This window comes from Scyliorhinus canicula, chromosome 29 (genome assembly GCF_902713615.1).
Source record: "Scyliorhinus canicula chromosome 29, sScyCan1.1, whole genome shotgun sequence".
In the NCBI taxonomy this organism is placed as follows: Eukaryota; Metazoa; Chordata; class Chondrichthyes; order Carcharhiniformes; family Scyliorhinidae; genus Scyliorhinus; species Scyliorhinus canicula.
In genome coordinates, this window is record NC_052174.1 from 1,387,256 (window position 1) to 1,459,344 (window position 72,089).

Consider the following 72,089-nt stretch of genomic DNA (forward strand, 5'->3'; position numbering starts at 1 on the left):
TACCTGTCCTGGGAGTGTTTGATGGGGACAGTGTAGAGGGAGCTTTACTCTGTATCTAACCCCGTGCTGTACCTGTCCTGGGAGTGTTTGATGGGGACAGTGTAGAGGGAGCTTTACTCTGTATCTAACCCCGTGCTGTACCTGTCCTGGTAGTGTTTGATGGGGACAGTGTAGAGGGAGCTTTACTCTGTATCTAACCCCGTGCTGTACCTGTCCTGGGAGTGTTTGATGGGGACAGTGTAGACGGAGCTTTACTCTGTATCTAACCCCGTGCTGTACCTGTCCTGGGAGTGTTTGATGGGGACAGTGTAGACGGAGCTTTACTCTGTATCTAACCCCGTGCTGTACCTGTCCTGGGAGTGTTTGATGGGGACAGTGTAGAGGGAGCTTTACTCTGTATCTAACCCCGTGCTGTACCTGTCCTGGGAGTGTTTGATGGGGACAGTGTAGAGGAAGGTTTACTCTGTATCTAACCCCGTGCTGTACCTGTCCTGGGAGTGTTTGATGGGACAGTGTAGAGGGAGCTTTACTCTGTATCTAACCCCGTGCTGTACCTGTCCTGGGAGTGCTTGATGGGGACAGTGTAGACGGAGCTTTACTCTGTATCTAACCCCGTGCTGTACCTGTCCTGGGAGTGTTTGATGGGGACAGTGTAGAGGGAGCTTTACTCTGTATCTAACCCCGTGCTGTACCTGTCCTGGGAGTGTTTGATGGTGACAGTGTAGAGGGAGCTTTACTCTGTATCTAACCCCGTGCTGTACCTGTCCTGGGAGTGTTTGATGGGGACAGTGTAGAGGGAGCTTTACTCTGTATCTAACCCCGTGCTGTACCTGTCCTGGGAGTGTTTGATGGGGACAGTGTAGAGGGAGCTTTACTCTGTATCTAACCCCGTGCTGTACCTGTCCTGGGAGTGTTTGATGGGGACAGTGTAGAGGAAGCTTTACTCTGTATCTAACCCCGCGCTGTACCTGTCCTGGGGGTGTTTGATGGGGACAGTGTAGAGGAAGCTTTACTCTGTATCTAACCCCGTGCTGTACCTGTCCTGGGAGTGTTTGATGGGGACAGTGTAGAGGGAGCTTTACTCTGTATCTAACCCCGTGCTGTACCTGTCCTGGGAGTGTTTGATGGGGACAGTGTAGAGGGAGCTTTACTCTGTATCTAACCCCGTGCTGTACCTGTCCTGGGAGTGTTTGATGGGGACAGTGTAGAGGGAGCTTTACTCTGTATCTAACCCCGTGCTGTACCTGTCCTGGGAGTGTTTGATGGGGACAGTGTAGAGGGAGCTTTACTCTGTATCTAACCCCGTGCTGTACCTGTCCTGGTAGTGTTTGATGGGGACAGTGTAGAGGGAGCTTTACTCTGTATCTAACCCCGTGCTGTACCTGTCCTGGGAGTGTTTGATGGGGACAGTGTAGACGGAGCTTTACTCTGTATCTAACCCCGTGCTGTACCTGTCCTGGGAGTGCTTGATGGGGACAGTGTAGACGGAGCTTTACTCTGTATCTAACCCCGTGCTGTACCTGTCCTGGGAGTGTTTGATGGGGACAGTGTAGAGGGAGCTTTACTCTGTATCTAACCCCGTGCTGTACCTGTCCTGGGAGTGTTTGATGGGGACAGTGTAGAGGAAGCTTTACTCTGTATCTAACCCCGTGCTGTACCTGTCCTGGGAGTGTTTGATGGGGACAGTGTAGAGGGAGCTTTACTCTGTATCTAACCCCGTGCTGTACCTGTCCTGGGAGTGTTTGATGGGGACAGTGTAGAGGGAGCTTTACTCTGTATCTAACCCCGTGCTGTACCTGTCCTGGGAGTGCTTGATGGGGACAGTGTAGACGGAGCTTTACTCTGTATCTAACCCCGTGCTGTACCTGTCCTGGGAGTGTTTGATGGGGACAGTGTAGAGGGAGCTTTACTCTGTATCTAACCCCGTGCTGTACCTGTCCTGGGAGTGTTTGATGGGGACAGTGTAGAGGGAGCTTTACTCTGTATCTAACCCCGTGCTGTACCTGTCCTGGGAGTGTTTGATGGGGACAGTGTAGAGGGAGCTTTACTCTGTATCTAACCCCGTGCTGTACCTGTCCTGGGAGTGTTTGATGGGGACAGTGTAGAGGGAGCTTTACTCTGTATCTAACCCCGTGCTGTACCTGTCCTGGGAGTGTTTGATGGGGACAGTGTAGAGGAAGCTTTACTCTGTATCTAACCCCGCGCTGTACCTGTCCTGGGGGTGTTTGATGGGGACAGTGTAGAGGAAGCTTTACTCTGTATCTAACCCCGTGCTGTACCTGTCCTGGGAGTGTTTGATGGGGACAGTGTAGAGGGAGCTTTACTCTGTATCTAACCCCGTGCTGTACCTGTCCTGGGAGTGTTTGATGGGGACAGTGTAGAGGGAGCTTTACTCTGTATCTAACCACGTGCTGTACCTGTCCTGGGAGTGTTTGATGGGGACAGTGTAGAGGGAGCTTTACTCTGTATCTAACCCCGTGCTGTACCTGTCCTGGGAGTGTTTGATGGGGACAGTGTAGAGGGAGCTTTACTCTGTATCTAACCCCGTGCTGTACCTGTCCTGGTAGTGTTTGATGGGGACAGTGTAGAGGGAGCTTTACTCTGTATCTAACCCCGTGCTGTACCTGTCCTGGGAGTGTTTGATGGGGACAGTGTAGACGGAGCTTTACTCTGTATCTAACCCCGTGCTGTACCTGTCCTGGGAGTGCTTGATGGGGACAGTGTAGACGGAGCTTTACTCTGTATCTAACCCCGTGCTGTACCTGTCCTGGGAGTGTTTGATGGGGACAGTGTAGAGGGAGCTTTACTCTGTATCTAACCCCGTGCTGTACCTGTCCTGGGAGTGTTTGATGGGGACAGTGTAGAGGAAGCTTTACTCTGTATCTAACCCCGTGCTGTACCTGTCCTGGGAGTGTTTGATGGGGACAGTGTAGAGGGAGCTTTACTCTGTATCTAACCCTGTGCTGTACCTGTCCTGGGAGTGTTTGATGGGGACAGTGTAGAGGGAGCTTTACTCTGTATCTAACCCCGTGCTGTACCTGTCCTGGGAGTGCTTGATGGGGACAGTGTAGACGGAGCTTTACTCTGTATCTAACCCCGTGCTGTACCTGTCCTGGGAGTGTTTGATGGGGACAGTGTAGAGGGAGCTTTACTCTGTATCTAACCCCGTGCTGTACCTGTCCTGGGAGTGTTTGATGGGGACAGTGTAGAGGGAGCTTTACTCTGTATCTAACCCCGTGCTGTACCTGTCCTGGGAGTGTTTGATGGGGACAGTGTAGAGGGAGCTTTACTCTGTATCTAACCCCGTGCTGTACCTGTCCTGGGAGTGTTTGATGGGGACAGTGTAGAGGGAGCTTTACTCTGTATCTAACCCCGTGCTGTACCTGTCCTGGGAGTGTTTGATGGGGACAGTGTAGAGGAAGCTTTACTCTGTATCTAACCCCGCGCTGTACCTGTCCTGGGAGTGTTTGATGGGGACAGTGTAGAGGAAGCTTTACTCTGTATCTAACCCCGTGCTGTACCTGTCCTGGGAGTGTTTGATGGGGACAGTGTAGAGGGAGCTTTACTCTGTATCTAACCCCGTGCTGTACCTGTCCTGGGAGTGTTTGATGGGGACAGTGTAGAGGGAGCTTTACTCTGTATCTAACCCCGTGCTGTACCTGTCCTGGGAGTGTTTGATGGGGACAGTGTAGAGGGAGCTTTACTCTGTATCTAACCCCGTGCTGTCCCTGTCCTGGGAGTGTTTGATGGGGACAGTGTAGAGGGAGCTTTACTCTGTATCTAACCCCGTGCTGTACCTGTCCTGGGAGTGTTTGATGGGGACAGTGTAGAGGGAGCTTTACTCTGTATCTAACCCCGTGCTGTACCTGTCCTGGGAGTGTTTGATGGGGACAGTGTAGAGGGAGCTTTACTCTGTCAAAACTTGAATAGTTCGATCAGATCACCTCTCAATTCTGGTGAAATCAGGCCTAATTTGTGTCATCTCCGTCGGAACTTAACCTGTTGTCCAGGCATCATTCTTGTAAACCTAGATTGTGCTCCCTCCAAGGCGAAAATATCCTTCCTAAAGCCTAGTGCCCAGATCTGCTCCGTCAGGTCAGCATGGTGGCGCAGTGGTTAGCACTGCTGTCTCACGGTGCCGAGTTCCCAGGTTCGATCCCGGCTCTGGGTCACTGTCCGTGTGGAGTTTGCACATTCTCCCCGTGTCTGCGTGGGTTTCGCCCCCACAACCCAAAGATGTGCAGGATGGTTGGATTGGCCACGTTAAATTGGAAAAAAACTAATTGGGTACTTTAAAATATAAGAAAATCTGCCCAGTCATCATAGAATCCAACAGTGCAGAAGACCATTCGGCCCATCGAGTCTACACCCCACCATCTGACAGAGCACCCTACCCTGGCCCACTCTTCCACCCTACACCCGTAACACCACCTAAACCCTTGGACACTGAGGGGCAATTTAACACGGCCAATCCACCTAACCTGCGCATCTTTGTGACTCCAAGTGGGGTCTGACCAGGGTGTTCGTAAAGCTGTAGCATAATGTTTAAAGATGCACCATAGAGAGCATCCTATCTGGCTGCATCACAGCCTGGTATGGCAACTGCTCGGCCCAGGACCGCAAGGAACTTCAGAGAGTCGTGAACACCGCCCAGTCCATCACACGAACCTGCCTCCCATCCATTGATTCCATCTACACCTCCCGCTGCCTGGGGAAAGCGGGCAGCATAATCAAAGACCCCTCCCACCCGGCTTACTCACTCTTCCAACTTCTTCCATCGGGCAGGAGATACAGAAGTCTGAGAACACGCACGGACAGACTCAAAAACAGCTTCTTCCCCCACTGTCACCAGACTCCTAAACAACCCCCTTATAGACTGAACTGATCTCTCTACACATCTTCTCTACTGAGTAGTACTACACTCCGTATGCTTCACCCGACGTCTGTGCATTTACATTGTGTATTTATCGTATGTCTTGGGGGGGTGATGCAGTGGTTAGCACTGCTGCCTTAAGACGACGAGAATCCGGGTTTGATCCCGGCTCCGGGTCACTGCCCGTGTGGAGTTTGCACATTCCCCCTGTGTCTGCGTGGCTCTCGACCCCACAACCCAAGATGTGCAGGCGAGGTGGAGTGGCCACGCTAAATTGGCCCTTTATTGGGAAAAATTGGGTACTCTTAAATTTATTTTTAAAAATCCATCATAACCATAGAATCCCTACAGTGCAGAAGGAGTCCATTCAGCCCATCGGCTTTGCACCGACCCTCTGAAAAGGCACCATACCTAGGCCCACTCCCCCGTCTTATTCCTGCCAGCCCCACCTAACCTACACACACTGGGCACGAAGGGGCAAATTTACCACGGCCAATCCAACTAACCTGCACATACCTGGACTGTGGGAGGAAACCGGAGCACCCGGAGCAGAACGTGCAAACTCCAGTCACACGAGGCTGGAATCGAACCCGGGTCCCTGGCGCTGTGAGGCAGCAGTGCCAACCACGTCTTATGTCTTTCGTGCATGGAACCATCTACCTACATTGTACGCGGAACGCTACTTTTCACCGTACCGCTCTGCCTCCTTATACCCCAGCCGTGTACCTCTGCCCCCTTATACTCCAGCTGTGTACCTCTGCCCCCTTATACCCCAGCCGTGTACCTCTGCCTCCTTATACCCCAGCCGTGTACCTCTGCCCCCTTATACCCCAGCCGTGTACCTCTGCCTCCTTATACCCCAGCCGTGTACCTCTGCCCCCTTATACTCCAGCTGTGTACCTCTGCCCCTATACCCCAGCCGTGTACCTCTGCCCCCTTATACCCCAGCCGTGTACCTCTGCCTCCTTATACCCCCGCCGTGTACCGCTGTCTCCTTATACCCCAGCCGTGTACCTCTGCCCCCTTATACCCCAGCCGTGTACCGCTGTCTCCTTATACCCCAGCCGTGTACCGCTGTCTCCTTATACCCCAGCCGTGTACCTCTGCCCCCTTATACTCCAGCCGTGTACCTCTGCCCCCTTATACCCCAGCCGTGTACCTCTGCCCCCTTATACCCCAGCCGTGTACCTCTGCCTCCTTATACCCCAGCCGTGTACCGCTGTCTCCTTATACCCCAGCCGTGTACCTCTGCCCTCTTATACCCCAGCCGTGTACCGCTGTCTCCTTATACCCCAGCCGTGTACCGCTGTCTTCTTATACCCCAGCCGTGTACCTCTGCCTCCTTATACCCCAGCCGTGTACCGCTGTCTCCTTATACCCCAGCCGTGTACCTCTGCCCCCTTATACCCCAGCCGTGTACCGCTGTCTCCTTATACCCCAGCCGTGTACCTCTGCCTCCTTATACCCCAGCCGTGTACCTCTGCCTCCTTATACCCCAGCCGTGTACCGCTGTCTCCTTATACCCCAGCCGTGTACCTCTGCCCTCTTATACCCCAGCCGTGTACCGCTGTCTCCTTATACCCCAGCCGTGTACCGCTGTCTCCTTATACCCCAACCGTGTACCGCTGTCTCCTTATACCCCAGCCGTGTACCTCTGCCTCCTTATACCCCAGCCGTGTACCTCTGCCTCCTTATACCCCAACTGTGTGAGTATAAAGGTGGGCATTGGGTAGGAGACCACTTGCTGGGGCATCAACCTTGGCAGTGGCTCAGTGTGGGTGCAATGGAGATAGGGGAGCGGGCAAGGATGGCACGCTGTGCCAACTCACCTGTCTTCTTCGGACGACCTCTTGCTTTTGGCAAGGTTGGTGCTGCTGCTATTCTTCAAAATGCCTTTAACAGGTTTGCCGGGGTCCATAGTCTGAGGGTGGGGTTGGGGTTGGGGAGGGGGGGGGGAATTCTGTCCACTCTGTACAGTTTCAGGGATGGAGGCTCAGGTCCTTCCCCAAGGTCTGGAAGGCTTCCCATGGGCTTGTCATCTCAACACATTCCCTTGGCTGCTGCCAGGGCTGCAGGCCCCGCCCTCCACAGGGAGGGGGCGGGGCCAACACAGGCCGCACCCCCTTTACACGTCATACAATGGGAGGAGTTACATCTCTTGTGACGTCCTTCCATCATCAGCTGGAGCCACAATGGCAACTTTAAAGGGACAGGGCCCCCCCCCCCCAAAAAAAAACAGGGAGGTTACAGAATGGCTAAACCAACCCCCAGTAAGGGGAGGGGGGGTCATGTATCAAATACTCATCGAGATGATAGTTCCCAGGGCAACCTCCCTCCCCCCCCCTCCCCCCGCTGGAGTCCAATACAAGACCTGCCCTGAAGTTCTCAAAAAGTTTGGATTTGTTGCCTGAAGTTGGCAGCAGTTTCTGACCCAACACAACTGCACCATTTCACTGAAAACTCTGCTGCTAGTCCAGTCTCGGTGTTACTCAGACCAAGCTCCCTGCAGAGGGTTCTGCTGCTTCCCCCTCAAGTGCCACCACTTGCCCCCATCAGGGGCGGGGAAAGGTGTGGGACTGCTGCAGCCACCAGCTCCACGGTGGACACTGCAGAATAGAATTAGAATTTAGTGCAGGAGGCCATTCGGCCCATCGAGTCTGCACCGGCTCTTGGAAAGAGCACCCTACCCAAGGTCAACACCTCCACCCTATCCCCATAACCCAGCCCAAAGGGCAATTTATCATGGCCAATCCACCTAACCAGACACATCTTTGTGACTGTGGGAGGAAACCGGAGGAAACCCACGCACACACGGGGAGGATGTGCAGACTCCGCACAGACAGTGACCCAAGCCGGAATCGAACCTGGGACCCTGGAGCTGTGAAGCAATTGTGCTATCCACAATGCTACCGTGAATCTAGAACAAGGCTTTCGAAGGGAAGCTCTGAGCGTATTTCTTTTTTCTCCCCCCCCTCATTTATAGAATCCCTCCAGTGCAGGAGGCCATGTGGCCCATCGAGTCTGCACCAGCCCTCTGAAAGATCACCCCACCAAGGCCCAATTTAGTGACCAATCCACTTAACCTGCACATCGTGGGAGGAAACCAGAGCATCCCGGCAGAAAGGCAGACACGGGGAACGGTTTTCAATAAGCAATAATCGCGCCTCGGTTCAACCTCATCGGCGACGATACTGCCACTGCGCAACGCCAGTGAACCCGGTCCTCGGCGCCGTGATAACTACCACGTCACCCTAATTATAATTCAAACTTACTTTTAATCATGAAGGGGGGGGGGGGGGGGGGGGGGGGGAGCTCCTTGATCACTGAATGCTGGATAAATTATACTCCCTATCCCAAGTTGTCAGCACACATCCTGCCTCCCAGAACCAGGTCCCAGGTTCGATTCCAACCCCAGCACTTCATGGCCAGGATGTGTTCAAAACACAGCCAATCCATGGGGGCAAAGGCATAGGACATAGTGCTGGGCTGTCAGAGGGTCAGTGCAGACTCAATGGGCAGAATGGCCTCTTCCTGCACAGCAGGGCTCTACGGGGTTTACTCTGCACAGCGCTTGGGGAGATAGTTCCATCAGGTTACAGCCCGTTTATCAGGCGGACTCTTTGAAAAAAATAAGGATCGATTACATTTATTAAATTCTTTAAACATTTTTGGGGAGCACATATTGACAGACTTGCACACTTCCTCAACATCCTAAAGCGCTGGAAAATCTCAGCCGGTCCGGCAGCATGGGAGTAGGCAACGAGTCCAGGTTCGATTCGAGAGGGTAGAACTTCACCTTCTGCCCGGTGGTTGAAGCAGCTCCGAGTTAGTCCCGCGTTTGGAAACTGTGGCCAACACATCACAGGGAGCTTCACAGCACATCGTTTAATAAAAAATACCAGAGGGTCAGTGTCACTACTGGAGGTGAGGGGGAAGAGGAATTTCAGGGTTGATGAATTTACAACACTGATAACCGTATCAGATTGGTTAGAAACAGAAAAAGGCCATTTGGCCCTTCGAAGCTGCGCCGCCATTCATTATGATGGCCGATCATCCACCTCAGTAACCTGTTCTTGCCTCTTTACCACCCCCCACAATCCTTTTTGCCCCAAGTACGATGTCAAACTGCTTCTTGACAACATACATTGGCCCCAGCCACAACTCCACAAGCTGACTGCTTTCGCTGGATGGAGAAATCTCTTCACCGCAGTTCAATTTGGTCCACACCATATCCTTCGATTGATCCCTGGTTCTGGACCCATCCCTCCCACTGACCCTGTTCAGAGATCTACGGCAAACGCCCTTCAGCCCATCAAACCTGCCCCAGTCAAAAAGAACCAACTAATCCAGTTTCCCAGCACTTGTCCCATAGCCATGCCTGCCCTGGGATCACAAGTGAACATCTAAATCCTTCTGAAATGTTCTGTGGGTCTCTGCCTCCCCCCCCCTTTCAGGCAGCGAGTTACAGACTCTCCCACCCCCCCCCCCCCCCCCCCCCCCCCCCCCGTGAAGTTCTTCCTCACATCCCTTCGAAATCTCTGGCCCCTGACCCCTCCACTAAGGGGAAAAGTTTCTTCCTGTCTACTCTCTCTGTGCCCCTCCATCTCAATCTCGCCCCCCCCCTCTGCTCCAAGGAAACCAGCCCCAGTCTATCCAATCTCTCTTCACAGCGAACACTCTCCGGCCCAGGCAACATCCTGGTAAATCTCCTCTGCTCCCTTCCCAGTGGCTATCACATCCCTCCTATAACGTGGATTCCAGAACTGCCCACAATACTCTCGCTGTGGCCTAACCAGCGTTTTATACAGTTCCAGCATCACCTCCCTGCTCTTAAATTCTGCCTCGGCTAATAAAGGCAAGTAGACCACAGGCCTTCTTGCCCAGTGTCCGCCTGCTCTGCTAGCTTAAGGGACAGGTGTACATGCACAGCAAGATCCCTCTGATCCTCGGTGCTTCCCAGGATCCTGCCGTTTATCCTGTATTCCCTCGCCTTGTCTGTCCTGCCCAAGTGCATCACCTGACTTATCCAGATTGAACTGCAGTGGCCATTGATCAGCCAATTTGCCTAATTTCCGTGGCTATTAGTCTTCCATGTGGAACCTGGTGAAAAGCCTCGCTGACGTCAAAGTGACGACATCAAATGCATTTGGCTTATCTACACACCTGGTTCCCTCTGAAAAATTCAGTCAAAATTATTCCTTCCTCCCTCCTCCAATAAATGCAGAGAATGCGGCCATCAATCCCACTGCCTCTCACGGGCAAAGGGAGCTCTTCACCACCACAGGCAAATCCCCCAACTTGGAAATACTGTTGGAATGTTACAGGTTTCTGCAGAGGTTTTCCCGGTCATACTGGGAGATCTTGTGTTGATTTGACAGGTCTGTCGGCGCCGCTGTTCAAGAACAGGGGTCACCTCGTGCCCTCATCAGTGTCTCACTCAGCCATTGGGGACCGGTCAAGTGTCAACCACATTGCGGTGGGTCACATGTTGCCACATTTCCTTCCCGCAAGGGCACGACGCAGCCAGACTTGATTTCACAAGCGCCGACGAGAGTTGCCAGTCACAGATACGAGCTGGAGCTGCTATAACGACGTGTAGGGGGGGAACCGAGAGAAATAACTGAATAGAGAGAAACAATGTGCTCGGGAGGAACTTTGCAATCAAGACACAGATCTGTTGAATTCCATTTTAATTACAAGACAAGGGAATGCACAGACTCCACTACTGATCCAGGGAGCTGGACATCGGCGGCAGGCGTTCCCAGAATTCCAGAAACAACTCCACAAACGAACAGAAAAGGGTTTCTGCGGGACAAGAATAAGGTTTGCATTAAAACAGCACCGATCACAATTCCAGGCCATCCGGGTTCACGGTGGGTGCAGCGGTGAGCACTGCTGCCTCACGTTGCCGAGGACCCGGGTTCGATCCCGGCCCCAGATAAACAAAGAGCAATACAGCAGAGGAACAGGCCCTTCGGCCTGACAAGCCAGTACTGGCCATGACAGGACGTCTCAATGCAGCAGGGTGCCACAGTTGCTTCACGGCGCTGAGGTCCCAGGTTCAATCCCAGCTCTGGGTCACTGTCCATGTGGACTTTGTACAGGACACGGCCTGCTGTAGTCTATTTTACGTTATATAAAAATGTAATGCACTGGACATCGAAAAATAATATTTGTCTGCTCACTATCTACATCAAACACTCCCAGGACAGGTACAGCACGGGGTTAGATACAGAGTAAAGCTCCCTCTACACTGTCCCCATCTAACACTCCCAGGACAGGTACAGCACGGGGTTAGATACAGAGTAAAGCTCCCTCTACACTGTCCCCATCAAACACTCCCAGGACAGGTACAGCACGGGGTTAGATACAGAGTAAAGCCCCCTCTACACTGTCCCCATCAAACACTCCCAGGACAGGTACAGCACGGGGTTAGATACAGAGTAAAGCTCCCTCTACACTGTCCCCATCAAACTCTCCCAGGACAGGTACAGCACGGGGTTAGATACAGAGTAAAGCTCCCTCTACACTGTCCCCATCTAACACTCCCAGGACAGGTACAGCACGGGGTTAGATACAGAGTAAAGCTCCCTCTACACTGTCCCCATCAAACACTCCCAGGACAGGTACAGCACGGGGTTAGATACAGAGTCAAGCTCCCTCTATACTGTCCCCATCAAACACTCCCAGGACAGGTACAGTACGGGGTTAGATACAGAGTAAAGCTCCCTCTACACTGTCCCAATCAAACACTCCCAGGACAGGTACAGCACGGGGTGAGATACAGAGTAAAGCTCCCTCTACACTGTCCCCACCAAGCACTCCCAGGACAGGTACAGCACGGGGTTAGATACAGAGTAAAGCTCCCTCTACACTGTCCCCAGAAAACTCTCCCAGGACAGGTACAGCGCGGGGTTAGATACAGAGTCAAGCTCCCTCTACACTGTCCCCATTAAACACTCCCAGGACAGGTACAGCGCGGGGTTAGATACAGAGTAAAGCTCCCTCTACACTGTCCCCATCAAACACTCCCAGGACAGGTACAGCGCGGGGTTAGATACAGAGTAAAGCTCACTCTACACTGTCCCCATCAAACACTCCCACGACAGGCAAGGCACACAGGATAGGACACCATAGAGCTCCCTCTACTGTCCACAATTCTTCATTGCCAAATTGCTACGAGACTGTCCTTCGACAGTGCGGGACTTTCTGTTATCAAAGTCAGGCTCTCAATAGGGGAATCTTATTCCGAGACTCCCACTGCATTTCACACCAGGAGATTGAAACCAACACGCGGTTTCAACAGATCCATCCACTGTTCAAACATTATCAGGGTCATTCTCCCGCCATTTTACCCTCACTGTTAACAGTGACGTACTGGGGGCAGTTAGAACCCTCCCTCCTCACTATAAGTTTAATCTGCAATCACAGGGCCAACTACAGAACTTGTCCCAGTTACTTTTGGCGCAGCAGGGTCACGGGTCAGACACCAGCTGTTTCCTTGACTGAGCCTGTGCGTTACTCTGAGCCGCCGTTTGGGCAGCACCGGCTCATGGGACAAGAGCAGGTGCCGTGGCGATGGCTCCAGGGGAGACCAATCACATGGTCAGCGTCGTACCTGTGACACAGCAATGCTGTCAGGATTTCTGCTACTTTTCACACCTGTTCCCGAATCCAACCTGCAATAAAATCAGAAAAAAGGATTAATTATAAACTAAAAGAGTAAATCAGCCCTTTCACAATCGCAAACATGCACCTCATCCTCCCACACAGCCTGCTGTAGTCTATATTACGTGATATAAAAATGTAATGCACTGGCCGTCGAAAAATAATATTTGTCTGCTCACTATCTACATCAAACACTCCCAGGACAGGTACAGCGTGGGTTAGATACAGAGTAAAGCTCCCTCTACACTGTCCCCATCAAACACTCCCAGGACAGGTACAGCACGGGGTTAGATACAGAGTAAAGCTTCCTCTACACTGTCCCCATCAAACACTCCCAGGACAGGTACAGCACGGGGTTAGATACAGAGTAAAGCTCCCTCTACACTGTCCCCATCAAACACTCCCAGGACAGGTACAGCACGGGGTTAGATACAGAGTAAAGCTCCCTCTACACTGTCCCCATCAAACACTCCCAGGACAGGTACAGCACGGGGTTAGATACAGAGTAAAGCTCCCTCTACACTGTCCCCATCAAACACTCCCAGGACAGGTACAGCACGGGGTTAGATACAGGGTAAAGCTCCTTCTACACTGTCCCCATCAAACACTCCCAGGACAGGTACAGCACGGGGTTAGATACAGAGTAAAGCTCCCTCTACAATGTCCCCATCAAACACTCCCACGACAGGTACAGCACAAGGTTAGATACAGAGTAAAGCTCCCTCTACACTGTCCCCATCAAACACTCCCAGGACAGGTACAGCACGGGGTTAGATACAGAGTAAAGCTCCCTCTACACTGTCCCCATCAAACACTCCCAAGACAGGTACTGCGCGGTGTTAGATACAGAGTAAAGCTCCCTCTACACTGTCCCCATCAAACACTCCCAGGACAGGTACAGCACGGGGTTAGTTCCAGAGTATAGCTCGCTCTACACTGTCCCCATCAAACACTCCCAAGACAGGTACTGCGCGGTGTTAGATACAGAGTAAAGCTCCCTCTACACTGTCCCCATCAAACACTCCCAGGACAGGTACAGCACAGGGTTAGATACAGAGTAAAGCTCCCGCAACACTGTCCCCATCAAACACTCCCAGGACAGGTACAGCACGGGGTTAGATACAGAGTAAAGCTCCCTCTACACTGTCCCCATTAAACACTCCCAAGACAGGTACAGCGCGGTGTTAGATACAGAGTAAAGCTCCCGCAACACTGTCCCCATCAAACACTCCCACGACAGGCAAGGCACAGGATAGGACACAATAGAGCTCCCTCCACTCCTGTCCACAATTCTTCATTGCCAAATTGCTAGGTGACTGTCCGTCGACAGTGCGGGACTGACTTTCTGTTATCAAAGTCAGGCTCTCAATAGGGGAATCTTATTCCGAGACTCGCACTGCATTTCACACCAGGAGATTGAACCCAACACGAGGTCTGAACAGATCCATCCACTGGTCAAACATTATCAGGGTTATTCTCCCGCCATTTTACCCTCACTGTTAACAGTGACGTACTGGGGGCAGTTAGAACCCTCCCTCCTCACTATAAATTTAATCTGCAATCACAGGGCCAACTACAGAACTTGTCCCAGTTACTTTTGGCGCAGCAGGGTCACGGGTCAGACACCAGCTGTTTCCTTGACTGAGCCTGTGCGTTACTCTGAGCCGCCGTTTGGGCAGCACCGGCTCATGGGACAAGAGCAGGTGCCGTGGCGATGGCTCCAGTGCAGACCAATCACATGGTCAGCGTCGTACCTGTGACACAGCAATGCAGTCAGGATTTCTGCTACTTTTCACACCTGTTCCCGAATCCAACCTGCAATAAAATCAGAAAAAGGGATTAATTATAAACTAAAAGAGTAAATCAGCCCTTTCACAATCCCAAACATGCACCTCATCCTCCCACACCGCCTGCTGTAGTCTATATTACGTGATATAAAAATGTAATCCACTGGACGTCGAAAAATAATATTGGTCTGCTCACTATCTACATCAAACACTCCCAGGACAGGTACAGCACGGGGTTAGATACAGAGTAAAGCTCCCTCTACACTGTCCCCATCAAACACTCCCAGGACAGGTACAGCGCGGGGTTAGATACAGAGTAAAGCTCCCTCTACACTGTCCCCATCAAACACTCCCAGGACAGGTACAGCACGGGGTTAGATACAGAGTAAAGCTCCCTCTACACTGTCCCCATCAAACACTCCCAGGGCAGGTACAGAACGGGGTTAGATACAGAGTAAAGCTCCCTCTACACTGTCCCCATCAAACACTCCCAGGACAGGTACAGCACGGGGTTAGATACAGAGTAAAGCTCCCTCTACACTGTCCCCATCAAACACTCCCAGGACAGGTACAGCACTGGGTTAGATACAGAGTATAGCTCCCTCTACACTGTCCCCATCAAACACTGCCAGGACAGGTACAGCACGGGGTTAGATACAGAGTATTGCTCCCTCTACACTGTCCCCATCAAACACTCCCACGACAGGTACAGCACGGGGTTAGATACAGAGTAAAGCTCCCTCTACACTGTCCCCATCAAACACTCCCAGGACAGGTACAGCACGGGGTTAGATACAGAGTAAAGCTCCCGCAACACTGTCCCCATCAAATACTCCCAATAAAAGGTACAGCGCGGAGTTAGATACAGAGTATAGCTCCCTCTACACTGTCCCCATCAAACACTCCCAGGACAGGTACAGCACGGGGTTAGATACAGAGAATAGCTCCCTCTACACTGTCCCCATCAAACACTCCCACGACAGGTACAGCCCGGGTTGAGATACAGAATAAAGCTCACTCTACACTGTCCCCATCAAATACTCCCAGGACAGGTACAGCACGGGGTTAGATACAGAGTAAACCTCCCTCTACACTGTCCCCATCAAACACTCCCAGGACAGGTACAGCACGGGGTGAGATACAGAGTAAAGCTCCCGCAACACTGTCCCCATCAATTACTCCCAATAAAAGGTACAGCGCGGGGTTAGATACAGAGTATAGCTCCCTCTACACTGTCCCCATCAAACACTGCCAGGACAGGTACAGCACGGGGTTAGATACAGAGTATAGCTCCCTCTACACTGTCCCCAACAAACACTCCCACGACAGGTACAGCACGGGGTTAGATACAGAGTAAAGCTCCCTCTACACTGTCCCCAACAAACACTCCCACGACAGGCAAGGCACAGGGTTGAACACAATAGAGCTCCCTCTACTCCTGTCCACAATTCTTCATTGCCAAATTGCTTGGTGACTGTCCTTCGACAGTGCGGTACTTTCTGTTCTCAAAGTCAGGCTCTCAATAGGGGAATCTTATTCCGAGACTCCCACTGCATTTCACACCAGGAGATTGAAACCAACACGAGGTCTGAACAGATCCATCCACTGGTCAAACATTACCAGGGTTATTCTCCCACCATTTTACCCTCACTGTTAACAGTGACGCACAGGGGGCAGTTAGAACCCTCCCTCCTCACTATAAATTTAATCTGCAATCACAGGGCCAACTACAGAACTTGTCCCAGTTACTTTTGGCGCAGCAGGGTCACGGGTCAGACACCAGCTGTTTCCTTGACTGAGCCTGTGCGTTACTCTGAGCCGCCGTTTGGGCAGCACCGGCTCATGGGACAAGAGCAGGTGCCGTGGCGATGGCTCCAGGGGAGACCAATCACATGGTCAGCGTCGTACCTGTGACCCAGCAATGCAGTCAGGATTTCTGCTGCTTTTCCCACCTGTTCACGAATCCAATCTGCAATAAAATCAGAAAAAAGGATTAATTATAAACTAAAAGAGTAAATCAGCCCTTTCACAATCCCAAACATGAACCTCATCCTCCCACACCGCCTGCTGTAGTCTATATTACGTGATATAAAAATGTAATGCAATGCACGTCAAAAAATAATATTTGTCTGCTCACTATCTACATCAAACACTCCCAGGACAGGTACAGCACGGGGTTAGATACAGAGTAAAGCTCCCTCTGCACTGTCCCCATCAAACACTCCCAGGACAGGTACAGCACAGGTTAGATACAGAGTAAAGCTCCCTCGACACTGTCCCCATCAAACACACCCAGGACAGGTAGAGCACGGGGTGAAATGCAGAGTAAAGCTCCCGCAACACTGTCCCCATCAAACACTCCCAATAAAAGGTACAGCACGGGTTTTAATACAGAGTAAAGCTCCCTCCACACTGTCCCCAGAAAATACTCCCAGGACAGGTACAGCACGAGGTTAGATACAGAGTAAACCTCCCTCTACACTGTCCCCATTAAACACTCCCAGGACAGTTACAGCACGGGGTTAGATACAGAGTAAAGCTCCCGCAACACTGTCCCCATCAAATACTCCCAATAAAAGGTACAGCGCGGAGTTAGATACAGAGTATAGCTCCCTCTACACTGTCCCCATCAAACACTCCCAGGACAGGTACAGCACGGGGTTAGATACAGAGAATAGCTCCCTCTACACTGTCCCCATCAAACACTCCCACGACAGGTACAGCCCGGGTTGAGATACAGAATAAAGCTCACTCTACACTGTCCCCATCAAATACTCCCAGGACAGGTACAGCACGGGGTTAGATACAGAGTAAGCTCCCTCTACACTGTCCCCATCAAACACTCCCAGGACAGATACAGCACGGGGTTAGATACAGAGTAAAGCTCCCTCTACACTGTCCCCATCAAACACTCCCAGGACAGGTACAGCACGGGGTTAGATACAGAGTAAACCTCCCTCTACACTGTCCCCATCAAACACTCCCAGGACAGGTACAGCACGGGGTTAGATACAGAGTAAAGCTCCTGCAACACTGTCCCCATCAATTACTCCCAATAAAAGGTACAGCGCGGGGTTAGATACAGAGGATAGCTCCCTCTACACTGTCCCCATCAAACACTCCCAGGACAGGTACAGCACGGGGTTAGATACAGAGTATAGCTCCCTCTACACTGTCCCCATCAAACACTCCCACGACAGGTACAGCACGGGGTTAGATACAGAGTAAAGCTCCCTCTACACTGTCCCCATCAAACACTCCCAGGACAGGTACAGCACGGGGTTAGATACAGAGTAAAGCTCCCTCTACACTGTCCCCATCAAACACTCCCAGGACAGGTACAGCACGGGGTTAGATACAGAGTAAAGCTCCCTCTACACTGTCCCCATCAAACTCTCCCAGGACAGGTACTGCTCGGGGTTAGATACAGAGTAAAACTCCCTCTGCACTGTCCCCATCAAACACTCCCAGGACAGGTAGAGCACGGGGTTAGATACAGAGTATAGCTCCCTCTACACTGTCCCCATCAAACACTCCCAGGACAGGTACAGCACAGGTTAGATACAGAGTAAAGCTCCCTCGACACTGTCCCCATCAAACACACCCAGGACAGGTACAGCACAGAGTTAGATACAGAGTATAGCTCCCTCTACACTGTCCCCATCAAACACTCCCAGGACAGGTACAGCACGGGGTTAGATACAGAGTATAGCTCCCGCAACACTGTCCCCATCAATTACTCCCAATAAAAGGTACAGCGCGGGGTTAGATACAGAGTAAAGCTCCCTCTACACTGTCCCCATCAAACACTCCCAGGACAGGTACAGCACGGGGTTAGATACAGAGTAAAGCTCCCTCTACACTGTCCCCATCAAACACTCCCAGGACAGGTACAGCACGGGGTTAGATACAGAGTAAAGCTCCCTCTACACTGTCCCCATCAAACACTCCCAGGACAGGTACAGCACGGGGTTAGATACAGAGTAAAGCTCCCTCTACACTGTCCCCATCAAACACTCCCAGGACAGGCACAGCACGGGGTTAGATACAGAGTAAAGCTCCCTCTACACTGTCCCCATCAAACACTCCCAGGACAGGCACAGCACGGGGTTAGATACAGAGTAAAGCTCCCTCTACACTGTCCCCATCAAACACTCCCACGACAGGTACAGCACGGGGTTAGATACAGAGTAAAGCTCCCTCTACACTGTCCCCATCAAACACTCCCAGGACAGGTACAGCACGGGGTTAGATACAGAGTAAAGTTCCCTCTACACTGTCCCCATCAAACACTCCCAGGACAGACACAGCACGGGGTTAGATACAGAGTAAAGCTCCCTCTACACTGTCCCCATCAAACACTCCCACGACAGGCAAGGCACAGGGTTGGACACAATAGAGCTCCCTCTACTCCTGTCCACAATTCTTCATTGCCAAATTGCTTGGTGACTGTCCTTCGACAGTGCGGGACTTTCTGTTCTCAAAGTCAGGCTCTCAATAGGGGAATCTTATTCCGAGACTCCCACTGCATTTCACACCAGGAGATTGAAACCAACACGAGGTCTGAACAGATCCATCCACTGGTCAAACATTACCAGGGTTATTCTCCCGCCATTTTACCCTCACTGTTAACAGTGACGTACTGGGGGCAGTTAGAACCCTCCCTCCTCACTATAAATTTAATCTGCAATCACAGGGCCAACTACAGAACTTGTCCCAGTTACTTTTGGCGCAGCAGGGTCACGGGTCAGACACCAGCTGTTTCCTTGACTGAGCCTGTGCGTTACTCTGAGCCGCCGTTTGGGCAGCACCGGCTCATGGGACAAGAGCAGGTGCCGTGGCGATGGCTCCAGGGGAGACCAATCACATGGTCAGCGTCGTACCTGTGACACAGCAATGCAGTCAGGATTTCTGCTACTTTTCACACCTGTTCACGAATCCAACCTGCAATAAAATCAGAAAAAAGGATTAATTATAAACTAAAAGAGTAAATCAGCCCTTTCACAATCCCAAACATGCACCTCATCCTCCCACACCGCCTGCTGTCGTCTATATTACGTGATATAAAAATGTAATGCAATGCACGTCGAAAAATAATATTTGTCTGCTCACTATCTACATCAAACACTCCCAGGACAGGTACAGTCCGGGGTTAGATACAGAGTAAAGCTCCCGCTACACTGTCCCCATCAAACACTCCCAGGACAGGTACAGCACAGGTTAGATACAGAGTAAAGCTCCCTCGACACTGTCCCCATCAAACACTCCCAGGACAGGTAGAGCACGGGGTGAAATGCAGAGTAAAGCTCCCGCAACACTGTCCCCATCAAACACTCCCAATAAAAGGTACAGCACGGGATTTAATACAGAGTAAAGCTCCCTCCACACTGTCCCCAGAAAATACTCCCAGCACAGGTACAGCACGAGGTTAGATACAGAGTAAACCTCCCTCTACACTGTCCCCATTAAACACTCCCAGGACAGTTACAGCACGGGGTTAGATACAGAGTAAAGCTCCCTCTACACTGTCCCCATCAAACTCTCCCAGGACAGGTACTGCTCGGGGTTAGATACAGAGTAAAGCTCCCGCAACACTGTCCCCATCAAATACTCCCAATAAAAGGTACAGCGCGGAGTTAGATACAGAGTATAGCTCCCTCTACACTGTCCCCATCAAACACTCCCAGGACAGGTACAGCACGGGGTTAGATACAGAGAATAGCTCCCTCTACACTGTCCCCATCAAACACTCCCACGACAGGTACAGCCTGGGTTTAGATACAGAATAAAGCTCACTCTACACTGTCCCCAGAAAATACTCCCAGGACAGGTACAGCACGAGGTTAGATACAGAGTAAACCTCCCTCAACACTGTCCCCATTAAACACTCCCAGCACAGTTACAGCACGGGGTTAGATACAGAGTAAAGCTCCCGCAACACTGTCCCCATCAAATACTCCCAATAAAAGGTACAGCGCGGAGTTAGATACAGAGTATAGCTCCCTCTACACTGTCCCCATCAAACACTCCCAGGACAGGTACAGCACGGGGTTAGATACAGAGAATAGCTCCCTCTACACTGTCCCCATCAAACACTCCCACGACAGGTACAGCCCGGGTTTAGATACAGAATAAAGCTCACTCTACACTGTCCCCATCAAATACTCCCAGGACAGGTACAGCACGGGGTTAGATACAGAGTAAACCTCCCTCTACACTGTCCCCATCAAACACTCCCAGGACAGGTACAGCACGGGGTTAGATACAGAGTAAAGCTCCCGCAACATTGTCCCCATCAATTACTCCCAATAAAAGGTACAGCGCGGGGTTAGATACAGAGTATAGCTCCCTCTACACTGTCCCCATCAAACACTGCCAGGACAGGTACAGCACGGGGTTAGATACAGAGTATAGCTCCCTCTACACTGTCCCCATCAAACACTCCCAGGACATGTACAGCACGGGGTTAGATACAGAGTAAAGCTCCCGCAACACTGTCCCCATCAATTACTCCCAATAAAAGGTACAGCGCGGGGTTAGATACACAGTAAAGCTCCCTCTACACTGTCCCCATCAAACACTCCCAGGACATGTACAGCACGGGGATAGATACAGAGAAAACCTCCCTCTACACTGTCCCCATCAAACACTCCCAGGACAGGTACAGCACGGGGTTAGATACACAGTAAAGCTCCCTCTACACTGTCCCCATCAAACACTCCCAGGACATGTACAGCACGGGGATAGATACAGAGAAAACCTCCCTCTACACTGTCCCCATCAAACACTCCCAGGACAGGTACAGCACGGGGTTAGATACAGAGTAAAGCTCCCTCTACACTGTCCCCATCAAACACTCCCACGACAGGCAAGGCACAGGATAGGACACAATAGAGCTCCCTCTACTCCTGTCCACAATTCTTCATTGCCAAATTGCTACGAGACTGTCCTTCGACAGTGCGGGGCTGACTTTCTGTTATAAAAGTCAGGCTCTCAATAGGGGAATCTTATTCCGAGACTCCCACTGCATTTTACACCAGGAGATTGAAACCAACACGAGGTTTCAACAGATCCATCCACTGGTCAAACATCAGGGTCATTCTCCCGCCATTTGAAAAAATATGAAAATCGCTTATTGTCACGAGTAGGATGTTACGGGAATCGAACCGTGCTGCTGGCCTGCTTGGTTTGCTTTCAAAGCCAGCGATTTAACCCAGTGTGCTAAACAGTCCCATCTACCCTCACATTTTACCCATTTTACCCTCACTGTTAACAGTGACGTACTGGGGGCAGTTAGAACCCTCCCTTCTCACTATAAGTTTATTCTGCAATCACAGGGCCAACTACAGAACTTGTCCCAGTTACTTTTGGCGCAGCAGGGTCACGGGTCAGACACCAGCTGTTTCCTTGACTGAGCCTGTGCGTTACTCTGAGCCGCCGTTTGGGCAGCACCGGCTCATGGGACAAGAGCAGGTGCCGTGGCGATGGCTCCAGGGGAGACCAATCACATGGTCAGCGTCGTACCTGTGACACAGCAATGCTGTCAGGATTTCTGCTACTTTTCACACCTGTTCACGAATCCAACCTGCAATAAAATCAGAAAAAAGGATTAATTATAAACTAAAAGAGTAAATCAACCCTTTCACAATCCCAAACATGCACCTCATCCTCCCACACCGCCTGCTGTAGTCTATATTACGTGATATAAAAATGTAATGCACTGCACGTCGAAAAATAATATTTGTCTGCTCACTATCTACATCAAACACTCCCAGGACTGGTACAGCCCGGGGTTAGATACAGAGTAAAGCTCCCTCTACACTGTCCCCATCAAACACTCCCAGGACAGGTACAGCACGGGGTTAGATACAGAGTAAAGCTCCCGCAACACTGTTCCCATCAAATACTCCCAATAAAAGGTACAGCGCGGGGTTAGATACAGAGTATAGCTCCCTCTACACTGTCCCCATCAAACACTCCCAGGACAGGTACAGCACGGGGTTAGATACAGAGTATAGCTCCCTCTACACTGTCCCCATCAAACACTCCCAGGACAGGTACAGCACGGGGTTAGATACAGAGTAAAGCTCCCTCTACACTGTCCCGATCAAACACTCCCACGACAGGCAAGGCACAGGATAGGACACAATAGAGCTCCCTCTACTGCTGTCCACAATTCTTCATTGCCAAATTGCTAGGTGACTGTCCTTCGACAGTGCGGGACTTTCTGTTATCAAAGTCAGGCTCTCAATAGGGGAATCTTATTCCGAGACTCCCACTGCATTTCACACCAGGAGATTGAAACCAACACGAGGTCTGAACAGATCCATCCACTGGTCAAACATTACCAGGGTTATTCTCCGCCATTTTACCCTCACTGTTAACAGTGACGTACTGGGGGCAGTTAGAACCCTCCCTTCTCACTATAAATTTAATCTGCAATCACAGGGCCAACTACAGAACTTGTCCCAGTTACTTTTGGCGCAGCAGGGTCACGGGTCAGACACCAGCTGTTTCCTTGACTGAGTCTGTGCGTTACTCTGAGCCGCCGTTTGGGCAGCACCGGCTCATGGGACAAGAGCAGGTGCCGTGGCGATGGCTCCAGGGCAGACCAATCACATGGTCAGCGTCGTACCTGTGACACAGCAATGCTGTCAGGATTTCTGCTACTTTTCACACCTGTTCCCGAATCCAACCTGCAATAAAATCAGAAAAAAGGATTAATTATAAACTAAAAGAGTAAATCAGCCCTTTCACAATCCCAAACATGCACCTCATCCTCCCACACCGCCTGCTGTAGTCTATATTACGTGATATAAAAATGTAATGCAATGCACGTCGAAAAATAATATTTGTCTGCTAACTATCTACATCAAACACTCCCAGGACAGGTACAGCACGGGGTTAGATACAGAGTAAAGCTCCCTCTACACTGTCCCCATCAAACACCCCCAGGACAGGTACAGCACGGGGTTAGATACAGAGTAAAGCTCCCTCTACACTGTCCCCATCAAACACTCCCAGGACAGGTAAAGCACGGGGTTAGATACAGAGTAAAGCTCCCTCTACACTGTCCACATCAAACTCTCCCAGGACAGGTACAGCACGGGGTTAGATACAGAGTAAAGCTCCCGCTACACTGTCCCCATCAAACACTCCCAGGACAGGTACAGCACAGGTTAGATACAGAGTAAAGCTCCCTCGACACTGTCCCCATCAAACACACCCAGGACAGGTAGAGCACGGGGTGAAATGCAGAGTAAAGCTCCCGCAACACTGTCCCCATCAAACACTCCCAATAAAATGTACAGCACGGGATTTAATACAGAGTAAAGCTCCCTCCACACTGTCCCCAGAAAATACTCCCAGGACAGGTACAGCACGAGGTTAGATACAGAGTAAACCTCCCTCTACACTGTCCCCATTAAACACTCCCAGGACAGTTACAGCACGGGGTTAGATACAGAGTAAAGCTCCCGCAACACTGTCCCCATCAAACACTCCCAGGACAGGTACAGCACAGGTTAGATACAGAGTATAGCTCCCTCTACACTGTCCCCATCAAACACTCCCAGGACAGGTACAGCACGGGGTTAGATACAGAGAATAGCTCCCTCTACACTGTCCCCATCAAACACTCCCACGACAGGTACAGCCCGGGTTTAGATACAGAATAAAGCTCACTCTACACTGTCCCCATCAAATACTCCCAGGACAGGTACAGCACGGGGTTAGATACAGAGTATAGCTCCCTCTACACTGTCCCCATCAAACACTCCCAGGACAGGTACAGCAGGGGGTTAGATACAGAGAATAGATCCCTCTACACTGTCCCCATCAAACACTCCCACGACAGGTACAGCCCGGGTTTAGATACAGAGAATAGCTCCCTCTACACTGTCCCCATCAAACACTCCCACGACAGGTACAGCCCGGGTTTAGATACAGAATAAAGCTCACTCTACACTGTCCCCATCAAATACTCCCAGGACAGGTACAGCACGGGGTTAGATACAGAGTATAGCTCCCTCTACACTGTCCCCATCAAACACTCCCAGGACAGGTACAGCAGGGGGTTAGATACAGAGAATAGCTCCCTCTACACTGTCCCCATCAAACACTCCCACGACAGGTACAGCCCGGGTTTAGATACAGAATAAAGCTTACTCTATACTGTCCCCATCAAATACTCCCAGGACAGGTACAGCACGGGGTTAGATACAGAGTATAGCTCCCTCTACACTGTCCCCATCAAACACTGCCAGGACAGGTACAGCACGGGGTTAGATACAGAGTATAGCTCCCTCTACACTGTCCCCATCAAACACTCCCACGACAGGTACAGCACGGGGTTAGATACAGAGTAAAGCTCCCTCTACACTGTCCCCATCAAACACTCCCAGAACATGTACAGCACGGGGTCAGATACAGAGTAAAGTTCCCTCTGCACTGTCCCCATCAAACACTCCCAGGACAGATACAGCACGGGGTTAGATACAGAGTAAAGCTCCCTCTACACTGTCCCCATCAAACACTCCCAGGACAGGTACAGTCCAGGGTTAGATACAGAGTAAAGCTCCCGCTACACTGTCCCCATCAAACACTCCCAGGACAGGTACAGCACAGGTTAGATACAGAGTAAAGCTCCCTCGACACTGTCCCCATCAAACACACCCAGGACAGGTAGAGCACGGGGTGAAATGCAGAGTAAAGCTCCCGCAACACTGTCCCCATCAAACACTCCCAATAAAAGGTACAGCACGGGATTTAATACGGAGTAAAGCTCCCACCACACTGTCCCCAGAAAATACTCCCAGGACAGGTACAGCACGAGGTTAGATACAGAGTAAACCTCCCTCTACACTGTCCCCATTAAACACTCCCAGGACAGTTACAGCACGGGGTTAGATACAGAGTAAAGCTCCCGCAACACTGTCCCCATCAAATACTCCCAATAAAAGGTACAGCGCGGAGTTAGATACAGAGTATAGCTCCCTCTACACTGTCCCCATCAAACACTCCCAGGACAGGTACAGCACGGGGTTAGATACAGAGAATAGCTCCCTCTACACTGTCCCCATCAAACACTCCCACGACAGGTACAGCCCGGGTTTAGATACAGAATAAAGCTCACTCTACACTGTCCCCATCAAATACTCCCAGGACACGTACAGCACGGGGTTAGATACAGAGTATAGCTCCCTCTACACTGTCCCCATCAAACACTGCCAGGACAGGTACAGCACGGGGTTAGATACAGAGTATAGCTCCCTCTACACTGTCCCCATCAAACACTCCCACGACAGGTACAGCACGGGGTTAGATACAGAGTAAAGCTCCCTCTACACTGTCCCCATCAAACACTCCCAGGACAGGTACAGCACGGGGTTAGATACAGAGTAAAGCTCCCTCTACACTGTCCCCATCAAACACTCCCAGGACAGGTACAGCACGGGGTTAGATACAGAGTAAAGCCCCCGCAACACTGTCCCCATCAAACACTCCCAGGACAGGTACAGCACGGGGTTAGATACAGAGTAAAGCTCCCTCTACACTGTCCCCATCAAACACTCCCAGGGCAGGTACAGCACGGGGTTAGATACAGAGTAAAGCTCCCTCTACACTGTCCCCATCAAACACTCCCAGAACATGTACAGCACGGGGTCAGATACAGAGTAAAGTTCCCTCTACACTGTCCCCATCAAACACTCCCAGGACAGATACAGCACGGGGTTAGATACAGAGTAAAGCTCCCTCTACACTGTCCCCATCAAACACTCCCAGGACAGGTACAGCACGGGGTTAGATACAGAGTAAACCTCCCTCTACACTGTCCCCATCAAACACTCCCAGGACAGGTACAGCACGGGGTTAGATACAGAGTAAAGCTCCCGCAACACTGTCCCCATCAATTACTCCCAATAAAAGATACAGCGCGGGGTTAGATACAGAGGATAGCTCCCTCTACACTGTCCCCATCAAACACTCCCAGGACAGGTACAGCACGGGGTTAGATACAGAGTATAGCTCCCTCAACACTGTCCCCATCAAACACTCCCACGACAGGTACAGCACGGGGTTAGATACAGAGTAAAGCTCCCTCTACACTGTCCCCATCAAACACTCCCAGGACAGGTACAGCACGGGGTTAGATACAGAGTAAAGCTCCCTCTACACAGTCCCCATCAAACACTCCCAGGACAGGTACAGCACGGGGTTAGATACAGAGTAAAACTCCCTCTGCACTGTCCCCATCAAACACTCCCAGGACAGGTAGAGCACGGGGTTAGATACAGAGTATAGCTCCCTCTACACTGTCCCCATCAAACACTCCCAGGACAGGTACAGCACAGGTTAGATACAGAGTAAAGCTCCCTCGACACTGTCCCCATCAAACACACCCAGGACAGGTAGAGCACGGGGTGAAATGCAGAGTAAAGCTCCCGCAACACTGTCCCCATCAAACACTCCCAATAAAAGGTACAGCACGGGATTTAATACAGAGTAAAGCTCCCTCCACACTGTCCCCAGAAAATACTCCCAGGACAGGTACAGCACGAGGTTAGATACAGAGTAAACCTCCCTCTACACTGTCCCCATTAAACACTCCCAGGACAGTTACAGCACGGGGTTAGATGCAGAGTAAAGCTCCCGCAACACTGTCCCCATCAAATACTCCCAATAAAAGGTACAGCACAGAGTTAGATACAGAGTATAGCTCCCTCGACACTGTCCCCATCAAACACTCCCAGGACAGGTACAGCACGGGGTTAGATACAGAGAATAGCTCCCTCTACACTGTCCCCATCAAACACTCCCACGACAGGTACAGCCTGGGTTTAGATACAGAATAAAGCTCACTCTACACTGTCCCCATCAAATACTCCCAGGACAGGTACAGCACGGGGTTAGATACAGAGTAAACCTCCCTCTACACTGTCCCCATCAAACACTCCCAGGACAGGTACAGCACGGGGTTAGATACAGAGTAAAGCTCCCGCAACACTGTCCCCATCAACTGCTCCCAATAAAAGGTACAGCGCGGGGTTAGATACAGAGTAAAGCTCCCTCTACACTGTCCCCATCAAACACTCCCAGGACAGGTACAGCACGGGGTTAGATACAGAGTAAAGCTCCCTCTACACTGTCCCCATCAAACACTCCCAGGACAGGTACAGCACGGGGTTAGATACAGAGTAAAGCTCCCTCTACACTGTCCCCATCAAACACTCCCAGGACAGGTACAGCACGGGGTTAGATACAGAGTAAAGCTCCCTCTACACTGTCCCCATCAAACACTCCCAGGACAGGCACAGCACGGGGTTAGATACAGAGTAAAGCTCCCTCTACACTGTCCCCATCAAACACTCCCAGGACAGGCACAGCACGGGGTTAGATACAGAGTAAAGCTCCCTCTGCACTGTCCCCATCAAACACTCCCACGACAGGTACAGCACGGGGTTAGATACAGAGTAAAGCTCCCTCGACACTGTCCCCATCAATTACTCCCAATAAAAGGTACAGCGCGGGGTTAGATACAGAGTATAGCTCCCTCTACACTGTCCCCATCAAACACTCCCAGGACAGGTACAGCACGGGGTTAGATACAGAGTGTAGCTCCCTCTACACTGTCCCCATCAAACACTCCCACGACAGGTACAGCACGGGGTTAGATACAGAGTAAAGCTCCCTCTACACTGTCCCCATCAAACACTCCCAGGACAGGTACAGCACGGGGTTAGTTACAGAGTAAAGCTCCCTCTACACTGTCCCCATCAAACACTCCCAGGACAGGTACAGCGCGGTGTTAGATACAGAGTAAAGCTCCCGCAACACTGTCCCCATCAAACACTCCCAGGACAGGTACAGCACAGGTTAGATACAGAGTAAAGCTCCCTCGACACTGTCCCCATCAAACACACCCAGGACAGGTAGAGCACGGGGTGAAATGCAGAGTAAAGCTCCCGCAACACTGTCCCCATCAAACACTCCCAATAAAAGGTACAGCACGGGATTTAATACAGAGTAAAGCTCCCTCCACACTGTCCCCAGAAAATACTCCCAGGACAGGTACAGCACGAGGTTAGATACAGAGTAAACCTCCCTCTACACTGTCCCCATTAAACACTCCCAGGACAGTTACAGCACGGGGTTAGATACAGAGTAAAGCTCCCGCAACACTGTCCCCATGAAATACTCCCAATAAAAGGTACAGCGCGGAGTTAGATACAGAGTATAGCTCCCTCTACACTGTCCCCATCAAACACTCCCAGGACAGGTACAGCACGGGGTTAGATACAGAGAATAGCTCCCACTACACTGTCCCCATCAAACACTCCCACGACAGGTACAGCCCGGGTTTAGATACAGAATAAAGCTCACTCTACACTGTCCCCATCAAATACTCCCAGGACAGGTACAGCACGGGGTTAGATACAGAGTAAACCTCCCTCTACACTGTCCCCATCAAACACTCCCAGGACAGGTACAGCACGGGGTTAGATACAGAGTAAAGCTCCCGCAACACTGTCCCCATCAATTACTCCCAATAAAAGGTACAGCGCGGGGTTAGATACAGAGTATAGCTCCCTCTACACTGTCCCCATCAAACACTCCCAGGACAGGTACAGCACGGGGTTAGATACAGAGTGTAGCTCCCTCTACACTGTCCCCATCAAACACTCCCACGACAGGTACAGCACGGGGTTAGATACAGAGTAAAGCTCCCTCTACACTGTCCCCATCAAACACTCCCAGGACAGGTACAGCACGGGGTTAGTTACAGAGTAAAGCTCCCTCTACACTGTCCCCATCAAACACTCCCAGGACAGGTACAGCGCGGTGTTAGATACAGAGTAAAGCTCCCGCAACACTGTCCCCATCAAACACTCCCACGACAGGCAAGGCACAGGATAGGACACAATAGAGCTCCCTCTACTCCTGTCCACAATTCTTCATTGCCAAATTGCTAGGTGACTGTCCGTCGACAGTGCGGGGCTGACTTTCTGTTATCAAAGTCAGGCTCTCAATAGGGGAATCTTATTCCGAGACTCCCACTGCATTTCACACAAGGAGATTGAAACCAACACGAGGTTTCAACAGATCCACCCACTGGTCAAACATTATCAGGGTTATTCTCCCGCCATTTTACCCTCACTGTTAACAGTGACGCACAGGGGGCAGTTAGAACCCTCCCTTCTCACAATAAATTTAATCTGCAATCACAGGGCCAACTACAGAACTTGTCCCAGTTACTTTTGGCGCAGCAGGGTCACGGGTCAGACACCAGCTGTTTCCTTGACTGAGCCTGTGCGTTACTCTGAGCCGCCGTTTGGGCAGCACCGGCTCATGGGACAAGAGCAGGTGCCGTGGCGATGGCTCCAGGGCAGACCAATCACATGGTCAGCGTCGTACCTGTGACACAGCAATGCAGTCAGGATTTCTGCTACTTTTCACACCTGTTCCCGAATCCAACCTGCAATAAAATCAGAAAAAGGGATTAATTATAAACTAAAAGAGTAAATCAGCCCTTTCACAATCCCAAACATGCACCTCATCCTCCCACACAGCCTGCTGTAGTCTATATTACTTGATATAAAAATGTAATGCAATGCACGTCGAAAAATAATATTGGTCTGCTCACTATCTACATCAAACACTCCCAGGACAGGTACAGCACGGGGTTAGATACAGAGTAAAGCTCCCTCTACACTGTCCCCATCAAACACTCCCAGGACAGGTACAGCACTGGGTTAGATACAGAGTAAAGCTCCATCTACACTGTCCCCATCAAACACTCCCAGGACAGGTACAGCACAGGGTTAGATACAGAGTAAAGCTCCCTCTACACTGTCCCAATCAAACACTCCCAGGACAGGTACAGCACGGGGTTAGATACAGAGTAAAGCTCCCTCGACACTGTCCCCATCAATTACTCCCAATAAAAGGTACAGCGCGGGGTTAGATACAGAGTATAGCTCCCTCTACACTGTCCCCATCAAACACTCCCAGGACAGGTACAGCACGGGGTTAGATACAGAGTGTAGCTCCCTCTACACTGTCCCCATCAAACACTCCCACGACAGGTACAGCACGGGGTTAGATACAGAGTAAAGCTCCCTCTACACTGTCCCCATCAAACACTCCCAGGACAGGTACAGCACGGGGTTAGTTACAGAGTAAAGCTCCCTCTACACTGTCCCCATCAAACACTCCCAGGACAGGTACAGCGCGGTGTTAGATACAGAGTAAAGCTCCCGCAACACTGTCCCCATCAAACACTCCCAGGACAGGTACAGCACAGGTTAGATACAGAGTAAAGCTCCCTCGACACTGTCCCCATCAAACACACCCAGGACAGGTAGAGCACGGGGTGAAATGCAGAGTAAAGCTCCCGCAACACTGTCCCCATCAAACACTCCCAATAAAAGGTACAGCACGGGATTTAATACAGAGTAAAGCTCCCTCCACACTGTCCCCAGAAAATACTCCCAGGACAGGTACAGCACGAGGTTAGATACAGAGTAAACCTCCCTCTACACTGTCCCCATTAAACACTCCCAGGACAGTTACAGCACGGGGTTAGATACAGAGTAAAGCTCCCGCAACACTGTCCCCATGAAATACTCCCAATAAAAGGTACAGCGCGGAGTTAGATACAGAGTATAGCTCCCTCTACACTGTCCCCATCAAACACTCCCAGGACAGGTACAGCACGGGGTTAGATACAGAGAATAGCTCCCACTACACTGTCCCCATCAAACACTCCCACGACAGGTACAGCCCGGGTTTAGATACAGAATAAAGCTCACTCTACACTGTCCCCATCAAATACTCCCAGGACAGGTACAGCACGGGGTTAGATACAGAGTAAACCTCCCTCTACACTGTCCCCATCAAACACTCCCAGGACAGGTACAGCACGGGGTTAGATACAGAGTAAAGCTCCCGCAACACTGTCCCCATCAATTACTCCCAATAAAAGGTACAGCGCGGGGTTAGATACAGAGTATAGCTCCCTCTACACTGTCCCCATCAAACACTCCCAGGACAGGTACAGCACGGGGTTAGATACAGAGTGTAGCTCCCTCTACACTGTCCCCATCAAACACTCCCACGACAGGTACAGCACGGGGTTAGATACAGAGTAAAGCTCCCTCTACACTGTCCCCATCAAACACTCCCAGGACAGGTACAGCACGGGGTTAGTTACAGAGTAAAGCTCCCTCTACACTGTCCCCATCAAACACTCCCAGGACAGGTACAGCGCGGTGTTAGATACAGAGTAAAGCTCCCGCAACACTGTCCCCATCAAACACTCCCACGACAGGCAAGGCACAGGATAGGACACAATAGAGCTCCCTCTACTCCTGTCCACAATTCTTCATTGCCAAATTGCTAGGTGACTGTCCGTCGACAGTGCGGGGCTGACTTTCTGTTATCAAAGTCAGGCTCTCAATAGGGGAATCTTATTCCGAGACCCCCACTGCATTTCACACAAGGAGATTGAAACCAACACGAGGTTTCAACAGATCCACCCACTGGTCAAACATTATCAGGGTTATTCTCCCGCCATTTTACCCTCACTGTTAACAGTGACGCACAGGGGGCAGTTAGAACCCTCCCTTCTCACAATAAATTTAATCTGCAATCACAGGGCCAACTACAGAACTTGTCCCAGTTACTTTTGGCGCAGCAGGGTCACGGGTCAGACACCAGCTGTTTCCTTGACTGAGTCTGTGCGTTACTCTGAGCCGCCGTTTGGGCAGCACCGGCTCATGGGACAAGAGCAGGTGCCGTGGCGATGGCTCCAGGGGAGACCAATCACATGGTCAGCGTCGTACCTGTGACACAGCAATGCTGTCAGGATTTCTGCTACTTTTCACACCTGTTCCCGAATCCAACCTGCAATAAAATCAGAAAAAAGGATTAATTATAAACTAAAAGAGTAAATCAGCCCTTTCACAATCCCAAACATGCACCTCATCCTCCCACACCGCCTGCTGTAGTCTATATTACGTGATATAAAAATGTAATCCACTGGACGTCGAAAAATAATATTGGTCTGCTCACTATCTACATCAAACACTCCCAGGACAGGTACAGCACGGGGTTAGATACAGAGTAAAGCTCCCTCTACACTGTCCCCATCAAACACTCCCAGGACAGGTACAGCACAGGGTTAGATACAGAGTAAAGCTCCCTCGACACTGTCCCCATCAAACACACCCAGGACAGGTAGAGCACGGGGTGAAATGCAGAGTAAAGCTCCCGCAACACTGTCCCCATCAAACACTCCCAATAAAAGGTACAGCACGGGATTTAATACAGAGTAAAGCTCCCTCCACACTGTCCCCAGAAAATACTCCCAGGACAGGTACAGCACGAGGTTAGATACAGAGTAAACCTCCCTCTGCACTGTCCCCATCAAACACTCCCAGGACAGTTACAGCACGGGGTTAGATACAGAGTAAAGCTCCCGCAACACTGTCCCCATCAAATACTCCCAATAAAAGGGACAGCGCGGAGTTAGATACAGAGTATAGCTCCCTCTACACTGTCCCCATCAAACACTCCCAGGACAGGTACAGCACGGGGTTAGATACAGAGAATAGCTCCCTCTACACTGTCCCCATCAAACACTCCCACGACAGGTACAGCCCGGGTTTACATACAGAATAAAGCTCACTCTACACTGTCCCCATCAAATACTCCCAGGACAGGTACAGCACGGGGTTAGATACAGAGTAAACCTCCCTCTACACTGTCCCCATCAAACACTCCCAGGACAGGTACAGCACGGGGTGAGATACAGAGTAAAGCTCCCGCAACACTGTCCCCATCAATTACTCCCAATAAAAGGTACAGCGCGGGGTTAGATACAGAGTATAGCTCCCTCTACACTGTACCCATCAAACACTGCCAGGACAGGTACAGCACGGGGTTAGATACAGAGTATAGCTCCCTCTACACTGTCCCCATCAAACACTCCCACGACAGGTACAGCACGGGGTTAGATACAGAGTAAAGCTCCCTCTGCACTGTCCCCATCAAACACTCCCAGGACAGGTACAGCACGGGGTTAGATACAGAGTAAAGCTCCCTCTACACTGTCCCCATCAAACACTCCCAGGACAGGTACAGCACGGGGTTAGATACAAAGTAAAGCTCCCTCTACACTGTCCCCATCAAACACTCCCAGGACAGGTACAGCACGGGGTTAGATACAGAGTAAAGCTCCCTCTACACTGTCCCCATCAAACACTCCCACGACAGGCAAGGCACAGGGTTGGACACAATAGAGCTCCCTCTACTCCTGTCCACAATTCTTCATTGCCAAATTGCTTGGTGACTGTCCTTCGACAGTGCGGGACTTTCTGTTCTCAAAGTCAGGCTCTCAATAGGGGAATCTTATTCCGAGACTCCCACTGCATTTCACACCAGGAGATTGAAACCAACACGAGGTCTGAACAGATCCATCCACTTGTCAAACATTATCAGGGTTATTCTCTGCCATTTTACCCTCACTGTTAACAGTGACGCACAGGGGAAGTTAGAACCCTCCCTCCTCACTATAAATTTAATCTGCAATCACAGGGCCAACTACAGAACTTGTCCCAGTTACTTTTGGCGCAGCAGGGTCACGGGTCAGACACCAGCTGTTTCCTTGACTGAGCCTGTGCGTTACTCTGAGCCGCCGTTTGGGCAGCACCGGCTCATGGGACAAGAGCAGGTGCCGTGGCGATGGCTCCAGGGCAGACCAATCACATGGTCAGCGTCGTACCTGTGACACAGCAATGCTGTCAGGATTTCTGCTACTTTTCACACCTGTTCCCGAATCCAACCTGCAATAAAATCAGAAAAAAGGATTAATTATAAACTAAAAGAGTAAATCAGCCCTTTCACAATCCCAAACATGCACCTCATCCTCCCACACCGCCTGCTGTAGTCTATATTACGTGATATAAAAATGTAATGAACTGGACGTCGAAAAATAATATTGGTCTGCTCACTATCTACATCAAACACTCCCAGGACAGGTACAGCACGGGGTTAGATACAGAGTAAAGCTCCATCTACACTGTCCCCATCAAACACTCCCAGGACAGGTACAGCACGGGGTTAGATACAGAGTAAAGCTCCATCTACACTGGCCCCATCAAACACTCCCAGGACAGGTACAGCACGGGGTTAGATACAGAGTAAAGCTCCCTCTACACTGTCCCCATCAAAAACTCATAGAACAGGTACAGAATGGGGTGAAATGCAGAGCAAAGCTCCATCTACACTGTCCCCATCAAACACTCCCAGGACAGATACAGCACGGGGTGAAATGCAGAGCAAAGCTCCCTCTACACTGTCCCCATCAAACACTCCCACGACAGGCAAGGCACAGGATAGGACACAATAGAGCTCCCTCTAGTCCTGTCCACAATTCTTCATTGCCAAATTGCTACGAGACTGTCCTTCGACAGTGCGGGACTTTCTGTTATCAAAGTCAGGATCTCAATAGGGGAATCTTATTCCGAGACTCCCACTGCATTTTACACCAGGAGATTGAAACCAACACGAGATTTCAACAGATCCATCCACTGGTCAAACGTTATCAGGGTAATTCTCCCGCCATTTTACCCTCACTGTTAACAGTGACGCACAGGGGGCAGTTAGAACCCTCCCGTCTCACTATAAATTTAATCTGCAATCACAGGGCCAACTACAGAACTTGTCCCAGTTACTTTTGGCGCAGCAGGGTCACGGGTCAGACACCAGCTGTTTCCTTGACTGAGCCTGTGCGTTACTCTGAGCCGCCGTTTGGGCAGCACCGGCTCATGGGACAAGAGCAGGTGCCGTGGCGATGGCTCCAGTGCAGACCAATCACATGGTCAGCGTCGTACCTGTGACACAGCAATGCAGTCAGGATTTCTGATACTTTTCACACCTGTTCCCGAATCCAACCTGCAATAAAATCAGAAAAAAGGATTAATTATAAACTAAAAGAGTAAATCAGCCCTTTCACAATCACAAACATGAACCTCATCCTCCCACACCTCCTGCTGTAGTCTATATTACGTGATATAAAAATGTAATCCACTGGACGTCGAAAAATAATATTTGTCTGCTCACTATCTACATCAAACACTCCCAAAACAGGTACAGCACGGGGTTAGATACAGAGTAAAGCTCCCTCTACACTGTCCCCATCAAACACTCCCAGGACAGGTACAGCACAGGGTTAGATACTGAGTAAAGCTCCCACAACACTGTCCCCATCAAACACTCCCAGGACAGGTACAGCGCGGTGTTAGATACAGAGTAAAGCTCCCTCTACACTGTCCCCATCAAACACTCCCACGACAGGCAAGGCACAGGATAGGACACAATAGAGCTCCCTCTAGTCCTGTCCACAATTCTTCATTGCCAAATTGCTACGAGACTGTCCTTCGACAGTGCGGGACTTTCTGTTATCAAAGTCAGGATCTCAATAGGGGAATCTTATTCCGAGACTCCCACTGCATTTTACACAAGGAGATTGAAACCAACACGAGATTTCAACAGATCCATCCACTGGTCAAACATCAGGGTCATTCTCCCGCCATTTGAAAAAATATGAAAATCGCTTATTGTCACGAGTAGGATGTTACGGGAATTGAACCGTGCTGCTGGCCTGCTTGGTTTGCTTTCAAAGCCAGCGATTTAGCCCAGTGTGCTAAATAGCCCCATCTACCCTCACGTTTTACCCATTTTACCCTCACTGTTAACAGTGACGTACTGGGGGCAGTTAGATCCCTCCCCTCTCACTATAAGTTTAATCTGCAATCACAGGGCCAACTACAGAACTTGTCCCAGTTACTTTTGGCGCAGCAGGGTCACGGGTCAGACACCAGCTGTTTCCTTGACTGAGCCTGTGCGTTACTCTGAGCCGCCGTTTGGGCAGCACCGGCTCATGGGACAAGAGCAGGTGCCGTGGCGATGGCTCCAGGGCAGACCAATCACATGGTCAGCGTCGTACCTGTGACACAGCAATGCTGTCAGGATTTCTGCTACTTTTCACACCTGTTCCCGAATCCAACCTGCAATAAAATCAGAAAAAGGGATTAATTATAAACTAAAAGAGTAAATCAGCCCTTTCACAATCCCAAACATGCACCTCATCCTCCCACACCGCCTGCTGTCGTCTATATTACATGATATGAAAATGTAATCCACTGGACGTCGAAAAATAATATTGGTCTGCTCACTATCTACATCAAACACTCCCAGGACAGGTACAGCCCGGGGTTAGATACAGAGTAAAGCTCCATCTACACTGTCCCCATCAAACACTCCCAGGACAGGTACAGCACGGGGTTAGATACAGAGTAAAGTTCCCTCTGCACTGTCCCCATCAAACACTCTCCGGACAGATACAGCACGGGGTTAGATACAGAGTAAAGCTCCCTCTCCACTGTCCCCATCAAACACTCCCAGGACAGGTACAGCACGGGGTTAGATACAGAGTAAAGCTCCCTCTCCACTGTCCCCATCAAACACTCCCAGGACAGGTACAGCACGGGGTTAGATACAGAGTAAAGCTCCATCTACACTGTCCCTATCAAACACTCCCAGGACAGGTACAGCACAGGGTTTGAAACAGAGTAAAGCTCCCTCTACACTGTCCCTATCAAACACTCCCAGGACAGGTACAGCACAGGGTTTGAAACAGAGTAAAGCTCCCTCTACACTGTCCCCATCAAACACTCCCAGGACAGGTACAGCACGGGGTTAGATACAGAGTAAAGCTCCCTCCACACTGTCCCCATCAAACACTCCCAGGACAGGTACAGCACGGGGTTAGATACAGAGTAAAGCTCCCTCCACACTGTCCCCATCAAACACTCCCAGGACAGGTACAGCACGGGGTTAGATACAGAGTAAAGCACCCTCTACACTGTCCCCATCAAACACTCCCAGGACAGGTACAGCACGGGGTTAGATACAGAGTAAAGCTCCATCTACACTGTCCCCATCAAACACTCCCAGGACAGGTACAGCACAGGGTTAGATAGAGTAAAGCTCCCTCTACACTGTCCCCATCAAACACTCCCAGGACAGGTACAGCGCGGGGTTAGATACAGAGTAAAGCTCCCTCTACACTGTCCCCATCAAACACTCCCAGGACAGGTACAGCACGGGGTTAGATACAGAGTAAAGCTCCCTCTACACTGGCCCCATCAAACACTCCCAGGACAGGTACCGCACGGGGTTAGATACAGAGTAAAGCTCCCTCTACACTGTCCCCCTCAAAAACTCATAGAACAGGTACAGAATGGGGTGAAATGCAGAGCAAAGTTCCCTCTGCACTGGCTCCATCAAACACTCCCAGGACAGGTACAGCACGGGGTTAGATACAGAGTAAAGCTCCCGCAACACTGTCCCCATCAAATACTCCCAGGACAGGCAAGGCACAGGATAGGACACAATAGAGCTCCCTCTAGTCCTGTCCACAATTCGTCATTGCCAAATTGCTACGAGACTGTCCTTCGACAGTGCGGGACTTTCTGTTATCAAAGTCAGGCTCTCAATAGGGGAATCTTATTCCGAGACTCGCACTGCATTTTACACCAGGAGATTGAAACCAACACGAGGTTTCAACAGATCCATCCACTGGTCAAACGTTATCAGGGTAATTCTCCCGCCATTTTACCCTCACTGTTAACAGTGACGCACAGGGGGCAGTTAGAACCCTCCCGTCTCACTATAAATTTAATCTGCAATCACAGGGCCAACTACAGAACTTGTCCCAGTTACTTTTGGCGCAGCAGGGTCACGGGTCAGACACCAGCTGTTTCCTTGACTGAGCCTGTGCGTTACTCTGAGCCGCCGTTTGGGCAGCACCGGCTCATGGGACAAGAGCAGGTGCCGTGGCGATGGCTCCAGGGCAGACCAATCACATGGTCAGCGTCGTACCTGTGACACAGCAATGCTGTCAGGATTTCTGCTACTTTTCACACCTGTTCCCGAATCCAACCTGCAATAAAATCAGAAAAAAGGATTAATTATAAACTAAAAGAGTAAATCAGCCCTTTCACAATCCCAAACATGCACCTCATCCTCCCACACCGCCTGCTGTAGTCTATATTACGTGATATAAAAATGTAATGAACTGGACGTCGAAAAATAATATTGGTCTGCTCACTATCTACATCAAACACTCCCAGGACAGGTACAGCACGGGGTTAGATACAGAGTAAAGCTCCCTCTACACTGTCCCCATCAAACACTCCCAGGACAGGTACAGCACGGGGTTAGATACAGAGTAAAGCTCCATCTACACTGGACCCATCAAACACTCCCAGGACAGGTACAGCACGGGGTTAGATACAGAGTAAAGCTCCCTCTACACTGTCCCCATCAAAAACTCATAGAACAGGTACAGAATGGGGTGAAATGCAGAGCAAAGCTCCATCTACACTGTCCCCATCAAACACTCCCAGGACAGATACAGCACGGGGTGAAATGCAGAGCAAAGCTCCCTCTACACTGTCCCCATCAAACACTCCCACGACAGGCAAGGCACAGGATAGGACACAATAGAGCTCCCTCTAGTCCTGTCCACAATTCTTCATTGCCAAATTGCTACGAGACTGTCCTTCGACAGTGCGGGACTTTCTGTTATCAAAGTCAGGATCTCAATAGGGGAATCTTATTCCGAGACTCCCACTGCATTTTACACCAGGAGATTGAAACCAACACGAGATTTCAACAGATCCATCCACTGGTCAAACGTTATCAGGGTAATTCTCCCGCCATTTTACCCTCACTGTTAACAGTGACGCACAGGGGGCAGTTAGAACCCTCCCGTCTCACTATAAATTTAATCTGCAATCACAGGGCCAACTACAGAACTTGTCCCAGTTACTTTTGGCGCAGCAGGGTCACGGGTCAGACACCAGCTGTTTCCTTGACTGAGCCTGTGCGTTACTCTGAGCCGCCGTTTGGGCAGCACCGGCTCATGGGACAAGAGCAGGTGCCGTGGCGATGGCTCCAGTGCAGACCAATCACATGGTCAGCGTCGTACCTGTGACACAGCAATGCAGTCAGGATTTCTGATACTTTTCACACCTGTTCCCGAATCCAACCTGCAATAAAATCAGAAAAAGGATTAATTATAAACTAAAAGAGTAAATCAGCCCTTTCACAATCACAAACATGAACCTCATCCTCCCACACCTCCTGCTGTAGTCTATATTACGTGATATAAAAATGTAATCCACTGGACGTCGAAAAATAATATTTGTCTGCTCACTATCTACATCAAACACTCCCAAAACAGGTACAGCACGGGGTTAGATACAGAGTAAAGCTCCCTCTACACTGTCCCCATCAAACACTCCCAGGACAGGTACAGCACAGGGTTAGATACTGAGTAAAGCTCCCACAACACTGTCCCCATCAAACACTCCCAGGACAGGTACAGCGCGGTGTTAGATACAGAGTAAAGCTCCCTCTACACTGTCCCCATCAAACACTCCCAGGACAGGCAAGGCACAGGATAGGACACAATAGAGCTCCCTCTAGTCCTGTCCACAATTCTTCATTGCCAAATTGCTACGAGACTGTCCTTCGACAGTGCGGGACTTTCTGTTATCAAAGTCAGGATCTCAATAGGGGAATCTTATTCCGAGACTCCCACTGCATTTTACACAAGGAGATTGAAACCAACACGAGATTTCAACAGATCCATCCACTGGTCAAACATCAGGGTCATTCTCCCGCCATTTGAAAAAATATGAAAATCGCTTATTGTCACGAGTAGGATGTTACGGGAATTGAACCGTGCTGCTGGCCTGCTTGGTTTGCTTTCAAAGCCAGCGATTTAGCCCAGTGTGCTAAACAGTCCCATCTACCCTCACGTTTTACCCATTTTACCCTCACTGTTAACAGTGACGTACTGGGGGCAGTTAGATCCCTCCCCTCTCACTATAAGTTTAATCTGCAATCACAGGGCCAACTACAGAACTTGTCCCAGTTACTTTTGGCGCAGCAGGGTCACGGGTCAGACACCAGCTGTTTCCTTGACTGAGCCTGTGCGTTACTCTGAGCCGCCGTTTGGGCAGCACCGGCTCATGGGACAAGAGCAGGTGCCGTGGCGATGGCTCCAGGGCAGACCAATCACATGGTCAGCGTCGTACCTGTGACACAGCAATGCTGTCAGGATTTCTGCTACTTTTCACACCTGTTCCCGAATCCAACCTGCAATAAAATCAGAAAAAGGGATTAATTATAAACTAAAAGAGTAAATCAGCCCTTTCACAATCCCAAACATGCACCTCATCCTCCCACACCGCCTGCTGTCGTCTATATTACATGATATGAAAATGTAATCCACTGGACGTCGAAAAATAATATTGGTCTGCTCACTATCTACATCAAACACTCCCAGGACAGGTACAGCCCGGTGTTAGATACAGAGTAAAGCTCCATCTACACTGTCCCCATCAAACACTCCCAGGACAGGTACAGCACGGGGTTAGATACAGAGTAAAGTTCCCTCTGCACTGTCCCCATCAAACACTCTCCGGACAGATACAGCACGGGGTTAGATACAGAGTAAAGCTCCCTCTCCACTGTCCCCATCAAACACTCCCAGGACAGGTACAGCACGGGGTTAGATACAGAGTAAAGCTCCCTCTCCACTGTCCCCATCAAACACTCCCAGGACAGGTACCGCACGGGGTTAGATACAGAGTAAAGCTCCCTCTACACTGTCCCCCTCAAAAACTCATAGAACAGGTACAGAATGGGGTGAAATGCAGAGCAAAGTTCCCTCTGCACTGGCTCCATCAAACACTCCCAGGACAGGTACAGCACGGGGTTAGATACAGAGTAAAGCTCCCGCAACACTGTCCCCATCAAATACTCCCAGGACAGGCAAGGCACAGGATAGGACACAATAGAGCTCCCTCTAGTCCTGTCCACAATTCGTCATTGCCAAATTGCTACGAGACTGTCCTTCGACAGTGCGGGACTTTCTGTTATCAAAGTCAGGCTCTCAATAGGGGAATCTTATTCCGAGACTCGCACTGCATTTTACACCAGGAGATTGAAACCAACACGAGGTTTCAACAGATCCATCCACTGGTCAAACGTTATCAGGGTAATTCTCCCGCCATTTTACCCTCACTGTTAACAGTGACGCACAGGGGGCAGTTAGAACCCTCCCGTCTCACTATAAATTTAATCTGCAATCACAGGGCCAACTACAGAACTTGTCCCAGTTACTTTTGGCGCAGCAGGGTCACGGGTCAGACACCAGCTGTTTCCTTGACTGAGCCTGTGCGTTACTCTGAGCCGCCGTTTGGGCAGCACCGGCTCATGGGACAAGAGCAGGTGCCGTGGCGATGGCTCCAGGGCAGACCAATCACATGGTCAGCGTCGTACCTGTGACACAGCAATGCTGTCAGGATTTCTGCTACTTTTCACACCTGTTCCCGAATCCAACCTGCAATAAAATCAGAAAAAAGGATTAATTATAAACTAAAAGAGTAAATCAGCCCTTTCACAATCCCAAACATGCACCTCATCCTCCCACACCGCCTGCTGTAGTCTATATTACGTGATATAAAAATGTAATGAACTGGACGTCGAAAAATAATATTGGTCTGCTCACTATCTACATCAAACACTCCCAGGACAGGTACAGCACGGGGTTAGATACAGAGTAGAGCTCCCTCTACACTGTCCCCATTAAACACTCCCAGGACAGGTACAGCACGGGGTTAGATACAGAGTAAAGCTCCATCTACACTGGACCCATCAAACACTCCCAGGACAGGTACAGCACGGGGTTAGATACAGAGTAAAGCTCCCTCTACACTGTCCCCATCAAAAACTCATAGAACAGGTACAGAATGGGGTGAAATGCAGAGCAAAGCTCCATCTACACTGTCCCCATCAAACACTCCCAGGACAGATACAGCACGGGGTGAAATGCAGAGCAAAGCTCCCTCTACACTGTCCCCATCAAACACTCCCACGACAGGCAAGGCACAGGATAGGACACAATAGAGCTCCCTCTAGTCCTGTCCACAATTCTTCATTGCCAAATTGCTACGAGACTGTCCTTCGACAGTGCGGGACTTTCTGTTATCAAAGTCAGGATCTCAATAGGGGAATCTTATTCCGAGACTCCCACTGCATTTTACACCAGGAGATTGAAACCAACACGAGATTTCAACAGATCCATCCACTGGTCAAACGTTATCAGGGTAATTCTCCCGCCATTTTACCCTCACTGTTAACAGTGACGCACAGGGGGCAGTTAGAACCCTCCCGTCTCACTATAAATTTAATCTGCAATCACAGGGCCAACTACAGAACTTGTCCCAGTTACTTTTGGCGCAGCAGGGTCACGGGTCAGACACCAGCTGTTTCCTTGACTGAGCCTGTGCGTTACTCTGAGCCGCCGTTTGGGCAGCACCGGCTCATGGGACAAGAGCAGGTGCCGTGGCGATGGCTCCAGTGCAGACCAATCACATGGTCAGCGTCGTACCTGTGACACAGCAATGCAGTCAGGATTTCTGATACTTTTCACACCTGTTCCCGAATCCAACCTGCAATAAAATCAGAAAAAAGGATTAATTATAAACTAAAAGAGTAAATCAGCCCTTTCACAATCACAAACATGAACCTCATCCTCCCACACCTCCTGCTGTAGTCTATATTACGTGATATAAAAATGTAATCCACTGGACGTCGAAAAATAATATTTGTCTGCTCACTATCTACATCAAACACTCCCAAAACAGGTACAGCACGGGGTTAGATACAGAGTAAAGCTCCCTCTACACTGTCCCCATCAAACACTCCCAGGACAGGTACAGCACAGGGTTAGATACTGAGTAAAGCTCCCACAACACTGTCCCCATCAAACACTCCCAGGACAGGTACAGCGCGGTGTTAGATACAGAGTAAAGCTCCCTCTACACTGTCCCCATCAAACACTCCCAGGACAGGCAAGGCACAGGATAGGACACAATAGAGCTCCCTCTAGTCCTGTCCACAATTCTTCATTGCCAAATTGCTACGAGACTGTCCTTCGACAGTGCGGGACTTTCTGTTATCAAAGTCAGGATCTCAATAGGGGAATCTTATTCCGAGACTCCCACTGCATTTTACACAAGGAGATTGAAACCAACACGAGATTTCAACAGATCCATCCACTGGTCAAACATCAGGGTCATTCTCCCGCCATTTGAAAAAATATGAAAATCGCTTATTGTCACGAGTAGGATGTTACGGGAATTGAACCGTGCTGCTGGCCTGCTTGGTTTGCTTTCAAAGCCAGCGATTTAGCCCAGTGTGCTAAACAGTCCCATCTACCCTCACGTTTTACCCATTTTACCCTCACTGTTAACAGTGACGTACTGGGGGCAGTTAGATCCCTCCCCTCTCACTATAAGTTTAATCTGCAATCACAGGGCCAACTACAGAACTTGTCCCAGTTACTTTTGGCGCAGCAGGGTCACGGGTCAGACACCAGCTGTTTCCTTGACTGAGCCTGTGCGTTACTCTGAGCCGCCGTTTGGGCAGCACCGGCTCATGGGACAAGAGCAGGTGCCGTGGCGATGGCTCCAGGGCAGACCAATCACATGGTCAGCGTCGTACCTGTGACACAGCAATGCTGTCAGGATTTCTGCTACTTTTCACACCTGTTCCCGAATCCAACCTGCAATAAAATCAGAAAAAGGGATTAATTATAAACTAAAAGAGTAAATCAGCCCTTTCACAATCCCAAACATGCACCTCATCCTCCCACACCGCCTGCTGTCGTCTATATTACATGATATGAAAATGTAATCCACTGGACGTCGAAAAATAATATTGGTCTGCTCACTATCTACATCAAACACTCCCAGGACAGGTACAGCCCGGTGTTAGATACAGAGTAAAGCTCCATCTACACTGTCCCCATCAAACACTCCCAGGACAGGTACAGCACGGGGTTAGATACAGAGTAAAGCCCCCTCTACACTATCCACATCAAACACTCTCCGGACAGATACAGCACGGGGTTAGATACAGAGTAAAGCTCCCTCTACACTGTCCCCATCAAACACTCCCAGGACAGGTACAGCACGGGGTTAGATACAGAGTAAAGCTCCCTCTCCACTGTCCCCATCAAACACTCCCAGGACAGGTACAGCACGGGGTTAGATACAGAGTAAAGCTCCATCTACACTGTCCCTATCAAACACTCCCAGGACAGGTACAGCACAGGGTTTGAAACAGAGTAAAGCTCCCTCTACACTGTCCCCATCAAACACTCCCAGGACAGGTACAGCACGGGGTTAGATACAGAGTAAAGCTCCCTCCACACTGTCCCCATCAAACACTCCCAGGACAGGTACAGCACGGGGTTAGATACAGAGTAAAGCTCCCTCCACACTGTCCCCATCAAACACTCCCAGGACAGGTACAGCACGGGGTTAGATACAGAGTAAAGCACCCTCTACACTGTCCCCATCAAACACTCCCAGGACAGGTACAGCACGGGGTTAGATACAGAGTAAAGCTCCATCTACACTGTCCCCATCAAACACTCCCAGGACAGGTACAGCACAGGGTTAGATAGAGTAAAGCTCCCTCTACACTGTCCCCATCAAACACTCCCAGGACAGGTACAGCGCGGGGTTAGATACAGAGTAAAGCTCCCTCTACACTGTCCCCATCAAACACTCCCAGGACAGGTACAGCACGGGGTTAGATACAGAGTAAAGCTCCCTCTACACTGGCCCCATCAAACACTCCCAGGACAGGTACCGCACGGGGTTAGATACAGAGTAAAGCTCCCTCTACACTGTCCCCCTCAAAAACTCATAGAACAGGTACAGAATGGGGTGAAATGCAGAGCAAAGTTCCCTCTGCACTGGCTCCATCAAACACTCCCAGGACAGGTACAGCACGGGGTTAGATACAGAGTAAAGCTCCCGCAACACTGTCCCCATCAAATACTCCCAGGACAGGCAAGGCACAGGATAGGACACAATAGAGCTCCCTCTAGTCCTGTCCACAATTCGTCATTGCCAAATTGCTACGAGACTGTCCTTCGACAGTGCGGGACTTTCTGTTATCAAAGTCAGGCTCTCAATAGGGGAATCTTATTCCGAGACTCGCACTGCATTTTACACCAGGAGATTGAAACCAACACGAGGTTTCAACAGATCCATCCACTGGTCAAACGTTATCAGGGTAATTCTCCCGCCATTTTACCCTCACTGTTAACAGTGACGCACAGGGGGCAGTTAGAACCCTCCCGTCTCACTATAAATTTAATCTGCAATCACAGGGCCAACTACAGAACTTGTCCCAGTTACTTTTGGCGCAGCAGGGTCACGGGTCAGACACCAGCTGTTTCCTTGACTGAGCCTGTGCGTTACTCTGAGCCGCCGTTTGGGCAGCACCGGCTCATGGGACAAGAGCAGGTGCCGTGGCGATGGCTCCAGGGCAGACCAATCACATGGTCAGCGTCGTACCTGTGACACAGCAATGCTGTCAGGATTTCTGCTACTTTTCACACCTGTTCCCGAATCCAACCTGCAATAAAATCAGAAAAAAGGATTAATTATAAACTAAAAGAGTAAATCAGCCCTTTCACAATCCCAAACATGCACCTCATCCTCCCACACCGCCTGCTGTAGTCTATATTACGTGATATAAAAATGTAATCCACTGGACGTCGAAAAATAATATTGGTCTGCTCACTATCTACATCAAACACTCCCAGGACAGGTACAGCACGGGGTTTAAAACAATGTAAAGCTCGCCCGACACTGTCCCCACCAAACACTCCCAGGACAGGTACAGCACGGGGTTAGATACAGAGTAAAGCTCCCTCTACACTGTCCCCATCAAACACTCCCAGGACAGGTACAGCACGGGGTTAGATACAGAGTATAGCTCCCTCTACATTGTCCCCATCAAACACTCCCAGGACAGGTACAGCACGGGGTTAGATACAGAGTAAAGCTCCCTCTACACTGTCCCCATCAAACACTCCCAGGACAGGTACAGCACGGGGTTAGATACAGAGTAAAGGTCCCTCTACACTGTCCCCATCAAACACTCCCAGGACAGGCAAGGCACAGGATAGGACACAATAGAGCTCCCTCTACTCCTGTCCACAATTCTTCATTGCCAAATTGCTACGAGACTGTCCTTCGACAGTGCGGGACTTTCTGTTCTCAAAGTCAGGCTCTCAATAGGGGAATCTTATTCCGAGACTCCCACCGAATTTTACACCAGGAGATTGAAACCAACACGAGGTTTCAACAGATCCATCCACTGGTCAAACATCAGGGTCATTCTCCCGCCATTTGAAAAAAATGAAAATCGCTTATTGTCACGAGTAGGATGTTACGGGAATTGAACCGTGCTGCTGGCCTGCTTGGTTTGCGTTCAAAGCCAGCGATTTAGCCCAGTGTGCTAAATAGCCCCATCTACCCTCACGTTTTACCCATTTTACCCTCACTGTTAACAGTGACGTACTGGGGGCAGTTAGAACCCTCCCTCCTCACTATAAATTTAATCTGCAATCACAGGGCCAACTACAGAACTTGTCCCAGTTACTTTTGGCGCAGCAGGGTCACGGGTCAGACACCAGCTGTTTCCTTGACTGAGCCTGTGCGTTACTCTGAGCCGCCGTTTGGGCAGCACCGGCTCATGGCACAAGAGCAGGTGCCGTGGCGATGGCTCCAGGGCAGACCAATCACATGGTCAGCGTCGTACCTGTGACACAGCAATGCTGTCAGGATTTCTGCTACTTTTCACACCTGTTCCCGAATCCAACCTGCAATAAAATCAGAAAAAAGGATTAATTATAAACTGAAAGAGTAAATCAGCCCTTTCACAATCCCAAACATGCATCTCATTCACCCACACCGTCTGCTGTCGTCTATATTACGTGATATAAAAATGGGGCAGCACGGTAGCATGTTGGTTAGCGTAAATGCTTCAACAGGTCCAGGGTCCCAGGTTCGGTCCCGGCTGGGTCACTGTCTGTGCGGAGTCTGCACGTCCTCCCAGTGTGTGCGTGGGTTTCCTCCGGGTGCTCCGGTTTCCTCCCACAGTCCAAAGATGTGCGGGTGAGGTGGATTGGCCATGTTAAATTGCCCGTAGTGTCCTAAAAAGTAAGGTTGGGGGGGGGGTCGTTGGGTTACGGGTATAGGGTGGATACGTGGGTTTGAGTAGGATGATCATTGCTCGGCACAACATCGAGGGCCGAAGGGCCTGTTCTGTGCTGTACTGTTCTGTTCTATGTAATGCACTGGACGTCGAAGAATAATATTTGACTGCTCACTATCTACATCAGAACACTCCCAGAACAGGTACAGCGTGGGGTTTAAAACAATGTAAAGCTCGCTCTACACTGTCCCCATCAAACAATCCCAGGACGGGTACAGCACGGGATTAGATACAGAGTGAAGCTCCCTCTACACTGTCCCATCAAACACTCCCAGGACAGGTACAGCACGGGGTTAGATACAGAGGAAAGATCCCTCAACACTGTCCCCATCAAACACTCCCAGGACAGATACAGCACGGGGTCAGATACAGAGTAAAGCTCCCTCTACACTGTCCCCATCAAACACTCCCAGGACAGGTACAGCATGGGGTTAGATACAGAGTAAAGCTCCATCTACACTGTCCCCAACAAACACTCCCAGGACAGGTACAGCACGGGGTTAGATACAGAGTAAAGCTCCATCTACACTGTCCCCATCAAACACTCCGAGGACAGATACAGCACGGGGTTAGATACAGAGTAAAGCTCCCTCTACACTGTCCCCATCAAACACACCCAGGACAGGTACAGCACAGGGTTAGATACAGAGTAAAGCTCCCTCTACACTGTCCCCATCAAACACTCCCAGGACAGGTACAGCGCGGGGTTAGATACAGAGTAAAGCTCCCTCTACACTGTCCCCATCAAAAACTCATAGAACAGGTACAGAATGGGGTGAAATGCAGAGTAAAGCTCCCTCTACACTGTCCCCATCAAACACTCCCAGGAGAGGTCCAGCACAGGGTTAGATACAGAGTAAAGCTCCCGCAACACTGTCCCCATCAAACACTCCCACGACAGGCAAGGCACAGGATAGGACACAATAGAGCTCCTTCTACTCCTGTCCACAATTCTTCATTGCCAAATTGCTACGAGACTGTCCTTCGACAGTGCGGGACTTTCTGTTATCAAAGTCAGGCTCTCAATAGGGGAATCTTATTCCGAGACCCCCACTGCATTTCAAACCAGGAGATTGAAACCAACACGAGATTTCAACAGATCCATCCACTGGTCAAACATTATCAGGGTAATTCTCCCGCCATTTTACCCTCACTGTTAACAGTGACGTACTGGGGGCAGTTAGAACCCTCCCTTCTCACTATAAATTTAATCTGCAATCACAGGGCCAACTACAGAACTTGTCCCAGTTACTTTTGGCGCAGCAGGGTCACGGGTCAGACACCAGCTGTTTCCTTGACTGAGCCTGTGCGTTACTCTGAGCCGCCGTTTGGGCAGCACCGGCTCATGGGACAAGAGCAGGTGCCGTGGCGATGGCTCCAGGGGAGACCAATCACATGGTCAGCGTCGTACCTGTGACACAGCAATGCTGTCAGGATTTCTGCTACTTTTCACACCTGTTCCCGAATCCAACCTGCAATAAAATCAGAAAAAAGGATTAATTATAAACTAAAAGAGTAAATCAGCCCTTTCACAATCCCAAACATGCATCTCATCCTCCCACACCGCCTGCTGTAGTCTATATTACGTGATATAAAAATATAATGCACTGCACGTCGAAAAATAATATTTGTCTGCTCACTATCTACATCAAACACTCCCAGGACAGGTACAGCGTGGGGTTTAAAACAATGAAAAGCTCGCTCTACGCCAGGGGTGGGCAAACTTTTCCGTGCAAGGGCCACATTCAGAAATTAACAATTTTAAAAGGGCCGCATCGTATATTAAGTAAAATAATTAATATTTAAAATAGCAAAAATAAAAGGTCTTTAACGAAAAAAAAGCACATTTATTTGAAAAACAAAGTAACCCAGTAAGTAACAGAAAAATGTCAATGAGAATGATGCATCTGACTGCAGTCATTTACCAGTTTGTTGAAATCAGGTGTCAAGTTGCTTGTGCTGATCCTTAACCCTGACAGAAGCACAGCCTGGCCGACTCAACGATAAAAACGCGCGTAGTGGGGTGGATGAGTGGGGCTGCCTTATTGGTCGGTTTAGTTGGGTGTGCGACCAATAATCAGGCTTATTGTTTGTAACCTGGACTCCAATTGGTCGCACAACCAACTAAACCGACCAATGAGACAGCCCCAGTCATCCACCCCACTACGCGCGTTTTAATGCTGCCCGCCAATGAGGTGCCCGGAATCATAACCGGCATTTTTGAAAAGCTGCCTGGGAAAAGCCGCTGAAGTAAATGCGCTTATTGAATAAGCGCATTTACTTCCGCGGCTTTTCCTGAGCGGCTCTTCAAAAATGCCGGTTATGATTCCGGTCAAATCATTGGCGGGGCGCATAAAAACCTTTGTCGGGCCGCATGCGGCCCGCGGGCCGTAGTTTGCCCACCCCTGCTCTACGCTGTCCCCATCAAACACTCCCAGGACAGGAACAGCACGGGGTTAGATACAGAGTAAAGCTCCCTCTACACTGTCCCCATCAAACACTCCCAGGACAGGTACAGCATGGGGTTAGATACAGAGTAAAGCTCCCTCTACACTGTCCCCATCAAACACTCCCAGGACAGGTACAGCACGGGGTTAGATACGGAGTAAAGCTCCCTCTACGCTGTCCCCATCAAACACTCCCAGGACAGGTATAGCACGGGGTTAGATACAGAGTAAAGCTCCCTCTCACGGTCCCTATCAAACACTCCCAGGACAGGTACAGCACGGGGTTAGATACAGAGTAAAGCTCCCTCTACACTGTCCCCATCAAACACTCCCAGGACAGGTACAGCACGGGGTTAGATACAGAGTAATGCTCCCTCTCACGGTCCCTATCAAACACTGCCAGGACAGGTACAGCGCGGGGTGAAATGCAGAGTAAAGCTCCCACAACACTGTCCCCATCAAAAACTCCCAGTAAAAGGTACAGCACGGGATTTAATACAGAGTAAAGCTCCCTCCACACTGTCCCCATCAAACACTCCCACGACAAGCAAGGCACACAGGGTTGGATACAATAGTGTCCCTCTACTCCTGTCCACAATTCTTCAGTGCCAAATTGCTACGAGACTGTCCTTCGACAATGCGGGACTTTCTGTTCTCAAAGTCAGGCTCTCACTAGGGGAATCTTATTCCGAGACTCCCACTGCATTTTACACCAGGAGATTGAAACCAAAACGAGGTTTCAACAGATCCATCCACTGGTCAAACATCAGGGTCATTCTCCCGCCATTTGAAAAATATGAAAATCGCTTATTGTCACAAGTAGGATGTTACGGGAATCGAACCGTGCTGCTGGCCTGCTTGGTTTCGTTCAAAGCCAGCGATTTAGCCCAGTGTGTTAAACAGTCCCATCTACCCTCACATTTTACCCATTTTACCCTCACTGTTTTTTTTTTTAAATTTAGATTACCCAATTATTTTTTTCCAATTAAGGGGCAATTTAGCATGGCCAATCCACCTACTCTGCACATTTTTGGGTTGTGGGGGCGAAACCCACGCAGACACGGGGAGAATGTGCAAACTCCACACGGACAGTGACCCAGAGCCGGGATCGAACCTGGGACCTCAGCGCCGTGAGGCGGTTGTGCTAACCACTAGGCCACCACGCTGCCCTTTACCCTCACTGTTAACAGTGACGTACTGGGGGCAGTTAGAACCCTCCCTTCTCACTATAAATTTAATCTGCAATCACAGGGCCAACTACAGAACTTGTCCCAGTTACTTTTGGCGCAGCAGGGTCACGGGTCAGACACCAGCTGTTTCCTTGACTGAGCCTGTGCGTTACTCTGAGCCGCCGTTTGGGCAGCACCGGCTCATGGGACAAGAGCAGGTGCCGTGGCGATGGCTCCAGGGGAGACCAATCACATGGTCAGCGTCGTACCTGTGACACAGCAATGCAGTCAGGATTTCTGCTACTTTTCACACCTGTTCCCGAATCCAACCTGCAATAAAATCAGAAAAAAGGATTAATTATAAACTAAAAGAGTAAATCAGCCCTTTCACAATCCCAAACATGCATCTCATCCTCCCACACCGCCTGCTGTAGTCTATATTACGTGATATAAAAATGGGGCAGCACGGTAGCATGTTGGTTAGCGTAAATGCTTCACAGCTCCAGGGTCCCAGGTTCGATTCCCGGCTGGGTCACTGTCTGTGCGGAGTCTGCACGTCCTCCCCGTGTGTGCGTGGGTTTCCTCCGGGTGCTCCGGTTTCCTCCCACAGTCCAAAGATGTGCGGGTTAGGTGGATTGGCCATGTTAAATTGCCCGTAGTGTCCTAAAAAGTAAGGTGGGGGGGGGGGGGGGGGGGGGGGGGGGGGTCGTTGGGTTACGGGTATAGGGTGGATACGTGGGTTTGAGTAGGGTGATCATTGCTCGGCACAGCATCGAGGGCCGAAGGGCCTGTTCTGTTCTGTTCTATGTAATGCACCGGACGTCGAAGAATAATATTTGTCTGCTCACTATCTACATCAGAACACTCCCAGAACAGGTACAGCACGGGCTTAGATACAGAGTAAAGCTCCCTCTACACTGTCCCCATCAAACACTCCCAGGACAGGTACAGCACGGGGTTAGATACAGAGTAAAGCTCGCTCTACACTGTCCCCATCAAACAATCCCAGGACAGGTACAGCACGGGATTAGATACAGAGTGAAGCTCCCTCTACACTGTCCCCATCAAACACTCCCAGGACAGGTACAGCACGGGGTTAGATACAGAGTAAAGCTCCCTCTACACTGTCCCCATCAAACACTCCCAGGACAGGTACAGCATGGGGTTAGATACAGAGTAAAGCACCCTCTACACTGTCCCCATCAAAAACTCCCAGAACAGGTACAGAATGGGGTGAAATGCAGAGCAAAGTTCCCTCTACACTGTCCCCATCAAACACTCCCAGGACAGGTACAGCACGGGGTTAGAGACAGAGTAAAGCTCCCTCTACACTGTCCCCATCAAATACTCCCAGGACAGGCAAGGCACAGGGTTGGACACAATTGAGCTCCCTCTAGTCCTGTCCACAATTCTTCATTGCCAAATTGCTACGAGACTGTCCTTCGACAGTGCGGGACTTTCTGTTATCAAAGTCAGGCTCTCAATAGGGGAATCTTATTCCGAGATTTCACACCAGGAGATTGAAACCAACACGACATTTCAACAGATCCATCCACTGGTCAAATATTATCAGGGTAATTCTCCCGCCATTTTACCCTCACTGTTAACAGTGACGTACTGGGGGCAGTTAGAACCCTCCCTCCTCACTATCAATTTAATCTGCAATCACAGGGCCAACTACAGAACTTGTCCCAGTTACTTTTGGCGCAGCAGGGTCACGGGTCAGACACCAGCTGTTTCCTTGACTGAGCCTGTGCGTTACTCTGAGCCGCCGTTTGGGCAGCACCGGCTCATGGGACAAGAGCAGGTGCCGTGGCGATGGCTCCAGGGGAGACCAATCACATGGTCAGCGTCGTACCTGTGACACAGCAATGCTGTCAGGATTTCTGCTACTTTTCACACCTGTTCCCGAATCCAACCTGCAATAAAATCAGAAAAAAGGATTAATTATAAACTAAAAGAGTAAATCAACCCTTTCACAATCCCAAACATGAACCTCATCCTCCCACACCGCCTGCTGTAGTCTATATTACGTGATATAAAAATGTAATGAACTGGACGTCGAAAAATAATATTTGGCTGCTCACTATCTACATCAAACACTCCCAGGACAGGTACAGCGTGGGGTTTAAAACAATGTAAAGCTCGCCCGACACTGTCCCCATCAAACACTCCCAGGACAGATACAGCACGGGGTTAGATACAGAGTAAAGCTCCGTCTACACTGTCCCCATCAAACACTCCCAGGACAGGTACAGCACGGGGTTAGATACAGAGTAAAGCTCCCTCTACACTGTCCCCATCAAACACTCCCAGGACAGGTACAGCACGGGGGGTTAGATAGAGTAAAGCTCCCTCTGCACTGACCCCATCAAACACTCCCAGGACAGGTACAGCACGGGGTTAGATACAGAGTAAAGCTCCCTCTACACTGTCCCCATCAAACACTCCCAGGACAGGTACAGCACGGGATTAGATACAGAGTAAAGCTCCCTCTACACTGTCCCCATCAAACACTCTCAGGACAGGTACAGCACGGGGTTAGATACAGAGTAAAGCTCCCTCTACACTGTCCCCATCAAACACTCCCAGGACAGGTACAGCATGGGGTTAGATACAGAGTAAAGCTCCCTCTACACTGTCCCCATCAAACACTCCCAGGACAGGTACAGCACGGAGTTACATGCAGAGTAAAGCTCAGTCACACTGCCCTTCTCGCTGGCATATAGCCAACACATAGAAAAATACATCTTTTTACATTCGAATCATTTCTTCCCAGGTTAGAGGCGAGGCAAACAGCTGGCTGCACTGGCCACGTGTGCAGCAAATCGATCAGGACATAGGAGGTATAAGCTGCTGGAATTGCCAGGGTTCGAAGAATGGTCGAGCACTCGTTCAGAGGTCGGTGAAAGTAGCAGGCAGGTAGAGTGCGGTCAAGAGTAAGGGTGAAGGAGAGCACGCTGGCGCAGTGGTTCATGTCGCTGCCTCACGGCGCCAAGGACACGGGTCACTGTCCGTGTGGCGTTTGCACATTCTCCCCGTGTCTACGTGGGTTTCGCCCGCAACCCAAACATGATGTGCAGGGTAGGTGGACTGGCCACACTAAGTTGCCCCTTAATTGGAAGAAAAAGAATTGGGTACTCTAACAAAAACATTACGGGTGGAGATGTGCGGGGATGGGTTGGGCAGACAATCCCCTCACTCCAGGCACCACCTTGAAACCCATCTCGTGTCACTAGCCAGCAGCTTTTCCTGTTAGCCCAGCCAGTATTCTGTTCAAGTTATCCAATTTGTGAGAAAACGTTGCCCCTCGGTGTCTCCACTCCTTTCAACAGTGGAAACGGTCTCTCCCAATCTGCTCTGCCCAGATGCTCCCCCCCCCCCCTTATTTTAAACGCCTCGACTGAGCACCATCTGCACAATGGCCCCAACTTCCACATCAGAAACATTTAAAATTATATAGAAACATTTAAAATTATGAAGGGAATAGATAGGATAGATGCGGGCAGGTTGTTTCCACTGGCGGGTGACAGCAGAACTAGGGGCATAGCCTCAAAATAAGGGGAAGTAGATTTAGAACTGAGTTTAGGAGGAACTTCTTCACCCAAAGGGTTGTGAATCTATGGAATTCCTTGCCCAGTGAAGCAGTTGAGGCTCCTTCATTACATGTTTTTAAGGTAAAGATAGATAGTTTTTTGAAGAATAAAGGGATTAAGGGTTATGGTGTTCGGGCCGGAAAGTGGAGCTGAGTCCACAAAAGATCAGCCATGATCTCATTGAATGGCGGAGCAGGCTCGAGGGGCCAGATGGCCGACTCCTGCTCCTATTTCTTATGTTCTTATCAGTGAATTCATCTCCTAACTCTGTTCTAGAATCGAAACCCTTCACATTCTTTCTCGCATACTGCAAACAACACCAGTCTACACTCAGCCACTGTTTTATCAAGACTCAACACCATCTCCATGGCTCCCGTGTCCCTGTTAACGAAGCCAGGAATACCATATGCTGTATTAAGCAGTTGTCAAGACTTCCCCGCCTTTTTCAATGATTCATGCACGCCCACACTCTGGTCTCCACGCTCCTGCACCGCGTTTGGAACGCGCCCTCCGTTTTACAATGCTCCCGTGTTCCTCCAGCCAAAATGAACCGCTTTGCATTTTACTAAAATTAAATGACACCGGTTGCCGGCGTGCCTGTTGCTCCCGGCCGTCCCAGCTGCAGATCGGCTGTTACCCCAAAGCGTAGATCACAAGGTCCCCACTGGAGCCCTTCTTTCTGCTGGAGAAACATCTGCTTCCTGTCACTCAGCCAATTCAAAATCCACGTGAGGGAGAACTCCCCCCCCCCCCCCCCCCCCCTCCCCCCCTCGTCAAAGCAAGTCTAAGATTGTAGTCGGTGGCTGCACCATTTCCACCGACTTCCGTCAGGATCCTCAGACACCAGGGGCAGCAGGGTAGCATGGTGGTTAGCATAAATGCTTCACAGCTCCAGGGTCCCAGGTTCGATTCCCGGCTGGGTCTGACGTACGAGGAGAGATTGACTCGGTTGGGATTGTTCTCGCTGGAGTTCAGAAGAATGGGGGGGGATCTCATGGAGACTTATAAAATTCTAACGGGACTGGACAGGGTAGATGCAGGGAAGATGTTCCCAATGATGGATGTGCCCAGCGCGGTAGCATGGTGGTTAGCATAAATGCTTCACAGCTCCAGGGTCCCAGGTTCGATTCCCGGCTGGGTCACTGTCTGTGCGGAGTCTGCACGTCCCCCCCCTGTGTGCATGGGTTTCCTCCGGGTGCTCCGGTTTCCTCCCAGTCCAAAGATGTGCGGGTTAGGTGGATTGGCCATGATAAATTGCCCGTAGTGTCCTAATAAAAGTAAGGTTAAGGGGGGGTTGTTGGGTTACGGGTATAGGGTGGATACGTGGGTTTGAGTAGGGTGATCATGGCTCGGCACAACATTGAGGGCCGAAGGGCCTGTTCTGTGCTGTACTGTTCTATGTCTATGTCAGGGGAAGAGGCCCTTCGCGTACCTTAGTACCCAATTCTTCTTACAATTAAGGGGCAATTTAGCATGAGCAATCCACCTACCCTGAGCATATTTGGGTTGTGACGGGGGGGGGTTTGGAGAGAGAGAAGACCCATGCAGACACGGGACTAATATGCAAACTCCACAAGGACAGTGGCCCAGGATTGGACCTGGGTCCTCGACACCGTGCTAACCACTGAGCCATCGTGCTGCCGTAGCCCTGATCTATTCTAATCCCATTTCCCAGCACGGTCTGTAGCCTTACTTGCTGGGGTGTTTCAAATACAACATCTAAATCCTTCTGGAATGTTCTGAGGGTCTCTGCCCCCACCCCCCTTTCAGGCAGCGAGTTCCAGACTCCCACCCCCCTCTGGGGGAAAAGGTTTTTCCTCACATCCCCTCTAAACCTCCTGCCCCTCACCTGAAATCTCTGCCCCTTGGTCACCAAGGGGAAAGGTTTCTTCCCATGCATGACCCTCAATTTTACACACCTCAATCAGGCCCCCCCCCCCCCCCCCCCCAGACATCTCGGCTCCAGGGAAAACAACCCCAGCCTCTCCTCATAGCTTGAACGCTCCAGCCCAGGGAGCATAGAACATAGAACAGTACAGCACAGAACAGGCCCTTCGGCCCTCAATGTTGTGGCGAGCCATGATCACCCTACTCAAACCCACGTATCCACCCTATACCCGTAACCCAACCCTTAACCTTACTTTTATTAGCACACTACGGGCAATTTATCATGGCCAATCCACCTAACCCGCACATCTTTGGACTGTGGGAGGAAACCGGAGCACCCGGAGGAAACCCATCCTGGGGATTCTCCTCTGCACTCTGGTTAAATCCTTAGGGGCCAGTGCCGACTCGATAAGCCGAATGGCCTCTTTCTGCACAGTGGGGATTGTACAAAAAGGCAGTATCCCTCACCAACTAACAGATCCACACTCCAGCAGCGTTGGACAGGGTTAAACTCACTCACCCATGTTGGGCTAGTACAGAGAACATAAGAACTAGGATGAGTAAGCCACCTGGCTCCTCGAGCCTGCTCCGCCATTCATGGCTGATCTTTTGGGGGGGGGGGGGGGGGGGGGAGGACTCAGCTCCACTTACCCACTCGCTCACTGTCACCCTTAATTCCTTTAGTGTTCAAAAATCTATCTACCTTTACAATAAAACATTTCGTGAAGGAGCCTCGACTGCTTCACTGGGCAGGGAATTCCATAGATTCACAACCCTTTGGGTGAACAAGTTCCTCCTCAACTCAGTCCTAAATCTGTTCCCCCTTATTTTGGAAGGATGCCACCTAGTTGTAGTTTCACCCCTCGGTTAGAACATAGAACAGTACAGCACAGAACAGGCCCTTCGGCCCTCAATGTTGTGCCGAGCAATGATCACCCTACTTAAACCCACGTAACCCGTATACCCGTAACCCAACAATCCCCCCATTAACCTTACACTACGGGCAATTTAGCATGGCCAATCCACCTAACCCGCACATCTTTGGACTGTGGGAGGAAACCGGAGCACCCGGAGGAAACCCACGCACACACGGGGAGGATGTGCAGACTCCGCACAGACAGTGACCCAAGGCGGAATCGAACCTGGGACCCTGGAGTTGTGAAGCGATTGTGCTATCCACAATGCTACCGTGCTGCCTCCACAATGCTACCGTGCTGCCTATTAGTCAAACATAACCTGCTATTCATGAACCCACGCTGCGTCTGCCCAATGGAACAATTTCTACCTAGACGTCTCGCTATTCCTTCCTTCCTGGTAGATTCAAATATTTTACCCGCCTCGGACTCTAATAATAATTCTTTCGTGTCGCAAGTAAGCTGACATTAACACTGCAATGACGTTACTGTGAAAAGCCCCAGGTCGCCACATTCCGGCGCCTGTTCGGCTACACCGAGGGAGAATTCAGAATGTCCAATTCACCTAACAGCACGTCTTTCGGGACTTGTGGGAGGAAACCGGAGCACCCGGAGGAAACCCACACAGACTCTGCAGTTAGTGACCCAAGCCGGGAATCGAACCTGGGACCCTGGAGCTGTGAAGCCACAGTGCTAACCACTGAACTAACGTGCCACCCCCTTCCTCTACCTCCTCTTTTTAAACAGCAGAGTAACATTTGCAGGTTTCCTATCTGCTGAAGCCGCCGCAGAGTGCGGTGAACTTTGGCAAATTACCACGAGCGCCGTTACTATTTCCCATGCCACCTCCTTTAGTCTCCGGGAAACATTCCATCTGGGCCAGGAGACTTGTCCACCTTTAACCACCCCATTACCACAGCCTCCTTGCCAACAGGGTTTACCATCAGCAGAGGATGGGCCGAGTAGCCTCATCCTGCACCCCCTCCCCTCCTCCACTCATTGCACCTCCCTCCAGGCTGGTCCCAGGGGCTGGGACGTGGACAGGAGGCCGCGGGCCCGCCCGCCGCCATCTTGTAGCCGCCTCCCCGGACGCTGAGGACAAACACAGGCCCCGTACACCCCATCCCCACCGCCCCGCCGCATCCTGTCCATCACTTACTGAGCGGAGCCGCTCCCCGCCGCCATCCCGCCCAGGCAGCCGGGCGCTCGGAGGCTCCGGGAGGGAGGATGGCGAGGGATTGGGGAGCCCGACCTGACCAGAACTGCAACCGCCATCACCGACGCGCCAAGAGGAAAGGGGGCGGGGCTGGGAGGGCACTGCGCGCGCAGCCTCCCGCCGAAAGAGACTTCGCCAGTGCCCGGATGCAGCCGAGTCCCGCCGGAAGGGGCTTCCGCAGTGCCCGGATGCAGCCGAGTCCCGCCGAAAGGGGCTTCCGCAGTGCCCGGATGCAGCCGAGTCCCGCCGACCTCGGCAGTGCCCGGATGTAGCCGAGTCCCGCCGACCTCGGTAGTGCCCGGATACAACCGAGTCCCACCGAAAGGAGCTTCGGCTGTGCCCGGATGCAGCCGAGTCCCGCCGACTTCGGTCGTGCCCGGATGGAGCCGAGCTCCGCCGACCTCGGCAACGCCCGGAGCCCGGCCGCCTTCGGCAATCTCCGGAAGCAGCCGATTCGCCCCCTGGAGACCTCGGGTATTTCCGGCAATCGCCAGGCAACACCGCCGCCATCTTTGTCCAAGTGGAATGAACAGAAATAAATCATGTGAAAAATTTATTTTGTGCAATTTCCCTGATTAAAAATCGATTAAAGATGCCGCCTTTGATTGAATGTGTTCTTTTGTGAGGGGATCTGCTGCTGTTCTGAGACATTCAGTCCTTCCATTCAGCCCTGCCATGTAATACCATCCTGACTAAATTTGGGCGTCACCTCAACTCCCCACCCTGACTGGGAAATATATCGGCCGTTCCTTCACTGTCGCCGGCGCAAAATCCTGGCACTCCCTCCCTAACTGCACAGCGGCCGTACCTACACCACACGGACTGCACTGGGCTCAAGGCCGAGGGCTCACCCACCACCTTCTCAAGGGGCAATTAGGGATGGGCAATAAAGGCTGACCTAACCGAATATAGAACTGGCTCGGTCAGAGAAGGGAGAGGGTAGCAGTAGAAGGGTGTTTTCTGAATAGAAGGTTGTGACTAGCGGTGTTCCACAGGGATACAACCGTTCCGGGGCCTCACGGTAGCATGGTGGTTAGCATCAATGCTTCACAGCTCCAGGGTCCCAGGTTCGATTCCCGGCTGGGTCACTGTCTGTGTGGAGTCTGCACGTCCTCCCCGTGTGTGCGTGGGTTTCCTCCGGGTGCTCCGGTTTCCTCCCACAGTCCAAAGATGTGCGGGTTAGGTGGATTGGCCATGCTAAATTTCCCGTAGTGTAAGGTTAATGGGGGGATTGTTGGGTTACGGGTATACGGGTTACGTGGGTTTAAGTAGGGTGATCATGGCTCGGCACAACATCGAGGGCCGAAGGGCCTGTTCTGTGCTGTACTGTTCTATGTTCTATGTTCTATGATCTGTACTGTGGCCTCTGTTGTTTGAGAGAATTGAGAACAGTACAGCACAGAACAGACCCTTCGGCCCTCGATGTTGTGCCGAGCAATGATCACCCTACTCAAACCCACATATCCACCCTATACCCGTAACCCAACAACCCCCCCTTAACCTTACTTTTTTATTAGGACACTACGGGCAATTTAGCATGGCCAATCCACCTAACCCGCACATCTTTGGACTGTGGGAGGAAACCGGAGCACCCGGAGGAAACCCACGCACACACGGGGACGATGTGCAGACTCCGCACAGACAGTGACCCAGCCGGGAATCGAACCTGGGACCCTGGAGCCGTGAAGCATTTATGCTAACCACCATGCTACCCTGCTGCTGGTGTACATAAACGAGTTGGAGGAAAATGTCTGATTAATACGTTTGCGAATGGCACTGTTGCTCTATTTATTTATCACGATGAACCACAAGCCTTTCCCTTATATCGATCGAATGACCACACAGCCAGTTAGCTAGTTCAAAAGGTGGTTTATTTACATACACGAGTTATCTCAACATGAAAACCCAATATCAACTGTGAGTTAAACTACACCTATCAGCTACAATAACCTGTACTTAACTTCAGGGCGACCGGCACTGGGCAAATGGATAAGGGCCTTTATCTGGATTTTACTTGGCTGGTTTGAAAAAGTGGCTCTGTCTCTGCTGCGCTCATCCTGGTAGCGATCACTGAACTGAGCTGGCTGTTCCTGCTGCAATTGGGTTGGCACAGGCCGGATCAAAGAGAGACACAACACAGACTGCGCTCTCTTTTATCCCCCTGGGATTTCACACTCTTTGGGGCGGTCCTTAACCTTGGACCCAATAGTTCGACAGGGCTCTGATCGCTCTCTTTGATTTTGGCCAATAAAGGGGCGGGTGCCTTTGTAGCTGGACGGGTCCTTAGCGGTCATTGACCTTGGCAGTTGTGCTTTCTGAGCAAGGGAGTGGCGCCGATCAGTCTGTGGCTGTACCGGTTGCTTGTTTGGACTTCTATTGTCCTGGGAAAATGGGACACTGAAATGTAACGGAGCTGGGGTTTCAATCAGGTCTGGTTACCTGTGTTTTAGATACACATAGACTGTGTATCTGTCTGAGTCCTGGGTTGACCATAATTCCCATGGTCCTTTGCAGGTGGCCATCTTAGATGGCTACAACACCAAGGTTGGTGGAGTGGCAAATAGTATTGAGGATTATCAGAGGATACAGCAGGACATAGATAGGTTGGATGTGGGAAGAGGAATGGCAAATGGAGTTTAATCTGGACAAATGTGACGTAATGCATTTTGGTAGGTTTAACATAAAGGCAAAATATATCGTAAATGGCAAAACTCTTGAAATATAGAAAGTCAGAGAGATCTGGGCATGCAGGTCCACGGATCTTTGAAAGTGGCAATGCAAATGGACAAGACAGTCAAGAAAGCAGACGGAATGCTTGCCTTCATTGGACGGGGCATCGAGTATAAAAACTGGCAAGGCCGCACTTGGAATATTGCACACGATTCTGGTCGCCACATTACCAGAAGGATGTGGAGGCTTTGGAGAGGGTGCAGAGGAGGTTCACCAGGATGTTGCCTGGTCTGGAGGGCGTTAGCTAGGCGGAGAGGCTGAATAGACTCGGGCTGTTTTCAGGGCGGCACAGTAGCACAATGGTTAGCACTGTTGCTTCACAGGTCCAGGGTCCCAGGTTCAATTCCCAGCTTGGGTCACACTGTCTGTGTGGAGTTTGCACGTTCTCCCCTGGTCTGCATGGGTTTCCTCCGGGTGCTCCGGTTTCCTCCCACTGTCCAAATGAAATGAAAATCGCTTATTGTCAAGAGTAGGCTTCAAATGAAGATACTGTGAAAAGCCTCTAGTCGCCACATTCCGGGGCCTGTTCGGGGAGGCTGGTACGGGAATCGAACCGTTCTGCTGGCCTGCCTTGGTCTGCTTTCAAAGCCAGCGATTTAGCACAGTGAGCTAAACAGCCCCTAATATGTGCAGGTTAGGTGGATTGGCCATGATAAATTGTCCTTTGTGTCCAAAAAGGTTTGGTGGGGTTACTGGGTTGCGGGAATGGGGTGGAGGCGTGGGCTTATGTGGGGTGCTCTTTCCAAAGAGCCGGTGCAGGCACAATGGGCCGAATGGCCTCCTTCTGCACTGTGAATTCTATGATTAGAAAGACAGAGGTTGAGGGGTTAACCCGCTAGAGGTCTATAAGAGGGGCCTGGATATCCCAGGGTGGAGGGGGCAGTCACCAGGGGGCATGGGTTTAAGATCCATGTGGCAAAGTTTAGAGGAGATGTGTGAGGCAGGTTTTTTACACAGAGGGCGGTGAGTGCCTGGAACACGTTTCCAGGGAAGGTTGTGGAAGCAGATACATTAACGCCGTTCAAAAGGCATCTTCACAAACACATGGATAGGATGGGTATAGAGGGATACGGCACAAGGAAGTGCTGAGGGTTTTGGCAAAGGTTGGTATCATGACTGGTACGGGCTTGGAGGGCCGAAGGGCCTGTCCTGTGCTGTATTGTTCTTTGTTCTTTGACACGTTCAATGACTCCTTGTCTCGGGGTTCGATGTCCGTCACACGGGCACAGGCATCCGTTTCTCTGATCCAGAAGATGGATGAGGACCCTACGGAATGTGCTTTAGAATGCAGATGCTAAATTGCTTGACAAGGTACTTTTTTATTCTTTTTCTGTATTCATTTAGAGTACCTAAACATTTATTTTCCCAGTTAAGGGGCAATTAGTGTGGCCAATCCACCAACCCTGCACATCTTTTGGGTTGTGGGGGGGGGGGGGGGGGGGGGGTGAGACCCACGCAGACACGGGGGAGAATGTGCAAACTCCACATGGACAGTGATCCAGAGCCGGAATTGAACCTGGGACCTCGGCGCCGTGAGGCAGCAGGGCTAACCACTGTGCCACCATGTCGCCCACTTCGGCTGATCATGGAAGACCACACAAACATTGTTCAGGGCCGGAAGGGAAAATGCTGGAAAATCTCAGCAGGTCTGGCAGCATCTGTAGGGAGAGAAAAGAGCTAACGTTTCGAGTCCGATGATTCTTTGTCAAAGCTAACAGACAGACAAAGTGGAAAATATTTATACTGTGGAGTGAGAATGAAAGATGAGTCACAGCCACAGAAACCCAGGGAAACCGGGTGCTAATGGCCACAGAAACCAAGGGAACAGAGTGCTAATGGCAGCCCCCAGAGAGAACAAAAGATGTGAAAGGTCAAACAGCAGGGAAACTAACATCAGAGGATGAACTGTAGGTGTGAGGGGAAGGGAAGGGGAAAGCAAAGAGGAGAAAGGTGCAGGAACGGTGGATAAGATTGGGGGGGGGGGGGGAATTAATATATATTAAGAAAGAAAGAAATGGTAAAATACAGTTAAAAAGAAATGAAAACCAATGGGTCGAGATGGGGCTGATCATCTGAAGTTGTTGAATTCGATGTTGAGGCCAGAAGGCTGTAGCGTGCCTAACCGGAAGATGAGATGTTGTTCTTCCAGTTTGCGTCGCGCTTCACTGGAACATTGCAGCAGGCCAAGAACAGACATGGGAGCAGGATGTTGTGTTAAAATGGCAAGCAACAGGAAGGTCAGGATCCTGAATGTGCACGGACCGAAGATGCTCAGCGAAGCGATCACCCAGTCTGCGTTTGGTCTCTCCGATATAGAGGAGACCACATTGGGAGCAGCGATTGCAGTAGACCAGATTGGAAGAGATGCAATATTGAAATGAATGCTCTCCCGAGATTTTTATTTCTTTTGCAATGTCTCCCCACTTTTCCCCGCTTTTTTGTCAGACATAACAAATTAGTGTCCTCGTTTATTGGGGCGGGTAAAACCCCAAGGTTCCACAGGTCATTCCTCCAGAGAGACAGTCAGTCAGCTGTGTTGGCTCTCCCCAATTTGTTAGTTTATTATTGGGCAGCCACTATCGAGAAATTGCGGGGATGGGTTGGTGAAGCCAGTTCCGTATGGGGGGCAAATGGAAGCGAATTCTTGTTGGGGCTGTAGTTTGGGAGCTTCAAGAACTGCCTCGCTTCCATTCTCTCCTGCAAGACTTTCTTCGAGCTCAATCCGGGTGTCCACTCAAAGTACTGTACACACCCCTGTCAGCATCAACGGGGCCGAGGTGGAGATGGTTAGCAGCTTCAAATTCCTAGGGGTGCGCATCTCCAAAAATCACCCACGTCGATGCTATCACCAAGAAAGCACAACAGCGCCTTTACTTCCTCAGGAAACTAAGGAAATTCAGCATGTCCGCATTAACCCTTACCAACTTTTACAGATGCACTATAGAGAGCATCCTATCTGGCTGCATCACAGCCTGGTATGGCAACTGCTCAGTCCAGGACCGCAAGCAAATACAGAGCCATGATGTGGAGATGCCGGCGTTGGACTGGGGTGGGCACAGTAAGAAGTCTTACAACACCAGGTTAAAGTCCAACAGGTTTGTTTGGAATCACGAGAGTTTGGAGCACTGCTCCTTCCTCAGGAGTCGTGAACACCGCCCAGTCCATCACACAAACCCGCCTCCCATCCACTGACCCCAACTACACCTCCCGCTGCCTGGGGAAAGCGGGCAGCATAATCAAAGACCCCTCCCACCCGGCTTACTCGCTCTTCCAACTTCTTCCATCGGCAGGAGATTCAGAAGTCTGAGAACACGCACCAACAGACTCAAAAACAGCTTCTTCCCCACTGTCACCAGACTCCTAAACGACCCTCTTATGGACTGACCTCATTAACACTACACCCTGTTTGCTTCACCCAATGTCGGTGTCTATGTATTTACATTGTGTACCTTGTGTTGCCCTATTATGTATTTTCTTTTCTTTTCTTTTCATGTACTAAATGATCTATTTGAGCTGCTGGCAGAAAAATACTTTTCACTGTACCTTGGTACACGTGACAATAAACAAAATCCAAATCCACCCTGAGACTCTGGAAGCAATTCGTACAACATTTAAAATTTTGCTCCATGCCAGTGATGGCCCCTGATGTGTTATCATAGAATTTACAGTGCAGAAGGAGGCCATTCAGCCCATCGAGTCTGCACCAGCTCTTGGAAAGAGCACCCTACCCAAGGTCAACACCTCCACCCTATCCCCATAACCCAGTAACCCCACCCAACACTAAGGGCAATTTTGGACACTAAGGGCAATTTAGCATGGCCAATCCACCTAACCCGCACATCTTTGGACTGTGGGGGGAAACCGGAGCACCCAGAGGAAACCCACGCACACACGGGGAGGATGTGCAGACTCCGCACAGACAGTGACCCAAGCCAGAATCGAACCTGGGACCCTGGAGCTGTGAAGCGATTGTGCTATCACTGTGAAGTGATTGTGTTGGGTATTCTGGATCTGTGGAGACTGCGTTTACCTTAGCAGTAACATAGACAGGCTACCAACACTTGTAATAGTACAACTCTATTTTATTTAACTAAGAGCTGTTGAACATACTTACCCTGTGGGTCGACACTATGTTAGATTGATTGAAGACCTATGCCTAATCTGACCAGCCTATACTGCCAGCACATGGTAGATGTTAGTGCTTCTGACTGCGGGCTCTGTCTGTCTCAGAGGCTGCATCCCGAGAGAGCGGGAAAACTAGTGCCCTCTGGCGTTATAGTGACAGTGCCCTAACTGGTGATTGGCTGCTGTGTTGTGTGTGTTGATTGGTCTTGCAGTGTGTCAGTCAGTGTGTGTGTCTGCACCATGATATACTGATGTGTGTATTGTGACAGCCCCGATCTGCATTAATCATCTCGTTGTGGCGATGAGTTTAGACTCATGTTTAGGACACAGGAGAGGAAGGGTCTGGAAAAGTTTGGGCACTTTCTCGTGGAGGGAATCTTTGCCGGTTTCGAGGAGCTGTTGGTAACATTACAACTCCCTGGGACCAATTTGTTGACTGATTTCTTGTGGGAACCTTTCCTTCACTTCCCTCGATGCCACCGACCTCCCTGTTGAAGAGGGTTGTATCTTTAGCCAGTAGGGGGCGTATTTCAGGTATTTATGGCCAGTCTAAGGATCCTCCCTCATTTTTTCCCCCTTCTGTTATTCTACCATTTAAATTTTTGTAACTGGACAATTAATGGGGCTTGTGCCTTTAAGATGGACTTCACCTTTAATTGTGCAGCACAATGGAACAGCTGTTAGCACTGCTGCCTCACAGCACCGAGGACCCAGGGAGGGGGGGGGGGGGGGGGGGGGGGGACAGAAAGCGGGGAACTGCAGATAGCTTCACGTGTCATCGGGAAAATGTTAAAATGTTATTCTGAAAGACATTTTAGCAGGGCATTTAGATAAATTACAGATAATTAGTCCTTTGATAAGGTGCCTCATTGGGTTGGATTGGATTTATTGTACCGTGTACCGAGGTACAGTGAAAAGTATTGTTCTGCGCACAGTCCAGGGAGATCGTTCATACTTGAAAAGCATAGGACATACGATGCATACACAATGTAACTACATAAACACAGACATCGGGTGAAGCATACAGGGTGTAGTGTTAATGAGGTCAGTCCATAAGAGGGTCATTTAGGAGCCTGGTGACAGTGGGGAAGAAGCTGTTCTTGAGTCTGTCCGTGCGTGTTCTCAGACTTCTGTATCTCCTGCCCGATGGAAGAAGTTGGAAGAGTGAGTAAGCCGGGTGGGAGGGGTCTTTGATTATGCTGCCCGCTTTCCCCAGGCAGCGGGAGGTGTAGATGAAATGAAATGAAAAATGAAATGAAAATCGCTTATTGTCACGAGTAGGCTTCAATGAAGTTACTGTGAAAAGCCCCTAGTCGCCACATTCCGGCGCCTGTCCGGGGAGGCTGGTACGGGAATCGAACCGTGCTGCTGGCCTGCTTGGTCTGCTTTAAAAGCCAACGATTTAGCCGAGTGAGCTAAACCAGCCCCTAATGTGGGCATTTCTGGTTTATTACCCATCCCTAATTGCCCCCTTGAGAAGGTGGTGGGGGAGCCGCCTTCTCGAACCCGCTGCAGTCCCTGAGGTGTAGGTACACCCACAGTGCTGTTAGGGAGGGAGTTCCAGGATGTTGCCCCAGCGACAGTGAAGGAACGGCCGATATATTTCCCAGTCGGGGTGGGGAGTGACTGGGAGGGGAACCTCCAGGTGGTGGGGTTCCCAGGTATCTGCTGCCCTTGTCCTTCTAGATGGTAGAGGCGGTGGGTTTGGAAGGTGCTGCCTGAGGAGCCTTGGTGAGTTGCTGCGGTGCATCTTGTAGATGGGACACACGGCTGCCGCTGAGAGTTTAGGGTCTCTGCCTCCACCACCAACACGGGCAGCGAATCCCACCACCCTCTGTGTGGGAACATTATTCCTCACGTCCCCTCTACACCCTCTGACACTGAGCTTGAATCTATGTCCCCTGGTTCCAGAATTTTCCACAAAGGGAAACAGTTTTATCCTGTCCCCTCTTATCTTTTCCCCCTCACCATTGTGTACACCTCAATTAAGTCACCCCTCGGCCTTCTGTGTTCTGAGGAAATTAACCCCGACCTCTCCAATCTCTCCGCTTAGCGACACTATTCCTGCCCTAGCAACGTTCCTCTTCCCTCTCTCTCTCCACAGCAATAACGTCCTTCCTGTAATGTGGCGACGAGAATGGCGCGCACTACTCCAGCGTTTTACATTTAACATTAAAGTTTACTTTTATAGGGGCAGCACGGTGGCCTAGTGGTTAGCACAACCACCTCACGGCGCTGAGGTCCCAGGTTCGATCCCGGCTCTGGGTCACTGTCCGTGTGGAGTTTGCACGTTCTCCCCGTGTCTGTGTGGGTTTCGCCCCCACAACCCAAAAATGTGCTGAGTAGTGGGATTGGCCACGCTAAATTGCCCCTTAATTGGAAAAAATAATTAGGTAATCTAAATTTATTAAAAAAGAGTTTACTTTTATATTCTATACCTCTGTCAAGTAAGGAGAGCATTCTGGGTAATTTCTTTACAATCTTGTCACTTTAACACAAGTGGGGAGAAGTCAGCCATATTGAAGCTTTATTATCTTTTCTTGAACTTTTTGTGTGATCTCTTTTGTCAATGGTCCAATGTTTATTTGTATGAGTTGTAAGGGCAGCACGGTAGCATTGTGGATAGCACAATCGCTTCACAGCCCCAGGGTCCCAGGTTCAATTCCGGCTTTTTTCATTCATTAAGTAATTAATTTTTAAAAACCTGCTCTCTGCTGCCACCTCTGGCCGGAGGGCTTGTTTCCCTTCGTTTAAAAGGCAGTATCGGCCATTGGGCGCCTCTCCCACGATCGGAACCACGACGTGGAATGCTGCGTCCAATCGCTCTGCGACCCCCCCCGACACCCACCCAGGGGTCACGACTCGCGCTTTGAAAAACCCTGGCCAAAGGTGCCAATCAACGGGTTCTGAATCATAGCATTTACAGTGCAGAAGGAGGCCATTCGGCCCATCAATTCCGCACCGGCCCTTGGAAAGACCACGCTACCCAAGCCCACACCTCCACCCTATCCCCGTAACCCCACCTAACCCTTTGGGACACTTAAGGAGCAATTTATCACGGCCAATCCACATAACCCGCACATTCTTCGTTACTTGTGGGAGGAAACCGGAGCATCCGGAGGAAACCCACGCAGGCACGGGGGAGGACGTGCAGACTCCGCACAGACAGTGACCCAAGCCGGGAATCGAACCTGGGACCCTGGAGCTGTGTGTGCTAACCACTGTGCCACTGTGCGCCCATGTTGGAGGAGGTCGCAGGTCAGGTAGCTCCACCCAGAACGTGGAAGGCGAGACTTCCCCTTTCCGGGTGTCACGCAGTCGCCTACGGCCCGCCTTTGGCAGAAGGCCTTGTGGGCCAGGAAGTCCGTGTCCAGCCTTCACGTGGGGCGCTGGGCCCGGCCTGTCTCCAAGCTCACATCCACGTAATGTGGAGCATGGTCGGAGGTAACTATCACGGAGTATTCCGTTCCCGTCATCCCTGGAAGCACCAATTTCCCCACTGCAAAGAAGCCGATACGGGTGTGCACCTTGTGAAAGGTACGAGAATTCCTTCTCTCCCGGGTGCAGGAACCTCCAAGGGTTCACCGTCCCCACCTGCACCATAAAAGCTCCTTAGCCATGCCAGACTTTCTCCCTGTTCTGGGGTTTGATCGGTCGGTCAGTGGGTCCTGCACGCAGTTGAAGTCGCCCCCAATAATCAGTCGGTGTGTGTCAAGGTCGGGGATTTCTGCCATGGTCTTCTTTATGAATTCTGTGTCCTCCCAGTTGGGAGCGGACACATTTACCAGTACGACCGGTGCCCCTTCCAGGTCACCGCTGACCATGATGTACCGTCCCCCTGGTGTGGTATTGTGTGAAGCAAATAATGGCATGATGGGAAAAGTAGTCAAGTTTTCTTGGTACAAGTGAATTTAAACTGATTTTCATATAACGTAAGGCCCAGAATACACATAGACAGCATGTCCTGAGAACTGGGTGACTCTGAGAGTCTAGATAAGGCTTATTCGTCATGAACCTAGAAGCAGTCTCAATACATAACAAGCTGATTCTAGGTGACAAACCTGGTGGGGGCTTTCTGAACCCCCCCCTCGGTCCTGCGGGGTCACCCATACTAACCTGGTGGACGCGCCCCTGCACTCTGGCGTTTCCCTTTGTTAGGGGGCCGTCCAAAATGGTCGCGGTCGCCGCTCTCCCCATGAGATCGGGATTTTCCTAAGCCCAGGGGGCACCCAACATGGCCGCCATGTTTACGCTACATGGGTGCGCCCCTGCACTCCGGGGTCTCCCTTTGTTTCGGGACCCTCCCAAGTGGCTGCTTGCGGCACCATCTTGGCCCTCGGCCTGCTCCCTGCTTGCCTCAGCCAATCCAGTTGGCAACTTTTTGCCCGTTCTGTTCCCGATATGTTCTGTGCTCCCCCCTGTCCACCCTCCCCGCATCTCCCCCTCCCTGTCCCCACCCCCCCCCCCCCCGGTGTTCCCCGTCCCTGCCGCTGTTCCCACCCACCCCCCCCTCCCCCCCGCCCCCAGGCCAGACGTTCCCTCTCTCCCGAGAGGGAGTCATGTGGGCCCGGTGCAGCACCTTGAATTGGATGAGGCTAAGCCGCGCACACGAGGAGGAAGAATTAACCCTCTCCAGGGCATCAGCCCATGTCCCGTCTTCGATCTGTTCCCCCAGTTCCCCCTCCCACTTAGCTTTCAGCTCCTCTAATGACGCCTCCTCCGCCTCCTGCATAACCTTGCAGATATCAGATATCTTCCCCTCTCCGACCCAGACCCCCGAAAGCACCCTGTCGCTCACCCCCCTCGCGGGAAGCGAAGGGAATCCCTCCACCTGCCGCCTAGCAAATGCCTTTACCTGCAGATACCTGAACATGTTCCCCAGGGGGAGCTCAAATTTCTCCTCCAACTCCCCCAGGCTCGCAAACCTCCCATCAATAAACAGGTCCCTCAGCTGTCTGATGCCCGCTCTGTGCCAACCCTGAAATCCCCCATCAATGTTCCCCGGGACGAACCTATGGTTCCCCCTCAACGGAGCCTCCATCGAGCCCCCCACTTCTCCCCTATGTCGCCTCCACTGCCCCCAAATCTTGAGGGTAGCCGCCACCACCGGACTCGTGGTATACCTCGTAGGAGGGAGCGGCCACGGCGCCGTTACCAGGGCCCCCAGGCTTGTATCTCCACAGGATGCCCTCTCCATCCGTTTCCATGCTGCCCCCTCCCCCTCCATTACCCACTTGCGCACCACCGACACATTGGCTGCCCAATAATACCCCGAGAGATTGGGTAACGCCAGCCCCCCCCATCTCTACCCCGCTCCAAGAAGACCCTCTTCACCCTCGGGGTCCCATGCGCCCAAACAAAGCTCATGATGCTGCTAGTCACCCTTCTAAAAAAGGCCCTAGGGATAAAGATGGGCAAACACTGAAAAAGGAACAAGAACCTCGGGAGAACCGTCATTTTGATGGACTGCACTCTACCCGCCAACGATAGCGGCACCATGTCCCACCTTTTAAATTCCTCCTCCATCTGCTCCACCAGCCTGGTAAAATTAAGCTTATGGAGAGTCCCCCAACTCCTGGCCACCTGCACCCCCAGGTACCTAAAACTCTTCACTGCCCTCTTAAATGGGAGTCTCCCAATTCCCTCCTCCTGATCACCCGGGTGTACTACAAATACCTCACTCTTGCCTAAATTTAACTTATAACCCGAGAAGCCCCCAAATTCCGCTAACAGCTCCATCACCCCCAGCATTCCCCCTTCTGGATCCGCCACATACAACAGCAGGTCGTCCGCATACAGCGATACCTGATGTTCCTCCCCACCCCGCACCAGACCCCTCCATCTCCCTGACTCCCTCAATGCCATAGCCAAAGGTTCAATCGCCAGTGCAAAGAGCAAGGGGGACAGGGGGCACCCCTGCCTGGTCCCACGGTAGAGCCTAAAGTACTCTGATCTCCTTCCATTGGTAACTACACTCGCCATCGGAGCCCGCGTAGAGCAACCTCACCCATTTGATGAATCCCTCCCCGAATCCGAACCGCTCCAGCACCTCCCACAGGTACCCCCCACTCAACTCTATCAAACGCTTTCTCCGCATCCAGCGCCACCACTATCTCCGCCTCCCCCTCCACTGCCGGCATCATAATAACATTTAGCAGTCTCCGCACATTCGTGTTGAGCTGCCGTCCCTTGACAAATCCTGTCTGATCCTCATGTATCACCCCTGGCACACAGTCCTCTATCCTGGTGGCCAGGATCTTCGCCAGCAACTTAGCGTCAACATTGAGGAGCAAGATAGGCCTGTATGATCCACACTGCAAGGGGTCCTTATCCCGCTTCAGGATCAGAGAGATCAGTGCCCGCGACATCGTCAGGGGCAAAGCCCCCACCCTCCCATGCCTCATTGAAGGCTCGCACCAACAGGGGGCGCACCAGATCCGCATACTTTTTATAAA

General features: G+C 50.9%; 1 long non-coding RNA gene and 1 pseudogene across 19 annotated transcripts; both read right to left on the reverse strand.

The window, feature by feature from the left end:
- Positions 1-7,961: 7,961 nt before the first annotated feature.
- On the reverse strand, positions 7,962-8,082 carry LOC119958494 (annotated as a pseudogene).
- A 2,464-nt stretch (positions 8,083-10,546) lies between these two features.
- On the reverse strand, positions 10,547-58,888 carry LOC119958358. 19 transcript variants are annotated; one of them, XR_005458999.1, is made up of 24 exons: positions 58,723-58,888; positions 53,025-53,085; positions 51,436-51,496; positions 48,962-49,022; positions 47,095-47,155; positions 45,843-45,903; positions 43,975-44,035; positions 42,860-42,920; positions 41,749-41,809; positions 40,500-40,560; positions 39,386-39,446; positions 38,275-38,335; positions 36,338-36,398; positions 35,223-35,283; positions 34,112-34,172; positions 32,172-32,232; positions 29,743-29,803; positions 22,964-23,024; positions 21,853-21,913; positions 19,212-19,272; positions 16,237-16,297; positions 14,296-14,356; positions 12,492-12,552; positions 10,547-10,678 (listed from the first exon to the last, which is right to left on the reverse strand). It is a non-coding gene; the product is annotated as an uncharacterized LOC119958358 (long non-coding RNA). The 19 variants fall into 19 exon arrangements; XR_005459007.1 differs by lacking the exon at positions 21,853-21,913; XR_005459001.1 differs by lacking the exon at positions 19,212-19,272.
- Between the last annotated feature and the right edge of the window lie 13,201 nt (positions 58,889-72,089).